Raw genomic sequence first — 53,495 nt, 5'->3', positions numbered from 1 at the left:
TGTTTGAGCTCAGAGACGGTTTAGTGGCCTATTATTAGCTATACTCATACTATCCCAACTGAATCATCTACACAACCAATCGATATTGATTTTATCACAAAATGTCTCGGTACATTCTGAATTATGCAATATAAGAGTGATTTAGCTTTACGAGGTTTCTGACATGGGACATATGCTTCGACAAAAACTATCGAGTTTTCCGGCTAAACATCTCAACCCTAATCGTATCAAAGCCGAAGTTAATTAACGATCTAGTCAACCACACTTCTTCACCCCATCTCACTATTCTAATCATAATTATGTCATTGAACACGACATTGTTTGTTGGATCATGTTATGTTTTGTTAGACATGAATAACATATCAAATTAGGTGATGTATTTGGGTTGTCAAGCTTATATAATAACAAATAAACAAGCTTGAAATTTTGAAATGATTAAAGTAACGCATAAGTAGGTGGTAAACACAATTAGTACATCATTTACTTGTGTCGTGATATAAAAGCGCTACACATATAAGCTAGATTTAAAATAGTTATTTTTACAAGAATTACGGTTCATTAATATTCATTTATAAGTAAACAATATTAAAAGTATAATATTCATTTATAAGTAAAAGATATTAGCGTTTAAGCTAACGACTATCAACAAACATAAAGTATGAACACACACAATTTCATAGGCATGATTTGAAAATTGGATAATGGTGTATCTACATAGCCATTTTTATTTTCTACAAATCTTTACTAATTTGGCTATTGAGCTCTTCATCTTCTTCAATTTATTCGATTCGATGGTCGAAAATTACGAGGTGCGTGTAAAGAGTAAAAATAGTGTGTGGATGACACTACCCTTAAAAATTATGCCCATATCTATGTGACCTGGAAATTGAAGATTCCTTACATAATATAATTGGGTGCTGTTATCTACACCTATCTTTTTACCTTATAATTTTTATTTTTATTTTTTATTTTGCTGGTCTGATCAAATGAATTGGAGAAGATAAAATGACACAATTAATATGAGGTGTGTACGAAGTAAAAAAAGTTGTGTATATAACCCCATCCATATAATTTTATACTTACATAATATAATTCGGTGTTGTTATCTACACCTCTTTTTTTTTTATTTTTTAAACAAACGATATTATCTATATTAAATGGGAAGGGGTGAGTTTAACCTCACAATAGGCTAGCAATAATGTGGTTCAAATTTGTGTTTGGCGAAAATCGAACCTAAGACCTCTTACTTACAAGTGAAGAGAAATACCACTAGACCATACTACTAAGTGGCTCTACACCTCTCTTTTTACCTTCTACATATTTTTCAATTTCCATTCGTCTAATCAAATGAATTGAAGAATATTAAATGACATAGTTAACATGAGGCGTGTAAAAGTAAAAAAAATTGTATATATATAACATCATCCATATAATTTTATACTTTAAGAAAAAATTAATGTTCATCTCAATTTAAAGATCTTTCAGAAAGGATTTGGATCCTCTCCTGAGCCCAAGGAGAGGATCCTCCTAACCAAGATATGTGGGCCGTTGGATTTTCATCCAATAGCTATAATTATTATAACTTTAAAGGGATTTCCCTGTTTGTAGCCGTTAGACAAAAATCCAACGGCCCACGTGTCTTGGTCAGGAGGATCCTCTCCTTGGGCTCAGGAGAGGATCCAAATCCTTTCAGAAAAACAAAAAGAGAAATTAGGTTCACATCCTTCTTTTTGCAATTCCATTGATTAAAATCTTATTCATTTTCAATTTTTGATCAAGGTCCTTGAGTATTAATAACATCTATAATTATTTGAATAATAAAATATTTTTATTTTTAAATATATTCCTTTAGTGTTAAAAATGTTACAATTAGTATATTTATATTTATGGCTAAATTTTTATCATATATTTTTATTTTTAGTTTGTACCTATTTTTAATTTGTACCACTTTTTTTTTCATTTTTAATTTGTACCCATATATTAGTTTCTTTTTGTGCCCATATTTTTTAAAGTTTACCCATGTGTATACCGTCACGCGACATTGTATATATAATCAATGATAGAAACATTACATATAGTATATTTATGTTTTATGCATAAACTTTGTATCATATATTTATATTTTTAGTTTGTACCCACTTTTAATTTGCAACATTTTTTTTAAAATTTGTAGTATTTTTTTTAGTTTTTTTTTGTACCCATGTATTAATTTCTTTTAGCGCTTATATTTTTTAAAAATTCATTTGTACTCATAATTTTTTAATCTTTTATCTGTACCATAATTTATTTATAATGTACATATTCTTCTTTATTAATGTACCACTTGTGAAATGCACCAATTTTTTTGTAAAATGTGAAATGTACCAAGTTTTTATTCATTTATTCAATCAAAATGTTTGAATTTTTTTATTGTAACCGTTTCTAATAGTATTATAATGAGGAATTTTAAATTTATAAGATTATAAATCTCGTAAAATATCAAACAATTAATGTCAAAATTATACAAATATAAATATTAATTGTAATATAATAAGGTGTACAAAGTCAAGAGACTTTGATCAAACTTTGAATACCATTAAGGTTTTAGTCAAAGAATGTTAAGAATTAAGAACGCATCCATAGTATTCCAAAACAAAAACAAAATAAAAAGTACACGTTACAAAAAAAAAAATCAAATTAATAAAATGACGTGTCACACATGAGTTGGGTCCTTGTGTTTGTTATGTTGTGTCCAGTGATTGACGCCAGGCTAGCATCTTTGGCATGATTGACTTGCGGGTCCCACTCCCCCTCCGCTTCCCTCTCTCTGCTCTGTCAACCCACATGCGGTCTCAATGCCCCATGCACTCCTTCGCTTATTTTATTCCCTCTCACCTGCCGTCTCACCGTTCATCCCGCACCAAACTCCCAATCTCGCCTACGTGGCACCCATCCGCCGCAACATTCCCGGTCACTTTATCATCGCCGATCTTCTTTTGGACTTTTAGCCAATGATTTATCAACAAATGTACGCAAACAAGGACCCTATTACACAACACTGCTTATCAAAATTCTAGTTTTCTTCCCACTACTACTTCAGTTTCTTAGTATTATTCTTTGAGAAATGACTCTTTTAGAGCAGGGATCTTCCATCGATTTTACTTCAAGAGATCGTAGATTAAACTGTAAGGTGACAAAAAAATTATAGACAATTTTACTTTAAGAGAATTTTTGTGGTAATTCATGTCAGGTTTTTTTATTAAAATTTTAAAGCTATTGCCAAGGAGATTCTCTCAAATTAGATTTCTCTATGAACTCTCTGTCACCTCATAGTTTAACGTTAATTCTCGTCTAATATTATGAAATCTTGTGCAAAAAATATAAAGTCACATAAAGTAGATAGAGAGTTATTCTTGTGAGAAAGTCTTATTAGTATTTACTAGGACAATCATTGCAAGAAGGAAATTTATAGTTTTTTTTTCTTGTTTTTATGTGTTTTGTGAAAATAACAGTGTCACAAATGGAGGGCCGTTTCAAACAATTTTGTCGGCGATAGACGTCAATAATGATAATTGATTAAGGAGGGTAATTACCAATTAGTGGCAATAAATGAGATTATTTTAGGAGGAGTGCAAACTTTGTCATATTCTTTTCAAAAGATAAAAAAGAAAGTGGAGGTGAAGTAGGTTAATTTGGTTTAATTTTTTAATAAATTTTGAAATTTAAAGTTATAATCTTAAATCGATTAAACTAATTTAATCTAACGAGAAACAAGGAGGAGTGAACATCACTGGTAGAGCCAGTGCAAGGGATTGAGCAAAGTTGCACTCTGCCAGGATAGAGCTGTCATTTCAATAGCGGCAACAGGATCTCTAATTCCCCTTCTTCTATATTATTACCAAATATTAATTTTCCATTTTCCAATTTTAATTTTAATTTTTGTTTTGGTTAACCATATATATAAGTATTTATGCTTTGTGTCATTTACACAATTAATGCCTCTATTATTCCACCGCACATACTTACAACATTAAGGCAGCCCTTGCACTCTGCTGGCTGCTTCTTCTTCCTTTTTTTTTCTCTGCAAGTCTGCAACTTTTTGGCCACTCCTGCTGCACAGAGACAGAGCTTTGACTCATGAAGATGCTAGTAAGTACGTTTCTTTTTTTTCTGGGTTTTTTACTTTTTACCCTTCTCTGCCTATTTCAAATCCAAAGTCTTGATTTTTCTGATTCAGTTCTCATTTCTTCATTTCTTTGGGTGGGTTTTCTCTATTTTCTCTGGTTTTTTTTCTTTTCTTTCTGTCTGATTAAAAGTAGTTGATCTTTGTGATATTTGGATTTGGTTTTCAATTGGGTTTTGTTTTTTTTTATCTGCTTTTGTGTTTAATTTTTAGTTCACTCTATAGCTTGCATTGATCAAATCGTAATATGTCAAATATTCTTGAAAAATCCTCTGATTGTGGCTGAATTGTTCAAATTTTTTCTATTTGTACTTGTATATACTTTAATTTGTTAGTATGTTCAATGAATTTGTATTTCTTGCAAAATTTTCTGAGAAATCAGTGGCTTTTTCTAAATTTCCACCGATTTCAGGCGGTGTTTCTGTTGCTGCTGGCCGTGAGTAATGCCGTCAAACTTAACGGAGAAGACGATGAGAAACCGTGCGATTCTAAACTGACATTAGAGCAAAGGCCACACAGTGTGTCCATCTCAGAATTTGGCGCTGTCGGAGATGGCAAAACATTGAACACTCATGCCTTCCAGAATGCCATCTTCTACCTCAAGTCTTTCGCCGATAAGGGCGGCGCTCAGCTCTATGTGCCACCGGGGAGGTGGCTTACCGGAAGCTTCAACCTCACCAGCCACCTCACGCTGTTTTTGGAAAAGGGTGCTGTCATTCTTGGATCTCAGGTAATGCTTTACACTGCAATGAGATGCCGGTTAACACTTTTGATGCTGCAAATTCAGTTGGAGATGTTTTCGTTTTTCGCTTTGTTGAAATGTTTGTGCGATTGCTTGTTTAGGATCCGTCTCATTGGGAGATTGTTGAGCCTTTACCCTCGTATGGTCGAGGGATTGAACTCCCCGGGAGGAGATATGGTAGCTTGATAAATGGATATATGTTACGTGATGTGGTCATAACTGGTGAGAAGAATCTCTCCGAATTTCGTTTGCTGCTTTAACATGTTCTTTATCTGCGCGGTCTGATTCTCATTCGCTCTTGAATGCATAGGTGATAATGGAACCATCAATGGCCAGGGATCGGTTTGGTGGGATTGGTTTAGCTCCAAATCTCTGAACTACAGCCGCCCGCATCTTGTGGAATTCGTTATGTCTAAATACGTGGTGGTTTCGAACCTCACATTCGTGAATGCTCCCGCTTACAACATCCATCCAGTCTATTGCAGGTGTGTTAGCTAAGGCCACTGATGAGCGGGTGCTTGTTCTTTCATTTGCATTCATTTCTCGGTTAAAGAAGATATTTTTATTTATTTATAATCGAATACAATGCAGTAATGTACATGTTCACAACATCTCTGTATCTGCTCCTCCGGACTCCCCTCATACTGTCGGCATAGTCCCAGGTTTGTGACATCTCTTGACTTCCTGCTATGCATTTACGTTGAAGTATTGTTCTTATCCCGAATGAATGGAGGTAGAAATGTTGGCTAAAATTTGAGCTTCCTGCCCACTTTTACAAAGTTATTTTCTCTGTGCATCCTGATTTTTCCCTTCTTGTTTGAAATAATTGAATGAGAGAAACTTTTCGCCTTTTTGGCGAAATTCGTACTAATTTTCTCTGTGCTTTCAGATTCTTCTGATATTGTGTGCATAGAAGATTGCAGCATTGGCATGGGGTATGATGCCATTGCCCTCAAGAGTGGTTGGGACGAGTACGGGATTGCCTATGGAAGACCGACTGCAAACGTACACATCCGGCGTGTCACCTTACAATCAGCTACTGGTTCTTCTCTTGCCTTTGGTAGTGAGATGTCCGGTGGCATTTCTAACGTACTTGTTGAGAAGGTCCGCCTCAACAACTCATTTAGCGGCATTCAGTTTCGAACAACAAAGGGTAGAGGCGGTTACATCAAAGACGTCATCATATCAGATGTCGAAATGGAAAACATCTACATGGCATTTGGTGCCTCTGGCCAGTTTGGTTCCCATCCTGACGACAAATACGATCCTAATGCTCTCCCAGTTTTGGATCATATCACATTGCAAGGTGTGGTTGGCACAAACATCACAATTGCCGGATGCTTCACTGGGATCAAAGAATCGCCATTCACTTCTTTCTTTCTATCCAACATCTCATTGTCATTGAATTCTGCATCTCCCACCACCTGGAATTGTTCATATGTTTCCGGCTCTTCTGAGTCTGTCTTCCCAGAGCCATGTTCCGACCTCAATACCTCGTATTCAAATCCTTCCTCCGCCCGCTTTTCGCTACTCACCTTGAATGGAAAAGCCGCGGTCTTATAATACCAATTCCTCCAAAATCCAGTTATACTTTTCAGCCAAAATCTACGGTGAGGGAAAGAACTAAAGATTTTCCACCATTGCCATTAAAAATTAGACTACATTCTTTTCAATAAGACACATATGTTCAGATTATTTGTTTCTTCTTCTTCTTCTTCATCCTGTAGATTTGCAGTCCCGCATGCTCTTCTTCCACATCCCGCAGATTATTTGTACAGCTTCATTTCTTCATTCATGTGTAAGCAAATTTTTGGTAGCGATGATGTAAGCGAACTTGGGTTATTGTTCGTATTTTCTGTTCAAATTTTATTCCGTTTTACCTGAAAATTCCGGTGTGTGTAGTGTCCTTGTGCAAAAATTCTACTATCCTCCGGTACATCGGGATTCAATGGCTTTAAAATCCAAGTGTATAGGATACACCGAAGAACAAGAAAATCCTGTTATTGTGAAATTGTTATTTGCTGTTGTGGGAAACATGTCCGGTGAGTCATGGTACGGTAAGAAGGGGAAGAGCGGGATTAAATTATACAACGGGGTATTTGTCGCTAAGGTTAAGACAGAAAGGAATGCCTATGGGTGTGTGTCCTTGTTAGTCAATTAATTTCATATGGAGCTTCATGGTTTAGGGTTTCGATCATGCAGTTCGATTGTCCAAACAAATAACGTTGCGTGGAATATATTATCTCTTGTGATACTTCTTTTTTCAACGTTTAAAAGGTTTAAATTTGTTACTTAGTACTATGGTCTAGTGATGTTCCTCTTCCTATACAAAGGGGAATTTGAATCACATTATTGCTAGCTCATTGTGAGGTTAAGCTCATCCCATCCTTTTAATGTGGATAATATCGTTTGTTCGAAAGAAAAAAAGTTTAAATTTTTATTTTTAACATTTAAAAAAATTAATTTGAATATTCATAATTTCATAAGCGCTAAGTCTAGTTGTGCTTGTTTCCTAATAAAATCTCTTAGTTATGTTTCATGATCTAAATTTTTCGTAACCCCTAGATTTTAATCACTAAATCTCGACGTTTAAACTTTATCATTACACGCTTTCCATGTTACATGAGTTCATAACATATGAAGACGTCACAGAAAATTAGTCCATACTCGTTTTCACTCTTGGAAAAAAAAACAAGTTTTTAAGTTATGATTGTTTGCCTTAAGTCACAAGTAATAACCATAATACCTACCTACCAACAAAATTAATTTACAAAGAACGTAACATGTTTTAGCAATATGATTTAGTCCGAAATCATAATAATTACAAGTTCAAAACACAAAAGACCTTGGTCTCTTTTTAGGGAGTGTGAATTAGGGTATGCTAATTGACTACATACTAGTATGTATTCGTGATAGTAAATTATTGTTATTTTAACCGTTTGAAAAGCATTACCTCTCATTTTTGGACGACATTCAATCTTAGAGAAAATTTTCCATTCAATTGTTGCCTCGTAATCACATGAATGCGATTGGGAGTCGACATTGTGTTATTTTATTCTCTAAAATATGCTTTTCCTAAACAAAATCGATAACGCTATTCACACACGCATTTTCATCTCTACACCCTTGTTTTTTTTCATTGATCTTCTTCAACTCATTCAATCGGACAGATAAGAGAAGTGTGTGCGAGAAGTAAAAATGAATATGTGGATAGCTTTATAAAAAAAAAAAATTAAAAGAGTAAACATTGGATCCAAATTGACAAAAAAGAAAAATATTGGGCCTAGACAAATAAAGCCCAACATTTGAAAACAGCCCACATTAAAAATCAATAACGCCCTAAACTAAAAGCAGAGCTGTTGCCGCCATCACTTCAGCTGCCCCAACCCTCTTCTCCTCGTTCTAGGGTTTAGGGTTTTAGCTCTGCACCTCCTCATCCTTTGTCCTCTCCTACCAAACCCTAACTTCCGGAATGGCCTCTTCAAACATCAGAGATCTCCTGACGGCGTTCAGTCCTTCTCTGGACTTGTTCGCCATCAGCTCCGGCGACGGTCGAATCAAGGTAATGTAATTTTATGAAATTTGGTTGATTTATTTCTCTATTTCTTATGAAACCCTAATTTTCAATTTCTGGGTATGTGTTAGATTTGGGATACTGTGAAGGGGCAGGTCCAGACTGAGTTTACAGACATTGTAGCATCCGAAGATACAAGCATATATGCTAAACGAGAAAGAGGGCACCTCTCAGTTGATTACACTTGCATGAAATGGTTCTCTTCCGAACGAAAGGTTGCGAATTTGCTTTGTTTTTAGCTTAACAAGTATGCTGTAGCAATTTTTATTTTTTAAATTAAATTTATTTTTATGCTATACTGTTCATTGTTGCAGAAGAAGAGGAAGCTTGGTTCCTCATTTTTAGTTTTAGGAACTGGTGGCGGTGATGTTTTGGCGCTTGATGTGGCTGCTGGTCATTTGAAGTGGAGAGTTAACGATTGCCATGCTGGGTTAGCTCCCTGCTTAAACTTTCTTTCTTGTCAAAATATTATGTTAATGTTTATACTGCCTTGTGTTAATGTATGTTTTTGACTTCTTGGGCCGCCTAATTAATCTCTGTTGCATGTTCTGTCGCTGCAGCGGTGTTAGCTCCATATCATTTGCAAGAAATACATCATGTCTTTACACAGCCGGTGCTGATGGGATGATTTGTCAAATTGATTCGTTGACAGGAAACCTGTCGGGGAAGTTCAAAGCTTCCACAAAGGCAATCTCCTCTATGTCTGTTTCATCAAGTATGTTACATATGCATATGTCCATCACCCTACATCTTTTGTTCTACTTTTGCTTACAGCATATGCATCATTCTGCTTAAATTTGTGTTTGATACTGCTATGTGAAAATTACATCACGAATAATACTATCTGGATTCAAGTTTTCGTGATTGGCTGCAAAATTTATTCCAAGTCAATGAGCATTCTCCTGCATAAACCAAGATTTTACCAGGACAGTAGTTTTAGAGAGATGTGAAAGTTAAAGTATATGGGATCGCTTTTGTAATTGGATCATCATCACTGAAACCTGTCTTTATTGTATTATTAGCTATGCCTTTATGTTGTCTTAATAACTAATTAAGTTGAGAAATGATAACTTATGATGATGATGAATGGCAAGTTGGTAGCTAATGCTGTCCAAGAACTGATTTGTCATAAGTCATAAAAAGAAGAAAGGAATTTCGATGGTGAAATTAGTGATAATTCTAGTTGCAGTTCCTGTGTATAGGTAGAGAGACTCGGATGATTAGGTTTCAGTTAGATTGTTGAAGATCTAATGCTTAAAAAAAAGGTTAAAATTTGCAATATTTGTAGGACCAGCTTTATGTGCATCCAAATAAAACTGTATTGATAGATTGTTCCATTTAGTATTTTGCTGATAGTACATTGGGGATGGCCTTTTATCCGCACCAGATGGAAATATATTAGCAACTGCAGCTGCACAAATGAAGATCTTCAATTTGTCTGACCACAAAAAGATACAGAAGTTTTCTGGCCATCCTGTGAGTGTTATGCATCTACATTCTCCTTTTTCTTTTACACTTTTTGCTTATTTGGGTGCTTAAACATGTGTACATGTTTACAGTCTGCTTATCTTCAAATAATCTTTGTTGGTTTACCACTGTTAGAATGTCCTTTGTTAGGCAACTATTTTCCTATAATTTGACACTTCCTCCTCATATGTGGGCCTCTTTCCACCATTAGAGAGGCCAACATGGTAATTCAACATATTTAGAGACTGCATTTGTACGAATTTGAATTTAAGATGTTTGATGCCTGGACAAATATTTTGGTTTACCATTGTGTCCAAAAGTTCCAGCTACCAGGAGGGCTAACCTTCATTTTATTTTTTAACATTTTTTTAACCGTGATTTTTTTAAGTTAATATTTTCTCAACCATTCATTAGGGTGCTGTTCGCTGTATGATCTTCACTGAAGATGGGAAGTATATCCTCTCATCTGCAGTTGGTGAAAGGTATATTGCAGTATGGAGTATAGATGGTGGAAAAAAGCAGTCAGCAAGTGTTGTTCTCAAAATGGAGCACCCTGCCATCTTCGTAGATAGCAGGTGCATAGACAGTGGGGAAGTTGGAGATGTAGGTCTATACGTATTAGCGATTTCAGAAGTTGGTGTGTGTTACTTTTGGTTTGGACAGAATATTGAAGAATTACGGAGTGCGAAGCCTACAAAAATTTCACTATCTTCTGAAGACATTTTGTCTACAACATACAAGGGTGCATTACCCACAATATTTGCAGCGGTTATTCAAGGAATTGCGAAAGCTGCTTCTGGGCAGGTATTTGTTGCTTATGGGTCACCAGTGAAACCTTCATTCCAGAAACTTTTGGTGCATTCTGGAACAGACATAAAGTTGAGTAGCTCCCATGACGGGGTTCTTCTACCAATGAGTCAGTCTCTTGTCAAATCTAAGAAAGGACAAAATGTACAAAATAGAGGTAAGATTTCTCACAACAAGTTTCCCCCCCTCAACCACATTTAGTCACATTTGTTGTTGATTCCCTGGGCTATATAGCATGAGATACTGATGCATTAGGGACCCTTCTGAGAGGAATCAAAACCAAAATTTTATTTTACTTTTTTTAGATGATGCACCTTGCATTAACATTATTGTTTCTTTATAAATTCGTATACGTGATAACCCCTACATTTTATTCCGGTTCTTGATTTTTGACGGTCAGCTGATTATTTGTGCAATGATTCAACAGTTATTGCATTAGATCGAGCAAATGCAGAAGAGGCATTGCATCCAATGCCAAAGGTATTTGATTCACACGAGAAAAAGAAAAGACATGATAAATTGAGTTTTGGCCAAGATGAAGAAATGGCTGATTTGGATGACAGCAGGGGTCGTGCTGGCCTTGTGAAGAGCAAAGGTGGGCGTTATAGTCACTCAGGAATGCATTTGAAACTTTTCTGCATGTAACATAAGTAATCCTATATAACTACTTAGGCTTATTTAGTGATGACTGTAGATCTGTTTCCACCATGCAATACTTTATTTTGAGTGTCAAACTGGCTTACCATATGTTATTTGACCTCTGGTATCCTGATGCTGGTTTTACTTGTTTCATACGTTATGCTGGTATGTGCAGATGACATGGTAGAACTTGAAGCTGACACAGCAGCAATTTGCATGGAGGACAGACTGAAAGCATTAGGGATACTTAGTAAAGTAGATGACCATACGTTCAACTCGACACTCAATTCTGCAACATTTAAGGGTATTGATCTTCAGAGAAATATGCCGCATAAGAAGGTTGGTTTGTTTAGTTATTTACTTATGTATGAACAGTGGCATGATGTTGTACTTATATATTGTTATGTGCACTTCCTGATTTGATTTTGTTCTGATCTATACGTATCATCTGCCAGATGAGGGAAGCTGTGCTATCATTAGAACCTAGTGACGCATGCAAATTATTGGGGGTTCTGGTGGCCACGTGGCAAACAAGGTTTGTTCTTGCTGTTTTGGTCTTCTTCCGGTTTTCATTTCATGCATGCATGAATGTAGAGTTATATATGTCCTTTTGAGGGTGTAGATTTCTTTATATATGCACTTTTTAGAACAATGAATTGTTAGTATGGTTTTATACAGACAATTTGTACCTTAAATACTACCAGTTAACTTATGCATGTATCATGAATATATGTTTTTCCTCCGTGTGTGTTTTTGAGAGGATGGTAGAATTCTGAATTCCATAGTATCTGGTGTGCTAATGTGTATCTGACTCTGGTCCGTGATTTGGTTTTTATAAAGACTGTTATTGACACTTTATGCTTTTGTTTTTTTTATCCATTTGGAAAGCATTACAGTGTAAGTTAGATATGACTTGAGTTTTAATCTTTGATTATGATTAACAGGTCTAGCAGTGGGAATAACGTTCTTCCATGGATTTACAGCATATTGGTAAATCACGGTCATGATATCATGTCCCAAAAGTCTGAAACCCAGATGCTTAGCTCCTTGTTGAAGGTAAAATTTTGTGACCAATTAGTACTAGTTTATTACCAGGTCACTATTTGCTCCCTTATTTCAGGGATTATTCTCTTTCTCACATACTGTGGGATGTGTTAGCAGCTGTAAAATGATTTTGGTTCAGTTTTAGTTACTTGTAAATAGACTACTTGAGAGGACTTAGCTAGTTTTGCTGGATGGTTTCTTATCCACTATTTTGTAATTCATGTTATTGTTTTAATAAATTTTATTGTTTGTTCTAAAAAAAATGACATGTTGCTGGGTAAGCAATGTTTTTACCCTCTGTCTTCTTTCACTTTGTATAAGTTGTAATCCAATTATTCTGAAAAACAATATGGAAAACTCGACTTACAGTTTCATTATAAGATTGGTGGTTGATGAAGATCTTCTTTTGAATATTGTCCGTGAAGGAATACGGTAGCCTATGAAGATTTGTGTTTGACTTGCAGTTTCGTACTATTCCCCACAGTGCTGCTAGGTGCCTGCTTTAGACCTATACATATGGTATACCATTACCCATTACCCCTTGATAGACAAAGCCAATGCTTAGATGATTCTTTGGTTAGACTACCGTCAATGTCTTATAGTGTTACCTCTAACAAAATGAATTTTCACACAAATTCCACCCAAATATCAACAGTTTTTGGATTTATTATCTGCCTTATAGTGGGACATCATCCAAAACTCTCAATACCTCCTAAAGAAACCAGATTTGATCTTAGGTAATAATATATTTGATGAAGCACTTAATTGATGTTGTTCTCCTTGCAGGTTACCAAATCCAGAGGGGCAGCTATTCAGCCTTTATTACAAGTATCAGGTCGTTTGCAACTTGTGATGGCACAGGTATATACAACCTCATATTCTAACTTGAATTCAGTAATTTAGTTGACCAAGTGTTTTAGTCTTTTGATATTTAATATTTGTTTTTGCTCTGGATGAATAGATTGACAAGGCAACCCACGCAAAAACTCAAATTTCATCACACGAGCACGAAATGGATGAAAGCGAAGATGACGATGAAGATGTAAACGAAATTCACTATGGGGAAGAAAACGATGATTCTGACATAAGCAGTGATGATGATCAGTAGGATTTTGTGATGGGAGGTAGTCAAACTTTGCCGTAGTGACATTCATTCTTTTGTCTCCTGATTTACTTGTGATGATGCTTGCATTCTTTGTAGGAAAAAAAAAGTGTGTATGGAGATGACTTGGTGTACCTACACTATTCGTCTACTGTTTGATTGATTATTACACTAGATTGCTTAAGTTTAAATACCACCAGAATTAGGTCCACGAAGTCTCATGCTTTGGTTTCTGCTACATTGCGGAGTAGATGTATTCTTTTGAATTGGGTGTCTAATTACGGTCTAGCTGGTCCATGCTTAGTTTTTCTCAAGGATTTGGAACATTTTAGTTGATATTGAATATATGACGACATGGAACACAGTTGTGTTATTGGATTTCATGGCTTATGGTTTATTTTGCAGTTTTCTGCTCATAAGTTGCATTTCCTGTGCACCTTGTGGATTTAGGACAGAATGGCTCGATGCGGTGCAGTCTGTTCAACATCCCCGTTCGTTAATCAGGCAACTTTTAATGCTCGGTTTCTGGCCCTGTCCAAGTTCAACACCCACAGTTTTCATTTCCTCTGGGGTTACCCCTCTACCCATTACCATGGTGACGAAATTTAGAATTCTCCAAGATATCAATTATTCTGTGACTTGCAAAAGCACAAGCGATTTTGTATAAATTGTGTTACCGCGTACTATTTATCTTGCTGGTAATTGTATATTAGGCGTTCGGTTCATTCGCATTTTGTCCAAAATATCACTACTTAATTATAAGAAAGGGTCTTTGCTCGTAATTGAAAATTGTTCGTATATCTATAAATTAGAAAATCCCGAGTAAGATTTCTCCGATGAATATTAAGCCAGGAAGCTCCTCTCCAGAGCAGAAGTTTGATCTTGGAACTTGGTGTTGTGCATTCTGTGAGGAGAGAAACTGGGAACAATGGTTTTTCAGATTACTTTCGGCAGAACACGATTTGGGAAACTCCAGGTTGCCGGCAGTATGTAGTAGCCCTGTTGGAGAGGATTTAGGATCAATTCTTTCTTCGCTTACAAGCTTGGAATCTCATTCTTTCTTCCCATAATATCACACGATTAAGAAAAATATAATTCCATTAAATTATATTTTCCTGCTAACATATTCTCCATTAACGTTCTTGCCGTGATTCTTTTGGGGATAAACAGTACCCCTCCTTTTGTACCGTTCTCTCTCTCTCTCTCTCTCTCTCTACATTACGGTACACGCATTCGGATTTTCGTCGCTAAACATTGATGTGATGTTTCCGTTGCCGTTGACGTCGTGCTGCTCCTCGTTGTAATGGTTCGCCCTGCTGAAATGCTCGTTGTAATGGTTCATCCTGCTGAAATGTGAGGGTTGTGGGGGTGGCTGGATATATTCAAATTCTGTGATATAAGGTGATGGTCTGTATGTGTTGTAGCTGTGTGTCACATGCATAGGCGGAGGTGGGGTGGGACACATCGGGGCGTGGCTCATCGGGGGAGGAACCACTGGGGAGTGGCTCATCGGGGGAGGACCCATTGGGACGTGGCTCATCGGGGGAGGACCCGGGGCGTGGCTCATTGGAGGAGGGTCCATTGGGGCGTGGATCATTGGAGGAGGTCCCATCGGGGCGGGGATATGGGCAGGCTCCTGTGGAGGTCCTTGGCTGTTATGGTATCTGTTCCAGTAGCCATTGTAGCCTTGGGAGTAGCCATATCTATAGCCATAATCAGGTGGGTGGTGGTATATGGTATGAGTTTCTCCAACGTCTCTTGGTCTCTGGTGGTGTATTTGTTGGCCGGGGTTGGTCTCAGCAGACACAGGTGGTACTGTTGGCTCGGGTGTGGGATTTTCAGGCGGCGGGGATTCTCTTGGTGGCTCTGCTGGCGGGGCCACTTCAGCTGGCGGAGCTGCTTCAGCCGGTGGTGGTGCTTCTGAAGGAGGGGGGTTTGCTGCCTCAGGAGCTGGAGAACCATTCTCCGGCGCTTGCTCTGGCGGTGGTGGAGCAGGTTCCGTTTGTTGTTCTGTGTGGGAACATATGGTGGCAATCTTCCTCGTCTTCTTAATCGCCTTTACTACCTTCTCCGGATCCGCCCACCCAATTATTGTCAACTTTTGTTGAGGGAAGTCAATGTAAAGATCATATATACCTGCAGAAGAAAAAAAAAACACCTCACTCAAAAACATAAAAAAACTACAAGCTAATAAAAGCTGGGTTCTTAGTGTAAGAAACATACCAAAAACCAAAAAACAAAAAAAAACATGGATTCTTAATTTCTTACCATTGATGCCATGTAGCGCTTTCTTGATCTTCTGCACACATCCGTTACAGTCCATCCGGACATGAATCTCCGTCACCCGAGGTTTCTGCATTCGAGACACGGAAAAATTAATGTAAGCATGGACTGATACATGTAATGTGGAAGCATGTGATTGCCATTAATTTAGGGCCATACCTCCATGAGAGGCAATGAAGAGGGTGGAGGGAGGGAGGGAGAGAGGGAGGGGCAATGGATTAATAGGTGGCATTTTATTTGTACACATTGCAAAAAATAAAAATAAAAATGGCAAGGAATAATAGAAAGGCAAAAGATGTGGGACATGCAAGGAATCTCCTTTTCGAATTGATTAACTTAACCTGCAAAAATCAATGTCAAATGTGTTAAAAGGATGGAAGAAAGGGGTCGGTTTTATATGGACGATGGAATGCTGTGCCAAAAAGAATTTGCTTTCTGTGTGATGGAATTGATGGCTGTGTGCGATTGAGGGACGTCTGTCTTTCGAGATTATTAGGATATCCACCGTCCGTGGATAAAGAAATAAAAGGAGATGATCAGATGATTTTGTTTACATTTTCATTGAGACTTAGCTTTCGACGTTTTAACTGGAGTTCCACTAATATTGTGGAATCCTTTTGGCACAAGCAAAGATGGGTGTTTTCACACATGCAAATCACAAAAATTTAGGGTTGGAAAGCATGAACCTTCTTTCATTTTAGTCGTAAAGGTTGATGGAGATTGGAGTTGCAGATTCTTTCACAGGAAGATTTTAAAGTGTGTACTCCAAAACTTTAATAAACTAATTTTGAGTCTCTTTTTTTCTTTCCCTAATGCTGCTTCTTGAGTGTGCTAGCCTGGTTCTGGATGAGCTTAACCATCTTATATTATATTCTAGATAAAGATATTTGGACCCCATTTGTGGGAGATTAGTTATACTACTTACATAACTGTGTTTTAGTAGGATAAAATAAGTTTTATGTTCTTATCGGAGTTATTAATGTCGAATGGCCTCTATAATTGTAAAAAGAATCAACCAGTATTATAGCACGTGAATTGATTATACATGCAGCTGTCTTTTGGTAGCATACATTAATTTTTCTAATGCTACTTAATCGAACGCCATCCTAGTCTGAATGAGCTTAACCATCTTCTATTCTAGCTAAACATTTTTGATCCCATTTTGGGAAAGATTATTATGTGGTACTTAGTATAACCAGTCAATTCATATGTTATAACCTGTGAAATGGTTATTAACACTATTTGCTTCATCATAAAACGGTTATTTAACTATATTATAACTCATGAATTTGTTTTTTTTAGAATTGATAAGAATCTTAGGCGATATGACACCAAAACGGTCAAGACCTACCAGTTTTGAAAGTTGCTTGACTTTGGTCATTGTGAAAAACAGGCCCAAGAACACATAGTTTTCACTCGTCTAATAATTTATGTATCTGAAGGAAATTGGAACAAGTTTTGCATTTACAAGTTTTCTAGTACATCCAAGCGACTTTCCTCAAGACGTACGGATTTCTGCCATATAAATTACTTGATGCTCCTGTTATCTAACGAAATTGCTTGATGCTTTTGAGTTTCGATCCGTATAGAAAAAAGAGTGCATTTATATTGTGTACTGTGAAGAAAGTTGATATTTCATCATAAATTAATTGGTAATATGGGAAGTAGTCGAATTACTTGTAAGCACATGCAAAGTTCCTCTTTTCTCCAATGAAGGATTAACTCTCAATACGTCTGTGTGACGAATTTTCAAGTCTAATACGTGAACCATACCAATGGGGTGACATGGAGTACGTGTGGCTGTTGAACTTCACATGTGGGACAACCTACTCTGATGCCATGAAGAAAATTGGGGTTCCACTATAAACTTTCTCCGATGAAGGATTCACTATCAATACACCCCCTCATATGCAAATTTTCAAGCCTAATACATGGACAACATAAATGGGGTCATGTAGAGTACGTGTGGCCGTTGGGCTTCACAAATGGAACAACCTGCTCTGATACTATAAAGAAAGTTGTGTTCTACCATAAAATCAATTGGCAATATGAGAAGTAACCCAATTACTTATAAGCACATGTAAGGCCTGTTCTTTCCCTGATGTAAGATTCACTCTCAACACGCCCTCTTACATGTGGCAAATTTTTAAGCATAGCAAGTGGACAACACAAATTGGGTGACGTGAGCACGTGTGGCGTTAGACTTCACCCATGGGACAACCTGCTGTAATACCATGAAGAAATTTGAGATTCCACTATAAAACCAATTAGCAATATGGAGAGTAGCTCAATTATTTATAAGGGCATGCAAAATTCATCATTTCCTCGGTATATAATTCACTCTCAAGTCTCAACATATTGGAGTTGGAAGTGATATAGGAAAAAGATCCTCGCCGTATCCTTTTCCTGGGGATCCCATGATCGTGACCGTTCATTGTATATCGTGTGGTCAGTTTTCGTTAGGTATTATTTATATTTAAAATTTAAATATCGTGACCGTTCATCGTGTATCGTACGGTCACGATCATGGGATTCCCGGAATCTCCAGAAAAATGATCCGGCGAGGATCCTTTTCCCATTAATAATATATACAGTAGCCAGCTCCAACCATCTAGCACCTACCAAGTGTCAAGTGAGATTGAAGAGTATGAAGAGCAAATGAAGGAATACAATGATTCCAAATATGACAATCAGTAATAAGAAGGCCATGGCGAGCGAAGACATCTGCCACAAAGTTAGCCTCTCTATAAATATGCTTCTAGTCAATGCAATCAAAATTGGTCACCGTCCACTTGATATCTTCAATATTAGGAACCATATTCCATGGTGTCGCACCCCGGTCCAACACTGACTGTATGACCAACTTAGAGTCACCTGCAATCATAATCTTTTTATAGCCATTCCTCTGAGCAAAAAGAGGCCCTCTCTGAGAGCCTTAGCCTCCACTTTAGAAATAGTGGCACCATCCAGATTTAAAGCTCCACCTCTAATAATCTGTCCATTATGATTCCTTAAGACAAAACTCGACGCAACCTTGTCTCCAGCCACAGAACCATCAAAATTTAACTTAACAAAACTCTTATCTAGCGGATGCCATTTAACAATTGTGGAAGTATCATTAGTATTTCTTCTTAAACCTTTAACATTGGCTTTAAGATATCGCTCACCCATAGAAATAGCCAATAACTTAGATCTTGCTGGGATGGGAAAAACATTTCTGAACACCATATTATTACGGTCATTCCAAATTTGCCAACAAAGGAGCAAACACAAGCTCAAATCACTAGGAGCTTCCTTATCAACATGCTTTAAAGAATTTAGCCAGTCTACTGCTGAGTCGAAGTTAGTATTAGTGAAATTGCCCAACTTAATTGAACAAGGGTCCCAAATCAATTTAGTGACACCACAATTAAAAAATAAATGCATTTGGTCCTCGTCTATGGAATTACAAAAAAGACACATCTTATCACTATTAATTACAATATAACTTAATCTTTTCCTAGTTTGAAGTCTATCATGAATGAACAACCACGCAAACATCTTAACTTTAGGAGGAATATTAAGTTTCCACATCTTATTAATTAACTTATGCTTTGTAGATTGAGTCAACGTCCCTTTATGGATCCAAGTAGCTGATTTAACAGAGAACTTACCATTTGTATTTGGACCCCAAACTAGTACATCTTTGGAATCCTGCAAGGGAATTGTAATATTGCAAATTTTCCTCACAATTTCATTACTAACCACTTGCGAAAGATTTCTCCTATCCCAACAATAATTATCAATAAATTCATTAACTTTCAAGTCCCAATTAATGTTTTGGTTGTCAATATTGGGTAAGAGATGGAACAATGGGTAAGGAAAAACCCAATTGTGGGACCATAACAAAATGTCCTTACCATTACCCACTCTACATCTCATACCCTTAAGAATAACATCCCTACTTTTCAAGATACCTTTCCAAGTAAAAAGAATGATTTTATTATCTAGAAAATTTTCCTTTCTATGGTACTTACTTTTTACTAACTTCACCCACAAGTTATCCTCGTTAGTCATTACCTTCCAACCCAACTTAGCGAGACAAGCATTATTAAAATGATCAAGTCTTCTAACTCCCAAACCTCCCATTTTCTTAGGAGCATAGACCGAATTCCAAGCCACTGGATAGATTTTCTTGTCCTTACCCCAGAAAAAAATCCCTACACTCTTTAGTAAGCTTATTGACAATCTTGTCAGGACACTTAAAGCAAGACATAACATGATTAGGCATACCCGTTAGATTAGAGTTAAGTAAAGTAAGCCTCCCCGCTCTTGAAAGAGTGCTTGCTTTCCAACCAGCTAATTTTGCTTAACCCTCTTAAGTAACTCATTACCATTAACTTGGTCTTTCTAGAAAACAATATTATGAATTCCTAGGTACTTAACAATAGTAGTTTTATGTTGAATATGTAAAATATTAACAATATCAATTCTAGTTGGAGAAGTGGTATTCTTGAAAAAATACAAGGACGACTTATGAAAGTTTATTTGTTGGCCTGCCGTTTTAGAAAACATATTAAGGATTTGAAGAATATTCCTCGCACCCCTCGGCGTGGCCTTAGCAAACAGGAGACAGTCATTAGCAAACACTAGATTGGAGATTTTAAATCCTCTAGGTGAGGACAAAATACCAATATGAGACTTTGGGTTATTTGTTAGGGTATTAAGCTGTCTACTTAACGGTTCCATACAAATGATGAAAATATAAGGGGACAAGGGGTCCCTTAGTCGAATTCCCTACTTCGGATAAAAATAACAATGAGGTCGCCCATTTATAAGCACATAGAAGGAAGGAGAAGTAATACATTCCATAACTAATTCAACCAAATGATTATGAAAACCAAATCTAAGAAGAACATACCGAATGTAATCCCGGTTTAACTAATCATATGCCTTTTCCAGATCCAGCTTGACACCCATAGCTCCAGTTCTTCCTTTCATCCTATTGAAATCAGCAAACATTTCGTGAGCAATAAGAATATTATCCTGATTGGCTATACCCGGAGCAAAAACACCTTGATTTTGAGAGATGCAAAGATCTAATAGAGGTTTTAGTCTCTTAATGATGATCTTTGTGAAAATTTTATAACCAACATTACACAAACTAATAGGCTTATAGTTGCTAACATTTTCCGGATTATATATTTTAGGAACTAAAGTGATGTTAGTATGATTTATGAGTCTTAAGCTGGAACCATTTTGGAAAAAATCTTTGACCAAACAGGAAACAGAGCCCTTAATTTGGTCCCAACAACCATGAAAAAAGGCCACACTTAAACCATCAAGACCCAGGGCTTTAAGAGCTCCAATACTACTCACAGCATCCCAAATTTCCTCATCTGTAACAAGAGACAACAAACTTTCATTATGATGATTAGAAACACAAGGTTGAGTGATATCCGCTAAATTACTTAGGTAAGCATCCGAGGGAGGACTGTCACAGGAAAAGTGCTTTTTAAAATCGTGCACAAAAACCTGTTCAAGGCCCTGACCAACAGACCACCAAAAACCATTCTCATCTTTGACTTTTGTAATTTCATTTCTTTTTTTTAACGAATAGTAGCCACAGTTTGAAAGAATTTAGTATTCTTATCCCCAAGTTGCAGCCAATTAGTTTTAGCTCTCTGGGCTCACATAATTTCTTCACAAATTAACACATGATTCAATTCATCTCACAGAGATTTTTCCATCATCAAATCAACAGAGTTGTTAAACATAATTTGTTTTTGAAGCTCATCAATTTTATATAACAATTCTTTCTTTTTCTCCTTTAAATTGCCAAAAGTGTCCTTGTTCCATTTACAAACTAGAAATTTAAACTTACCAGCACACACTCTGAATTTATCTTTAGGATTAATACTAGGGTCACAATGCCAAAATTTTGCAAAAACGTTTTAAACTGAGGATGATTAAGCCACATAGCCTCAAATTTAAACGAGAAGTAGTTATTCTTCTCCTCACTAGAATTTAGAGATAATAAAATAGAACTATGATCAGAACCAAAAATAGGATAGGTATGCAAATGATAATTAGGGAACATATTTAACCATAAAGGGTTAGCCACCACCCTATCCAATCTCTTGAAAACAACCGTATGATCTGTATGACAATTAGTCCAAGTAAAAGGAACTCCAGACACATTTAAAGACAAAAGGTTGCCACGATTAAGAAAATTGATAAAATTGTTCATGTCCGTGGTATGGGTTTGCTTACCCCCAACCTTCTCTGAAAGCTCAACAATATTGTTAAAATCTCCAACTAAGCACCAAGGATTATGAATTGGATCTAACTTGAGGACCTCCTCCCACAGGTCACACTGCATATGTTTTTGGGGAAAGGCATAAATGAAAGTAACTAATTGCTCTAAATTAGTAACTAAGTCCTTTATAGAACAATGGATATATCTCGGAGAGGAAGAAATTATACTAACAAAAGCCTTAGTACTATTCCAACATAAGCAGAGGCCTCCAGATCGGCCAATTGGATCAAATAAAAAAATATTGTCAAAAAACTTGGAATAAAAGTTCCTAGGGACCTTATGAACATCCACCTTAATCTCCATCAAGCAAAAAATGTCCAATTTAGCTAAACTACATATAAAATTAAAATTACTAGGAAATTCATTTCTCCTAATACCCCTACAGTTCCATGCAAGACACTTAATCAATCTAATTCTTCAAGATAACTAAACTCTTCCTTAATTGCAATTTCCTATTGGATTCTCTTTTTTGGACTCAGTATCCTAATAGTGGCATGAGGGTCACCACCACTAGGCCCATTTTTAACAGCATCCACTTCACATACTCTTTTCTTTGGACTCATCATTCCTATTTTGGGCCCTGCACTCATAGAGCCAACCTCTACTTTAAGAAAAGCATAAACCATATTTCTAGTGTTCTCCTTAGATTCAGCCTCCTCACTTTTCACATTTGACATATCAACAACTAGGTATAAAGCAAGATCATTCGTAACATCAAAGAAATCAAAATTAACACTTTTATAATCACAAACAAGATTATTGTGACATGGCATGATAAAGGACTCATCATCATCAAACATAGAGTCAATAAAATTAATACTAGAGATAACTATCCATCTATCCTCATTTTGTCTAAAGATAAAAAGATTAGAGATAGAATTTATAAACCTAGAGGAGCTACAATTCACAGAGCTTACCCCCTGGTCATGTACGAGAATCCCCACCATTACCTTGAGCATCCAATGAAAATTGAATCTTATTTTCACAATGTCAGGTTCTTGCATCAAACCTTCGTCATCGCTCTCAAAGATCTTCACTACTTCAGCGCCCTGCATCTTTACTTGTTCCCCAGATAGCCCGCATAGCACATGAACTCTCACATAGGCTTCTATCTCATGTTCCCCAAATTTATTGAACATCAGATAAGCTACAAACCCCATATATTTGCAAGGGATTGAGCATTTAAGCTCTAGAAACCCGCAACCACGGCTTTGTGAGGCACCATTTAATTGAATCACAGCCAACCCGAATTCTTCCTTGGCACCCAAATCGTTGCGTGCCCAAAAACCCAGTTTTAAATTGTAAATAAGAGAAGACCCTAGTTTTCTTATGATTGCCATTAGATTAATGGGAAAAAGACCCTAGTTTTCTTTAGGATTGCATTTTGACCAAAAAGCTGGTATTTTGTCGTGAAAAAAGACATTGCGCGACGAACAATTTCAAACTCGTCATGCAAAAAAAAATTGTGCGACGCTTTATTACTCGTCGGGCTAAAGTTATACGAACGAAGGTTTTCGTCTTACGATATAAAAGGGTACAAGTGCACTTTGTGACTAGTTTGTCTCGAAAAGTTTGCATGACGAAAAATGTTAGAGGCACTTGGTAATGCGCGACGACTGGTCAGTGTTGCGCAAATGTAATTTTTATCAAAAAAAAAGAAAAAAAAGAAAAAAAAAGATTTCATACTAATGACAAAAAAAAGCAAATTAATATATAAAAAAACAATTTTTATTTATAATATAAAAAAAATGTATGTACAAATATAAAGTTTTAAAAGAAAGCAGGAACAAAACTATGAAAAAAAAGCGGAAAAATCTATAGGAATGTCGTTTAAAGGATCTTGCTGCTGGTTGGGGACGGGGTCAGAGGTCGACGAGCCTGATTGCTGTGCTTGCTCAGTGTGGAAGGGCTGTGAGGGCGATGATGTAGATAAACATGGGAGATGTATTCCGGAGGAACTGAGGGTTTGTACAAGCATCGACATTTGAGACTTGTAAGATGCTAGCTGACTCCTTAGGCTAGCAACTTCTTGCGTCAAAGCCGTAACCTGGCCATTTGACTGCTAGGATGACGAGGCTCTACTCTCTCGCCGCTTGGCATTTTCCATCCCCCGACAATAAGTCCTTGGTCTCCGACCGAAAGTCTGGTCCAACGTCTCTGTCATGATGTGAAACCCTGCATTCTCAGGGGGATCCACATACTCAATAGGCGTGTCCGAGAGAAGCTAGGAGGCGGACTCTTGAAGCACCGACTGACTTTTCTCCACCATAGTCGCCTGTGAAAAAAAAAGGATTATTAATAGAAAACAATTTGAAATAATTAGTATAAATGTTGAATGCATAAGAAATTACTTACATGAAAGGACTCGGTCAACTCATTCCTAGGCCGAACATAAATGTTAGCAAAGACGTCAATCTCTGGAAATTTTGAACCCTTCTGAAATCGAAAAAAATAAGGAAAATGTTAGTAAGAAAAAAAAAATTTATTAGCGGCATTTTAAAATTGGAAATGAAAGATGTAATATATACCTTCCGTCGCGCCTCCATCCTATAAGAGAAAGGCCTCGAACCCGAATGGTGGAGAAGAGTCTTATTCTCCTGATTGATCTTGTTCGCCTTCGCCTTCGCCTTCTTTTGTTATAAAAAAAAATAAACGTATTAGTTGTAATACTTTAAGAAAATAATAATAAAAAATAATAATAAACATTAGTAAAAATTAAAAAAAAAGTAAAACAAAAGAAGTCGTAATAAAAAACGCAGCATAAGCTTGGCTCCTGAAAATGACCACAAAGTCAAACCCAACTATCTTGTCGGTCCTTCAACTCCTTCGGACAACCCTCATCGAGAGTGACCTGCGGATCATCAAATTGCTGGAAACATTGGTGCAGGTCACTCTTCCACTGCTTGTAGTGTTCGGAGAAGAGCTGATTGAGGTACGTGAACATGTCCTCGTCCATGTCCTCCAAATTGTAGTTTGTCTGCAATGTAACAAATATTTTGAAAGTATTAGTAATAAAAGACAGTAATAAATATAAATATATAAATTTTACATGAAAAGCATTAAAAAGGCAATGCTAGGGCAAAAGGTCTGCACGACATGCCCAATGTCATGGGCTAATGCACTATGCTACTCCGCCGTTGATGCTGCCCGATGTCACTCATCGTATTCGATTGGGATATGACCGTTGGTCACCCGGGTGACCTTGGCCGTCTTCAATTGCCGACAAGGTCCCTGGGTGTTTTTCTTCGTTGCAAAGAGATGAAAAATAAATCATTAACCCAAAACTAATAACAAATCCTACTAAAATTTTGGCATAACCTCCCCTATAATTAAAACATTTCCCAAAATCTTGAAAATAACATAAACAATATACGCATCCAACACAATGATCACAATAGTTTAATAAAAGGTTTGGAACGATGACAACTTTTTAATCCTTACATGACATAAGTTAACAAATTACACCTAAAATAACAAAATTCAGTTAACATGGGAATAAGGGAGTGAATTAGGATTGTATACTTGGCCGTGTACCCGAGGCATCAATTGTGGATCCCAATGGCAACATCTAGTTCGTAGTGCGGGGGCGCCGGTGAATACGTCGAGTGCTAACAGGCAACGCCACCAAAGAAGTCGACGATGCCTGCGCCTGTGGGACTGGAGGACCAACTGGGTCAACCAGATTAATTGGCCTATGGTCCATCTTTGCCGGAGCAGTGATGGCAGTAGTAGATGTAGTCGTCGGACTAGGTGTAGAAGTCATCGCCCTTCGGGTTTTAATGAGGTTTGACATCTACAAAATTGGAAATCAATTTGTTTCGTACACTAAGATTTAACTTACCGTACACATGCTAATAATTTCAACTTAAATTTAAAACGAAATTTAAAAACCCTAATTCTAAACCCAATTCAAGTTTGGCAGAAACAAAATTTAAAACTGATGTACTATACACAAACTAATCAACTCATATAGGATATAGACCCAACAATTATAACTTAAAAGAAGAAACTAGCATAAAGGAGCAGTTGGAGGCAAAATCTAGTATGTACGTGCTATGTGTATGTCAGGGAATTCAATTGACAAATAAGTCACAAGCTAGCAATTTGGCTCCTTGAGGGTAGGTAGAAACCAAGAACATGCACCCAAGTTAATGGATGGAAACAAAAAAGTATGGCACATATTCAACAATAACCATGGACACAAGCATCATAGCTAGAAGACGAAAGCATTAGGCATCTTAGGAATTACAAAGTCCAATATATCACGCCAATACACATAACAGGTGCTATAACACAATTAAAACAAAGGGAAGCAGAAGATAACTGATAACCTTTTTTGCATCTCCCTAGAAGCAGAGATGATAACCTTCTATTTAAAAAAATCGAAGCACAATATTGGTCAATGAATACAATCAGAAAACCAATGAAAAGAGAGTAACCAAAGCATATAATTCTGATATGTAAGTTCTCATCAAATGAACCTTAAAAAAGCAAGTTAACCACAACAATATCAAAATCTATGGGGACTACTTTCGAGCAGACCACTAGAACTTGAAGTCAAACAACAATACTAGAAAGCAATGGAAAGTAACAAAATTATGGAAATAGTAATTAAAATTACCATAAAGTAATGCAGGTGACCAAAGTGTACGTCCAAAAGCTAGTGAATTTTTCTCCTGAAAATTTAAAAAATCAAGAATGACAATCTTATCATATGAAAGTATTTTTGTTAAAGAATGACATTATTAGCAATGAAAGTATTCGTTGACAAAAAACCTCACCCAGTATCCAAAAAAGATAAACAAATTTCTTCAAGAGAGCAAATAAATACCCATCTAGAATATAAAAACTTACAACACAATATCATTCTCCAGGAAACACAAATTTGGATGAAAAAAAAAATCCCAAATTCCTGAACCTTTTCTCCAGAAAACAAAAATTTGAAATATGAAAAATGCCAACTCGCTGAACTCATGTTCTAGATGTGTTCATGTCTGCATATTTGATGAAGAGAGCAACGTGCAATCATAGAGAAAACAAAAACAAAGGGAAGCATGTGGAAGTTTACAGAACTAATCTTCGCATGTGCACTTTCCATCTTCAAACCTATGAAACCTATTGTTATCCCTCACTATGATAACCCTTCCTGAGCACTTGGACATAAACTTGATTGCAGTATGACAATCGCCACCAATTTAAGAACCCCTAATTTAAGAACCCTAAATCTAACCCCCAATTTAAGAAAACCTAATCTAACCTCATTGCCCAAAATCGTTCCCCTAATTTAAGATCAAAAGCTAACCCCAATTAAGAACCCTAAAAAATCTAATTTAAGAACCTAAATGTAACCCCCAATTTACGAACCCTAAATCTAACTCGACTGCCCTAATTCTAATCCCCAATTTGAAAAAGAAAAGAAAACAAAAAAAAAATCCTAATTCTAATCCCCAATTTGTAAATAAAGAAAATTGAAAATAAAAACTAAAGAGGAAATGACCTCTTGGAGACGAAGTCGCGACGGCCGAGAGAAAGATGGAGATACAGATGAATGAGAGAGAGGGTATCACACAGGGAAAAAGGAAGAAGAGGGAAGTGAGGGGAAGAAGGGGGGGTTAAAATATAGAGTCTTGCGCGAAAGAGTCTTTGTCTCGCAAGGCTAAACAATCGTCGCGCAAGTTTTTTAAAATTTCCCCAAAAGAAAGCACCTTAATTGAAATTTCAGACACTTGTGCGACGAATAAATATATTTCGTCGCGCAAATATACTTTGTGCGATGAAATATATGTATTCGTCACGCAATATTCCCGCGTAAATTTAAAATAACTGTTAAATCATGATTTTTTGTTTATAACCGTCGAAATTTTTTGTCCTGTTACTTGATTTTTGAATGTTTGTTTTCTGTGATTTTCGGCTTATGCGATCTCGAACCATATACAAACAAGTTTGATGGTTGAATCGTTGAAATTAGTTTCGTACAATGCGTATCCCATCAAAAAGATACATTCACTAACACTTAGAGTTTATTTATACTTTCATTAAGTATAACATAAGATTTTGTGGTATCCATTAGTTTAGTAGATTTAAATTTATTTATTTGTACGTATAACACTTAAGAAGTTGAATGGTATGTATATTTAAGTCAATCCAATGGTCACCAATTTTTTAAATTAAATTTAATATATATATATATATATATATAATTTTTATAGTTTTTAGGGGTATAAAATTGTTAAATTAATATATATAATTATTATAGTAATTTCTTTTAGGGTTATAAAATTATAAAATTAATATTTTGCTTGTCGTGTCGGGTTATCGGGTTGTGTCAGGAATTGCCAGGCCTAGCTTGCGCGACCAAAAATTGTTATGCGTCATGCAATTATGTTTTAAAATGGTTTTTAATTTTTTTTTATTTTGTTTACAATTTATTATAAAATACCAACATACCAAATTTATTTACAAAGCAATTCACATATAAAATGGGAATCATTTATACCATTTTTTCCATCACTCTATATAATGCATTAACCATTTCATGTGTTTTACAAAAAAAAAGTTACAAATATATTGCCTTAATCTTCATCCGAACTATAATAACTTTCACTTTCGTTGCTATCATCATTTTCAGTGTCTCATTCCTCATCATCGATAGGTACGTCACCATTGTCGTTTGTAAGCACTGTACCATCGTATCGTGCAATATTACCGAGGTCAATTATGATTGACTGAATCGGTATTTCAATTGAAGATACTCCTTCTATCTGAAATGGTTCTTAGATAAGATTAGTATCTCGGAGTGTTTCCGCACCACTTTCCATCGAAGATTCGACGTTGGTCAGCAACATTGTCGATGTCGTTGTCAGTACGGTTTTGTTCTGGTATAACATACACGTTCCTATGATCCATCTTCTGAACAACTTTCCAACCCCTTCCGGCTTTAAGGTCATCTAGATACATAATTTATTTTTCCATGGTTGCTAAGATGTAAGGGTCGTCATCGTACCAAGTTTTGCTAATGTTCACTAATAGTAATCCATGATCTCTTTTCACACTTCCATTCCTATTTGGGTTTGTATTAAACCATCGACACTTAAATAGGATCACTTGGCACCAGTCTTGGTAAAGCAATTGCACGACACTTGTTAGTTTACCATAGAATTCAATGTCTGTACTTTCGCCTCCCCTGGGGACATGAATATCGTTGTTTTGCGTACACAACTTGTCATCTCGTGCACCTGCTAAGAACTTGACGCCATTGACATGGCAACCCGAGTACAATTCAACGCGAATTCGTTTGAACGCCAAGTTATATAACTCTTCAGTGTACGCGGGGGAATTCGATGCTTTCAGTTGATTCACCTAATATTAGACAAACGTTTAAATTTGATAGTTCGAGCAACTTAATTGGTACAATATATATGTCCAATACAAAACACTTCAAATTTACATATTCGACAAACCACTGCGGAAACAATTCACAATATTTCTTGGCATACAAATATAAAGGATGTGCCTACTTCATCATATTTTCATGCTCGTCTAGGTATGACAGTGTCTCGTCACAATTGTTGAGTACGAACCAATGTGCTACCTCCATGTCCTTCTTGGAAAATGACTCGCCACAAATAGGATCTCCGAATGGTCGAGCAATTTGGGCAAAAACTGAAAGTTTCTCCTTTCTCACACCTTCGTCATTATTGCGAGGAGGACGATTGAAAGTTGTCTCAACATCCTTTAAATACATTCCACAAAATGTAAGCGCGTTATATGCCACTCAAGCTTTTATAATGGATCATTCGGGCTTTGCTTTGTTTCGTACACTTTTCTTCAAGTCTCCAAGAAGCCTGCCAAAAGAAAACGATATGATACACATATTACTAATCGTAATATATTTAATATTGATTAATAAAAAAGACGAGGAATATATACCTTTTTATTGGATACATCCATTGAAAGTTGACTGGTCCAACAAGCAATGCCTCATTTGGTAAGTGAACCATCACGTGTATCATACTTGTGAAAAGAGTGGAGGAAATATCTTTTCAAACTTGCATAGAACTTGCACAATGTCATGGTGCAACTGATTAACGTCCGTTTTTTCGCAACGTTCTTGACGTCAATTGCAAAAAAAAACTGGACAACAACATGATTGGTTTCACTACATCGGCGAGATGTTGAATACCCACAGGAAGTAAGTGTTGCAGAACCACATGATAGTCATGACTCTTTAAGCCAGCTAATTTACCCCCTTCAACATTCACGCAACGTGCGATATTTGAAGCATACCCATCGGGAAACTTTACAGACGATAAAAGCTTTAAAAATTCTTTCTTATCATTCGGTTTTATTGAAAAAAATGCAAGATCCCTTATGGCTTTATCATTGTTCCTATTCATCCATAAACCCCGTTTTATTCCCATTCGTTCCAAATCAAGACGAGCTTTGATTGTGTCTTTTGTCTTGCCCTTAATATCTAGAATTGTGCTGACCTATGTGTCAAATACATTTTTCTCAACATGCATAACATCGAGGTTGTGTCTTAATTTTAGTTTGGACTAATACGAGAACTCAAAAAATATGGACTTATGCGTCCAATTCATGTGTAGAAGGTCTTGTCCTACTGACATTGGTCCCTAAAGGAGCAAAATCCAAAAGGTTAAGCTGTTCCAAAATCTGAGCACCGGACCATTCTCTGGGTCTGAGACGATGCTCTTTCTCCCCGTCAAACTCTTTATCATTCTCTCACCACTCGTGGTCCCAAGGCAACCATCTTCGATGACTAAGGTAACAAACTTTTTTGGCGTGCCAACTAGATGTTATGTCTTTCTTGCATACAGGGCATGCCATATAACCCATAGTGCTCCACTCGGAAACCATTGCATATGCGGGGAAATTGTTCACAGTCCACATCACTGCAGCCCTCAAAGTGAACATCATGCTAGTACATTTATCGTATGTGCACACACCGTGTGTCCATAAATCTTTTAGCTCATCCACTAACGGCCGTAAGTATATATCGATTGACTTACCAGGATTTTCAGTTATCAATAGAGTCATCATCATGTATTATTTTTCCATACATTTCCATGGCGGCAAATTATACGGAAATACGAAAATCGGCCAAGTACTGTGGTGTTGGTTTAAAACCCCAAACGGATTAAATCTTTCAGTGGCAAGTCCCAATCGAACGTTACGAGAATCAGCAGCAAACTCGGGGAACATTCGATCGAACTCTTTCCATGCCTCCCCATCTGCAGGATGCCGCATCACATCGTTGTTTACCCGTTTTTCCTTATGCCATCTCATGTCTGTGGCAGTATGCGTCAACATATACAATCGCTGCAACCTAGGTTTCAGGGGCAGATAACGCATAACTTTTTGTGGGATCTTAGTCATTCTATTCTGAGATATCATTTTGAACCTCGACTCATTGCATACAGGGCATTTATCCAATGCTTTATTCTCTTTGTAGAATAAAATACAATTGTTTTTGCAAGTATGAATTTTTTCATAACCCAATCCAAGACCATTTAACACCTTTTGTGTGTGTCTATGGTCTTTTGGCAAACAATTGTCCTTCGGAAGCATTCTCTTGAAAACCCCCAAAAAGTAAACGAAACACTGGTTCGACATACGATACTTTATTTTTCCATGCATTAGTTCCAAATGGCTATGAGAACGGAAAAGCTCTCGCACCCCGGGAATAACTCTTGGTTGGCATTTTTTTCCATGTCACGTAATTTACGGTTACATCAGATTAGATTTCGACGTGGATGAATTTTTGTAGCATCTCAATACAATTCTTCAGGTGTACAACCCGAAGAACGTACAGAGATGATACCGAAATCTCCACAATCGAAACTTAATCCTTCAACCATAAACTACGTATCCTAACTGTGCATTCACAAACTGTTCAAATAATGGGACAATTCAAGAATTAATTGGACTGCAGTCATGCTTTTGCATCCATGCACGAAATCCAACTAATCCTCGAACAGGAAACTAAGTTTTACTAAAAATAAAAAACAAGTACGAAGTTAATTTCAATTAACTCCATACATCACAACACATATTTGTACGTCACGTACAAATTTAACAACATAATATAAATATAATTTCACAACACAAAATAAACAATACAAACTAAGTTCAACATAATTTAATTAGTTTTATATGTTTAAAAAATAAAACGAAGAAAATACCTTCTCAATCGTTCTCCACCAATCGCTAATCACACACAATATCCCTATAGACAACAGAATTAATGGCGTTAGTATGAATTTACATTAATACTTTTACCGTAATGACAAAAAACGCTTACCAGATACACCGAGATAGCTCGATCAACAAAAAGAAGAAAATGGAGGGAGTATTAGATGATGAAATTGAGAGAAAATGAAAATGACAGGTGACGGATGACGGATTGAGCAAAATTGAAGAGATGCGTGCAGAGGCACAATCTGCACATGGTTGAATCAAGATTAAAAAGTTCACTTTTGGACGAACGATATTGCGCGACAAAATAGGTATTCGTCGCGCAAACACCATTGCGCGACGAAGATGGTGCGCAAACGTCATTTGCGCAATGAAAAAATAAGTATTCGTCGCGCAAGTTTACCATTTATTTATTTTATGTCCTTTACTTTACAATTTATTCTTTTCAACACATTGCACGACGAATGAATGTATCGTCGCACAATGCATATTTTTTTTAATTTTTTTTCTATTTTATTTTTATTTGTATATATTGTAAAATTTTATTTTATTTTAAATCAGAAACTCAAACCTAATTAAACATTAAATTAATTAACAAAACTAATTTACTATCCCAAATAGAAATTATAAAGTCCACAAAATCCTTTAAAAAAAAAAAAAACAACCCTAATCAACTTTAATCCTCCACTTGCAACACATCAAACTTCCACTGCAGAAGACTCTGCTTGAAAAGTCCATCCACATAAATCCGTTGCTTCTCATCGGTTTCATCAACATCCCAATGAACCTACATTAATGCAAGTAACAACAAATTAGTAATTTAAAAAATATTACGTTTTAACAAAAATAATTATTCATTATTTACCAAACCTACCGATAACTCTCCCAGCATGGACTTCTTTAGCTCCTCAGAAACCTTTTGACACACCCCGTCCCGAAGGAGGGCATGCTGGCCGTCACGTGAGAGTGACGTAACCATTTGCACAGTACGGAAGCTTTAAGATACAATTTAAATTGATACACCCGAAGGTGAGTCCTAATTTTGTCCAATCTGTCAGAACACCGTCGAATTCCTCGTAGTCACCACACCTTTGTGATTCCTGAACCTGGAGGGGCGCAAAACCAAAATTGAGTGGGTCAGTAAAACAATTCTTTTCCAAAACCAAACATTTCTCAAAACGTTGTAACCCCTCTCCGTAAAACCTGTATACTTTCCCAGAAATGTAAAATATAAATATACATATATATTCTCAAAACTTCATTTTTTTCTATCTCAACATTATCTCTTTATCAATCATGCCATGCCATGTCATCTCAACATTTCTCATATTAATTATGCCATGCCACATCATCTCAACAGTAATAAGGTATGAATGCATCAACATAATCATATCAGGTGCAAGAAAGTAATCAACCGTAGGCCCTCTAATAGCCCTATACGGTTGAACCTAGAGCTCAAAATCTATCATTATCACTCTACCGGAGTCACCTCTGTGACCCGTCCGGCCTTCTGCACACAAGTTACGCTCTAGTGCTTCTCATAAATCATCTGTGCACATAATCTAAGGTCACCCACCAGTCGGAATCTCACTAACACTCTCGCGACTGGTCTGTCGTACCCACTCCGCGTGGACTGTACGACTAGCATCTACTTGGATCCAAGGCGAGCGTGCGATGCGGTGAATACTATAAGCACTAAACCATGGTGCAGGATTTGAGCTCAATATATATCATCATCATCATAACAGTAATTAAATACTCATCTGTGCGTCCACCGCACCATTTCATACATATGCATCATAAATCAATTCTTACCTGTGCGTCCACCGCACCAATTCATACATATGCATCATATATTAATTCATGCATGGCATTTCAACTCACATTTCTATATACTTTTCATATCAATTCTATGCATGGTATTTCACTTCCCGTTTTTCCACATAACTCATATGCATTTCATTTTAAACATAATTTCATGCATTTTCAATTTCTGGGAAAACGTTAAGTATATATATATATACGGAAAAACAAAACTGCCCACTCACCTGGAGTTCGCCCTACAACTCCCTAGCACAATACGCCAAGGCGTCATGACGATCGGCGCCTAAAACAATAATCAATTCCAACCTCAGAATTCATATCGATAGAATATATAACTTATATAAAATACGTCACTACGTAGATCGATCCGGAAGATCTGCCACTCAGATTTTAAATCCATAACTTCCAAAGGTCCACAATATATCTCTAGGATAACATCCTAAAATTTCATTTCCATCCAACGGTCGGATCTCCGTCAATTTCCAAAACTAAGTGACGGTTAACATTTTATATTATGGACTTACAACTTCAATTCCGGAAGATCCGTAAATCGGATTCCCAATCCGTAAGTTCCTATAATCCTCAAATATTACGTATTACAACGTATCAAAATTTGGTGACGATCCAACGGTCGGATCATCAATTCACATTTTCACCTAATGCGAAATTTATAAAACGTTATTTAAACGTACATACGAAACATTCGCTAATAACTTCTCATACGTTGATCAATTTGGGTATATAAATATACCACCGTGACCTACACGATGTCACGAACCCGTACATATTTTTAGAAATAATTTTGGACCATGCACGCGCCCCCACGCGCCGGCGAGGCCACGGGTCTACGCGCGGCCCACGCGCAGTAACCCTAACGGAACTTTGAAACGGCGTCAGGAATATTCCGTTAACTTCTAACGGTAACCGTTAAAACTGACTAACGGCGTCAGCATATTCCGTCAAACTTGACGGAATATTCCGTCACCTTCAACCTTCAGCTCCGGCGACCGTCGCCGGTGCCGGAAACTGGGTAAGTTTTCTAAACTTGATATCTTGTTCGTTTTTCAACCAATGTTTATGAAATTCATACCAAATTGAAGCTTAGGACCTCTAGAATCACTTTATACCTGTTTGAAACTTCAAATTGCATGAAATTACGTCGGAGAACTTTGAAACTCCGGCGACCTCTGTAAAACTTCGTAACTGAGCTTCCCGTGATCCTTTTCTTACCAACGATGCACTCCGAGCATCGGGAGAACATTCTAAAGCTCCCTATGATCCTGAAATTCAAAGAAAATCTCCCATTTAAAAGATGATGAACAGTACCCAAATCGGGAATCCTATTTTTTTAGGGTTTTCCGACGTCCTATTCCATCCAAAACTCGTCCATTAAACTTAAGAGGAAGAAAGATTACCTTTGGGAGTCTTAAACTGGCTTGAAACTTCCAAGATCACGTCGAAGTGATTGTGTACTCAAATCGGGTTACGGCTTTTCTCGGGTTTTCGAAGGTTCCAGGACTTGAAAGCTATGTGGTTAAAATCATAAGGACCTCAGGAACACCACCGTACACTCCATGATCTCGATCTGTAAAGGTTTGAAGGTTTTCGAGTGTTGTCCGTGTATTGAGAGAGAATGAGGGTGAGTGAAACTTGTCGAGGGAATAGAGAGAGAGGGAGTGGTACACGGATGAGAGAGAGAAAGTGCTTGACAGGTTTGAAAGGTAGAGCAATTCACGGAGAATGGGAAATGACTTGGATCCGTGAGTGTGTAGGGTCTAAGTCCTCAATCATTCATCACAAACCTCCAAAACCTCAAAGTCCATCTAACTTTAAAACTAGGGTAATTTAACTAAGTTCACACTTAAGAAAATACTAATCTTGGGACGGGCTGTGACAATCTTCCCTCCTTATAGAATTTCGTCCCCGAAATTCCAACAACCAACTAAATCAACCTTACTGAAACATCTATACCCATACAATAGTCTCGGGTAGATCTCTCTCATCCGTTCTTCCACGTAATTTCTTCTACTGAATGATTTCTTCACAAATCCTTTACCACTTACTCTTTCTTAACTCTCGGGACTTCCTTTCTCCAATCCAAAATCGTCCTTAGTTCCTTATCAATTAGATCCCGCTTAATTCTCAATAGTTGCACCAAAATCTCATGTGACGAATCTGCCACCTAGTGACAACGTATCGAACCCAAAATACATTAAGTATCTTAGCCAACTCTGAAGACATCACCACTTGTATGCAACTTTATTGATTCCTTTAGTGATCAAAACGGACTGATGTGTTCAAGACTTATCTTGTCTTCCTTTCTGAATCTTACTATTTCTGTTCATGGTGAAATTTCCAAAAATATCAAACCATTTACCTTACACACTCGATTAGTGGCATATCCATCTGTTAGTCTCTTTTGCCATTCCTGGTTACTTCAGGTTAACTTAATCACCTGAATACTTTGAGGAGACTCATCCATAGTCTCAGGGTCTACTAAAACTCTTTCTTGATCGAATCTTTCTCTACCCAGAAACATTCCATTCACAAGTCATCAAAAACCGACTCACGTGACACATTTCATGGTCCTTATGGCGTTACTTCGGAAACTGCACAACCAACATACTTAAGAAACTCAGCAGTTCCGTAAACCAATTCTCTTTTCCATAAAACAAATAAGTAATGTTGCACTGTCTGGGAAAGGTTGTTACTCAACACTGGAGTAAATGTACTAACTTGTTACTTAACAAGTATAACTTCTTCTCGATCTTCCATTCTTAATTTTTCTTCCGTTGGTTTTCAATCCACAAAATGATACTCTTGGCAAACGTGCCAGATATTAATCTTACTGTAGTCTTCTCACCAAGTGCTTCAGCTAGAACAAACTTTACGATCACCCTGATCGTACAATCATGTTCATTAAGCAATACAATTCACTTTCGCTGCCTCATATCAAAATCCTTCCAAGTAATGGATATTGAAGACTTTTTGGATTCGTAAAAAAAAATCTTGCATTCCCACTAAAATATAATGTCTCCATAACTTCACAGCAAGAATGGTAATCGTGATTTCCAAATCACAAGTAGGGTAATTCATCTCACTTTAGCATTTGCTACTTAGCATACAACCGACATTCTTCCAATCTTTGTTCCACCGACTTAATACGTTTACATGCTCCGCTCTGGCTCAGAATATGCCAGAATATCTTCAATGAAAATGATATCTATTTATCAAGGCATTATTGGAATACTTCATCCAATAACTCATAAAACAGCATGAGTATCCACATAGCATCACCAAACTTCATAAAAACTATAACAAGTCCAGAAAACCATCTTATGATCAACGTCACTTATAATATTCAATTGGTAGTAACCAGATCTCAATTCAATCTTTGAATCTTCGCAATTACTTTTGAGCTGGTTAAATAAACATCAGTACATCACCATGGATAACGGTTCTCAATCGTTACCCGACTCCATTATCTATAATCAAGGAATAGTCTTTAAAGTCCATTTTCTTTCTCACCAACAAACTGGTGCTCCTCAACAGTGTTGTACTAGGTTGAATAAAACTTTTATCAACCAATTCTCTCAACTGAATTTCCAATTCCCTTAACTCATCATGAACCAATCTTTAACATAAATTTATACCTGGCAACAAATCAATAATGAACCTCATATCTCTGCCTGAAGACAATCCAGGTATACTTTCAGAGAAGACATCAAGAAAAGTCTAACTCTTTCGACATTATTCACACTACTCCAAACAACATCATTTAGCACCACATGAGCTAAGTATTTTTGACAGCCTTTCGAAAACAATCTCTTTGCTCTCACAGCATAAATAACAGCCTGACTCAATCCATTTTGCATACTTACAAAAGTAATCTCTGTTCATCCAGATCGATGGAAAGTACTGGTTTCCCATAACATTTCGTCTTGTCACAATTATAACCAACCAATCTAATGGAACAGAATTAACTGATACAATATATATTCTATTATTATTAAGCATTCCAAATAAGTACAATACTAACATAAAATAATCTACCGGGTTGCTTGCTTAACGAATCCACGAATGAGTTATTAATATTACGGTCTGCAGCCCGCAATACTGATAAATCATCGTTGTCTCGATAAGTAGGCAGCCATTCTCAAAGATATAACATTACTATTTTGTTACTCAATGCAAAATACATACACTCGTCTCAACTACATTTATTTACTACTCTCTAGGTAATAACATACATAATAAGAAATATATCAGCCGAAGTCAACTAGAATGACCAATACGGCTGATTCAACTCTTATCTCAATAATACGTCGGCCGGATCCACTCCGCGTGGTCGGTACGGCCGAGCCTATAACTCACCAATTTCTCATGTGTCAATCGAATCCACTTCTCATGGTCTGTACGGCTGATCATATAACTCATCAAATCTCTCTGTACTAACGGTCAATCCGACCAAACTACTAAATCCATAACTCTGCTGAATCAACACTATGATGTCATAGAAAACTGTTGGGTACAACTGATTCTAGGGACGATTCACAATTCTGTGTCCCCTCTGTTCACATAAACACATTCCATTAATTTCACACTTCCCAAAGTGTTAATTTTGTACCTGCTGCACAAAGTACATTTCCTTTACTCGAGACACCTTGTCTCAAATATCTGGGATTACCAGTATACCCATCACTTTTACTCTGACCAGCGACATTAAAACCTCAGCTGGAAGAATTAACTCTAGCTTCACTTCTTTCGAAGCTCTGAATCTTTCTATCTCCTTGATATGACGAATCATTAACTTTATCGTCTTCTTTTAATTCCCATTCATTTCTTATTCTTCTTTATTCTCGTTGATCATGTTCTCAGAGTCCTCAAGACTCAACAGCATCTCGTATATTCCTGGTAAGAAGTATAATGGATAGTGGTCACCCAAAATACCACTTCCCTTTTTGCCACCCAGCTTAAAACAACATAACACCTCCACCAATAACAACAATATCTGGATGGAACAAGGCAAGTCTGAAAACTTTCTATAATATCCCTCGATCATCACCTTCCTTGTCTCATATTTGTAAACTCTTGTTTACTACCATCGATAAATGCCGGAGGGATAAACTTTTCCTTAAACAAGTCCTTAAACAATTTTAAATCGGCTGTTCCTCCGGTGACAACAATTAATACTCCTGCTTCCATCAGGATACACGTTCATAACTCAAACCAGGTAGTCATCTCGACCCCTTGTCAGAAGGAAGATTCCTTTGACTTGCATAATCCGAAACATCTTTTCCAAATGGTTAAACCGTTACTTCGCTCCCTCAGGTTCATCATTTCATAAGGTGATTCAAATTCAACTCATAACCCATCTTAAAATGTCCCTTTTTATAATAGACTGAATCACCATAATAATAGTTTCCCCTAAACCGTTATATTAGGGAGACTAAATTCCTCTAACTAAGTGGCTTGCTACGAGGCGGTGTAGTTCTGACAGAATTCACTAGAACTTCTCAAGATGTCCAAGATTGCAACCATGCTCTGATACCAACTGACACACCCCGTCCCGAAGGAGGGCATGCTGGCCGTCACGTGAGAGTGACGTAACCATTTGCACAGTACGGAAGCTTTAAGATACAATTTAAATTGATACACCCGAAGGTGAGTCCTAATTTTGTCCAATCTGTCAGAACACCGTCGAATTCCTCGTAGTCACCACACCTTTGTGATTCCTGAACCTGGAGGGGCGCAAAACCAAAATTGAGTGGGTCAGTAAAACAATTCTTTTCCAAAACCAAACATTTCTCAAAACGTTGTAACCCCTCTCCGTAAAACCTGTATACTTTCCCAGAAATGTAAAATATAAATATACATATATATTCTCAAAACTTCATTTTTTTCTATCTCAACATTATCTCTTTATCAATCATGCCATGCCATGTCATCTCAACATTTCTCATATTAATTATGCCATGCCACATCATCTCAACAGTAATAAGGTATGAATGCATCAACATAATCATATCAGGTGCAAGAAAGTAATCAACCGTAGGCCCTCTAATAGCCCTATACGGTTGAACCTAGAGCTCAAAATCTATCATTATCACTCTACCGGAGTCACCTCTGTGACCCGTCCGGCCTTCTGCACACAAGTTACGCTCTAGTGCTTCTCATAAATCATCTGTGCACATAATCTAAGGTCACCCACCAGTCGGAATCTCACTAACACTCTCGCGACTGGTCTGTCGTACCCACTCCGCGTGGACTGTACGACTAGCATCTACTTGGATCCAAGGCGAGCGTGCGATGCGGTGAATACTATAAGCACTAAACCATGGTGCAGGATTTGAGCTCAATATATATCATCATCATCATAACAGTAATTAAATACTCATCTGTGCGTCCACCGCACCATTTCATACATATGCATCATAAATCAATTCTTACCTGTGCGTCCACCGCACCAATTCATACATATGCATCATATATTAATTCATGCATGGCATTTCAACTCACATTTCTATATACTTTTCATATCAATTCTATGCATGGTATTTCACTTCCCGTTTTTCCACATAACTCATATGCATTTCATTTTAAACATAATTTCATGCATTTTCAATTTCTGGGAAAACGTTAAGTATATATATATATACGGAAAAACAAAACTGCCCACTCACCTGGAGTTCGCCCTACAACTCCCTAGCACAATACGCCAAGGCGTCATGACGATCGGCGCCTAAAACAATAATCAATTCCAACCTCAGAATTCATATCGATAGAATATATAACTTATATAAAATACGTCACTACGTAGATCGATCCGGAAGATCTGCCACTCAGATTTTAAATCCATAACTTCCAAAGGTCCACAATATATCTCTAGGATAACATCCTAAAATTTCATTTCCATCCAACGGTCGGATCTCCGTCAATTTCCAAAACTAAGTGACGGTTAACATTTTATATTATGGACTTACAACTTCAATTCCGGAAGATCCGTAAATCGGATTCCCAATCCGTAAGTTCCTATAATCCTCAAATATTACGTATTACAACGTATCAAAATTTGGTGACGATCCAACGGTCGGATCATCAATTCACATTTTCACCTAATGCGAAATTTATAAAACGTTATTTAAACGTACATACGAAACATTCGCTAATAACTTCTCATACGTTGATCAATTTGGGTATATAAATATACCACCGTGACCTACACGATGTCACGAACCCGTACATATTTTTAGAAATAATTTTGGACCATGCACGCGCCCCCACGCGCCGGCGAGGCCACGGGTCTACGCGCGGCCCACGCGCAGTAACCCTAACGGAACTTTGAAACGGCGTCAGGAATATTCCGTTAACTTCTAACGGTAACCGTTAAAACTGACTAACGGCGTCAGCATATTCCGTCAAACTTGACGGAATATTCCGTCACCTTCAACCTTCAGCTCCGGCGACCGTCGCCGGTGCCGGAAACTGGGTAAGTTTTCTAAACTTGATATCTTGTTCGTTTTTCAACCAATGTTTATGAAATTCATACCAAATTGAAGCTTAGGACCTCTAGAATCACTTTATACCTGTTTGAAACTTCAAATTGCATGAAATTACGTCGGAGAACTTTGAAACTCCGGCGACCTCTGTAAAACTTCGTAACTGAGCTTCCCGTGATCCTTTTCTTACCAACGATGCACTCCGAGCATCGGGAGAACATTCTAAAGCTCCCTATGATCCTGAAATTCAAAGAAAATCTCCCATTTAAAAGATGATGAACAGTACCCAAATCGGGAATCCTATTTTTTTAGGGTTTTCCGACGTCCTATTCCATCCAAAACTCGTCCATTAAACTTAAGAGGAAGAAAGATTACCTTTGGGAGTCTTAAACTGGCTTGAAACTTCCAAGATCACGTCGAAGTGATTGTGTACTCAAATCGGGTTACGGCTTTTCTCGGGTTTTCGAAGGTTCCAGGACTTGAAAGCTATGTGGTTAAAATCATAAGGACCTCAGGAACACCACCGTACACTCCATGATCTCGATCTGTAAAGGTTTGAAGGTTTTCGAGTGTTGTCCGTGTATTGAGAGAGAATGAGGGTGAGTGAAACTTGTCGAGGGAATAGAGAGAGAGGGAGTGGTACACGGATGAGAGAGAGAAAGTGCTTGACAGGTTTGAAAGGTAGAGCAATTCACGGAGAATGGGAAATGACTTGGATCCGTGAGTGTGTAGGGTCTAAGTCCTCAATCATTCATCACAAACCTCCAAAACCTCAAAGTCCATCTAACTTTAAAACTAGGGTAATTTAACTAAGTTCACACTTAAGAAAATACTAATCTTGGGACGGGCTGTGACACCTTTTTCCAAGACTCAAACTCGAGAGAACAATCCCTCCGCACCAAATTCCCAATGTCATGCTTAAATTCGGAGTACGCCTAATCCAAATTTTTACCTTCAAAGTACAACACTTGCTTTCGTCGATACCTCTCTATTTGCACTACAAGTTTTTTTTTGCCGGGACCTTCTCTAGAATCGGCCATCATTTTTTAAACAATTTTTTTTTTAAAACTAGGGCTCTGAAATTGTGTTTATATAGCACTAGGACACCTTTGCGTGACAAAAATATTCATCGCGCAAAATGCATCATCAATGTGCATTTAATTGGAAGGTATGAACGCATGCTGACCGTGCTTTGCGCGACAAATACATGTGTTCGTTGCACAAAGATTCCTTACGCGATGAAGCTATTGTCGCTCAAAATATTGCGTGACGAATAAAATATTAATTATTTATTCTATAAATAATTAATACCTGAAATATTATTCTATAAATAATTAATGCCTTAAATATTTAGTCTATATATAATTAATTACTTAATCCATACAATTATTTTCAGCATAAGTACGATATTCATTGAAGATTGTAAACACATATAAACCGAGGATAAGGTGCTTACATTAGGTTTCAATAAAAAAACCAACATGAATTGAAACCTAATTAAGTCCAAATACATAATTGAAACATAATTAAGTTCGAATACGTAACATAAAAAAACACCTTAAATTTAAATATTGTCATACAAAACATAAATTTAAAACTACTATTTGGATGATCCTGGTCCATTCCGCAAGACTTCATAACGCCATCGGTTGTAACCTCCATCCAACGCATTATCCATCAACTTCATCAACTGTTCGTTCCTATCATCATCAAGAGTATACTTACACTGTTACACGTAAATGCAAATAATTAATTTCAACATATAACTAAAAATTTCACAAGCTTAATTATTAATCCATCAAGAATTACATACTCACTATTACTTCATCCATCACATCCTTCTTCACATTCCCAAGTACATCATCCCAAGAACACCACTCAACAGTGGGACAATTATTCCCCATGGCTACAACGATCGCATGCGCAAACTCAAAATGATCCCTTAAATAATGCGGGTTTGCATCATGTACAGTCTCACCCTTGTTCTTATCCGTCATCCTATCACGAACAGAATTTTGAAGAATAAGGATAATAGAAATGTGAAGAATTAGGACAACAGAAACGAATATTTATAGGTGGGTTGTGACCTTTGCGCGATGAATCCTTTGTCGCGCAAACACCTGTATTAAATGCAGTATTAATTCCTCGGATTCACCTGCAGTAAATGGTCAAAACTAACAGGAACTTGTGCGACGAATTATAGGTCGTGCAAATTCTCCATTTCGTCGCGCAAGTTTTTCGCGCCACCCTACATTTTCTTGCCCACTTTATGTGATGCCAGAGATTATTCGTCGTGCAATTTTTTGAGATTATTCATCGCGCGAAGTGTTCTTGCGCGACGAAACTAGTCGTCGCTCTATTTTGCGCGATGAAGTTTATTTTTCGTCGCTCAAGTACGTCTGGCGCGACGAAATATTGTTCGTCGCGCAAGCTGTTTTTTCTACTAATGCATTGAATATTGAAATCAAATACAACATTACATGGTTATTGATCACAACTCCAAAGTATATGTCAAAGACCAGTAGTGGAAGTGGTATATGATAATAAAAAGCAAAAATTGAAATCCACACCGACGATAAACATCATGCAATATCATAGACGATTTTAGTTGTATGCACCAAGATTGGCACCAAGGGAGTTCTCAATAAGTTTGAACAAACCTTCTTTGCCAGCTTTAACATGCTCTTCCTTAATCTCAACATCTCATTTGGTGTGGTAGTGGCTGATGTTCTTTATGATGGAACCATTGCCAGATGCCACCAACTTAATCTCATAAGAGATCTTCTTAATCGTCTCAGAAATGGCATCTCCTTCAATTAAAATGTAGTTATACACAAAGTTATCCTTGTCTATCCCATCCACCTTGTGCTTCACAAAGCTGTATTCACTTCCTTCACCAAAGCTAATCTTCTTGATGGTTCCAACACCTCCATCTCCCTCAAGAATTTCGGCAGTTTTGATTGCTTGTGGAGCAATCTTTGGAATGAGATTGTCAGCATCAAGAACAAGGGCATTGTACAACCTAGCAGGGGGATGACAGAGGCGTATTCGGTTTCGTATGTGAAGACACCCATGGTGATGATGTCTAAGAGCTTAGAAAAATGATCCAAAAAATTAAGAACGAAATGAGGGGAAGCAATTAGCAAAGAGGAAGATTGACATTGGTGTGACAAAATGTGAGCACCAGAGACGGTATTTACAGATTAGAGCTAAAGGGTATGTGTGGAAAGTGGCCCCTCTAACAAAAGGAGTTCAGACAAATTTCCAATTTTTCAATATTTGTTGTCCATGTGAAAAGGGAAACATATAATCTTCAAATTCCGTACAACAATTTATTAGTCAAAGAAATTCAACCACCAGTAGAATATAATTTATTTATAAAAATTCAACTAGTTATTCTGAATGCCAAGTAATATGTGGATTGCATATGTCATTTTCAAATGAATATTGAGTAGCACACCAATTGTGTCCGAAAGTCTGATAATGAAAAAAAATGTGAGGTCCAAATGCTCAGTATTATTCAGTCTCGGCCAAAAAAGAAGAGAAAAATGCTAATATTTTCGATACATTAGACAACCATGAAATGGTGAGATTTTTTTTTCTTAGACTGGGTTGAAATCTTCGACAAGACTTTTATCTAGACCCTTTATATGCACTATTTTCTTTGTTTGTACGTATTCCTCTATTATTAATGAATATCGTACTCTATTTTCAAAAAAAAAAAAAATTTGGAGTGATCACAATACAAACTGAATTACAAATAATTATACATATAATATTACAACTTATACTGTTTAGATTTATTAAATAACTTCAACTTGGGAAGTTCCTTCTCCGATTCCATCAAATCACCTGCTAGTTTTGGCTTGCTCTCAAAGCCCACACTTCGCCCACACAAAACCAAATTCTGAGAATTTCTCTTCCCTACATTCACAAACACCCCATCAGTTTCTCGTCACAATCGATCGTGCTATGAGCTTCCATACTAGTATTTCGAGGAACGAAACATGTGAAGGGATTTGAATCCACGTTTATAGAAAGTGGATTTTTTATATCATAGGTTTGAATATTATCTCTCATTTCACAAAACTTCTTCAGTTTGGACTCTAGTTGCACGTTTTCTTTTCTTTGGAAGTTAATTTCTTTTTTTAATTTTTATTGATTTTTATTACATGTTTTATCACAAAATACCCTTTGATCTATTAATGATCAATTTTCGAGCAGTTATAGATTTTTTGTCCTATTATTTTTGGTAAAGCCGTGTGACCCATTAATTATTTTTATTAGTGTAAAATGACAATAGCACAAATTAAAAGGTGGCAGAGAGAGATAGGTGGGCGGGCCCATTTTAATTAGGTTTTTATTATTAATTTGTTTTTTTTTTATCAAATGATAGAGTTTGTTAGATTAGTCATAAAAAATGTTTGAGCCCACGTCGTTTTGCAAGGGTTCAACTTCTTTCCACCACTGTGTCAAAGAACCACTTGCTTATTTTTAATTTGTTAGACTTATAATAATGGTAAAGAAGGGAAGAGAAAAATTCAAAATTTCTCGACATTAATATTTAAGTTTAGTCATGTTATCCAAACTTAGACTTTTTATCTTTTCTATTCTTAGTCATTTGACCAAACTTCTTGTTCTGAACAAGTTGAAGTCAAGTTTACACACTCATACATATAAGAGACCACATTTGCTCATTTGTTAATTTGAGGGGTTTTTTTTTTTTTTTTTTCCCAAGGAATTTGGTCTTTTATTCTTTTGTCATAAGAACCTTGCATCCCAACAACCCAAACAGTTGACTTTTGAGTTAATTGGTCTAATTTTAGTCGTATAACTTTTCTTTTCCTTTCTATGTGTAATTGAGTTTACCCCATAGCAGATTGAATGTGAAATTCATGATATTGCAAGGGAAAAATATTACTCCAAGTTAAATGTGTCATCAAATAATTTACATATAACTAGTACATGTTTTATTATTCAGATTAAAAATCAAATACAACATTATTCTTTAATCATATCCAAAGTGCAAGTCAAAGACTTGTTTTGGTATGATAGTAAATTGAACCACACAGCTGAATAAATAGAGAAAGCAAGGCACAAGATTGTTGCCAGAGCGATGGTTTTAGTTGTAGGCATCAGGATTGGCCACAAGGTGGTTCTCAATAAGCTTGAACAAACCATGGGCCCTTTCTTTGCCAGCCTTGACATTTTCTTCCTTGATCTCAACATCTCCCTTGGTGTGGTAATGACTGATGTTTTTAATGATGGAACCACTGCCAGATGCTACCAACTTAATCTCATAAGAGATCTTCTGAATTTTGTCAGAAATGGCATCTCCTTCAATCAAACTGTAGCTGTACACAAAGTTATCTTTATCAATTCCCTCAACCTTGTGCTTCACATAACTATATTCACTCCCTGTCAAATAGAAAAATGAAATAGAAATTAAGATACTAGCTAGTATTGTCGAGATATATGTGGGTGTATATATATTAAATAGGTAAAATTAGCAAGTTAATGGAGAAAATAGTTGAAACTAAACAAACCTTCGCCAAAGCTAACTTTCTTGATGGTTCCAACACCGCCATCTCCCTCGAGAATTTCAACAGTTTTGACTGCTTGTGGAGCAATCTTGGGGATGAGGTTGTCAGCATCAAGAACAAGAGCATTGTACAACCTAGCTGGGGGGATGACGGAGGCGTATTCAGTTTCATATGTGAGGACACCCATGATGATGATTTTTAAGAGCTTAGAAAGAATCAAGGAAATTAAGAATGAAATGAGGAAGCAAAGAGGATGATCAACGTTGATGTGACAAAATGTTCTCTCCAGAGGGTGGTATTTATAGATTTGGGAGGGAGGGTACGTGTGTAAAATTAACCCCCTATATCTAAAGGAGTTGGGACAAAATTTGAAGTTTTCAATGGATGCTGTCCATGTGAAAGGAAACTGAAATACTAATTTTCAATTGCATGGCATAAAATAAAAAAAATCAATGCATAAATATATTAGTCAAAGAAAGCCACCAATAAAATTCTAGAACTTGATTAGAAAAAAAAAAATCAACTTATTTCTACTGCATCTATTAATATTTTATGGGTAAATTACACTTTACCATCTTAAGGGGGTGTATTCAATTGAGAATGTGAGAGATTTTAATGGATTTATAAATCCATGGATTTTTATGGAGTTTAATTGATTTGTAGAGATTCCATATAAAATTTTGATTCAATTCCCTCGAAATCTCATGGGAAGAGGTGAGATTTGTGGATACTTAAAATACACTACGAAATCTCTCCAATTCCCTCTAATTCCTTAACTTTATCAAATTCTTTAAAATCAATTTCTAATTGAATACACCTGGAATGTTATAAACTTCTTTAAAATCTTAATTGAATACACCTGGATTTCTAAGGATTTTAATAAACTATTTTAAAATTCTAATTGAATACACCTAGAATTTCAGAGAATCACTTAAAATCCTGATTGAATACCCCCTAGATTCATTAAAAGAATTAAAATCCTTTAAAATCCCAATTGAATACACCCCCTTAAGTTTGAGGTCGATTTCAATTCCTTACAATATCTTTAGAACATTTCACTTACATAAAGTATTATTTTATTTCAATATAATATATTCGTTATATTTTTCATCCACATTTATGTCACGTAGCTAAACACTTAATAAAAAATTTAAAATATTAAAATAATTATTTAAAGAAAAGTTAAAAAAAATAAATAACAAAAATCCTCAGATCCCCTTGGTCTTCCTGAGAATCCCCACCGGCCATCACCCACCCCGCCCCTTCAATCACACTTCATCTAAGAAATCTCCGTAGCTTTCTCGTCCCTACAAACTCTCTACATCTTCGCCATGGAGTTGAAGCACAACCAATCCCAAATTCCAGTAAACAAAAATAATGGATCGTACCATGTTTGAACTCTGGATGATTCCTGCAAATAGAACTCGTCTGAGAATCCCAACAGGAATTTGGGGCCAATTTGGGATTTTAGGGTTTCAACTATCAATTGATTTGGGGATAATAGCTATCTATGAGAGAGATTGGAGATGATGATGGGATGCAAACGAAGGACGCAAAAAGGTTGCAGGAGATGAACTAAAAACTTCGATGAAAGAGACGAAGCCGAGAAGGAGGTGATGTCTGCTAGGTTTTTCGTAGCCCAATACTGCACGAGAGATCGTGGCGGTTCTTTGTGGCCCTCACAGATGCCCTTAACTTTCTCTAGGCGGGTGTCTTTGCTGGTGTACCAGGCCAATTCGGTCGCTTTGGGTGGGTTTTCCTCCTACAGCCGCTCAGAGCGGATTTGGGTCGGGGCGGGGACAGGTCGTTGGGTGATGGTGAAAGAAGGTCCTATCAAACTAAACATGTTAAATACCAAAAATATATATCACAATATTTAGAAATTTATTATATATTCATTAATCTTCAAAGTGGAGTATATATAGGAGTTATAATTGGTATTACATATGTACTCACCAATATGAGACAATAAACTACTATTTACACTTTAACTAATATATAACTCGCAACACTCACTCTCAAGTTGGTGCAAAGATGTCACGCATGCCCAACTTGTCAAGCGAGTTGGAAAACACACTACTAGACACAACTTAGTAAGAACATCAGCAAGTTGATCTTCAGATCACACAAATGGAAACATAATAATTCCAGCATCCAACTTTTCCTTGATGAAATGTTGACCAATCTCCACATATTTTGTTCGATCATGTTACACTGGATTATGAGCAATCTCAATAGTAGCCTTGTTATCACAATGAAGTTTCATAGCACCATCGGGTTTAAACCTAAGATCTTTCAACAATTTTTTCAACCACAACAACTCACATACACCATGAGACATACTACGAAACTTAGCTTCTGCACTTGACCTAGCCACCACTTTTTATTTCTTACTTCTCCAAGTAACTAAATTACCACCCACAAACGTAAAGTATCCAGATGTAGATCACCGATCAGTGATAGAACCTGCCCAATCTGCATCTGTATACCCTTCGACATTCAAATGACTATTCTTGGAGAAAACCGAGTCTCTGCCAGGAGCAATTTTCAAGTACCTCAAAATACGGGTTACGGCATCCATATGAGCTTCACTATGTGAGTGCATAAACTGACTTACCACACTAACTACATAAGCAATGTCAGGGCGAGTGTGAGACAAATAAATTAATCTCCTCACAAGCCTTTGACATCGTTCCTTATGAGTAGGAACTTGATCTAGAAATAAGCCCAGCCGATGATTCTGCTAAATCAGAGTGTCAACAGGTTTGCAATCTAACATACATGTTTTAGCTAACAAATCAAGAACATACTTTCGTTGAGACAAAAAAAATACCATGCTTGGATCGTGCAACCTTGATTCCAAGAAAATACTTCAATTCACCCAATTCTTTTATCTCAAATTTAGTAGCTAGGTACTTTTGAAGGTGTTGTATCTCCTTCTGATCATCACCAGTCACTATCATGTCATCATCATAAATAATCAATGCAGTTAGCTTACCATTTTGTCGCTTTAGAACCAAAGTATGATCTAAATGACTCTGGATATACCCAAACTTCTTCATTGAAATTGTAAACCTCCAAAACCACTATCTAGGAGATTGTTTCAAACCATTCAAAGCCTTTCGTAACCTGCATACAACACATTTTCCAAGAGATGTTCTGATACCATGTGGAAGATCCATATAAACTTCTTCCTTAAGATCACCATGAAGGAAAGCATTCTTAACATCAAATTGCAACAAAGGACAATCCTGGTTTGCTGTTAAGGACAGAAAAACACGCACAGTATTAAGTTTGGCAACATGAGCAAAAGTTTCCTGATAGTCCACCCCATAGGTTTGAGTATAACCTTTAGCAACTAATCTGGCTTTATACCGGTCAATAGAACCATCTGCTTTCTGCTTAATAGCGAATACCCATCTACATCCAACATATTTCTTCCCATTTGGTAAAGGAACCAAATCCCAAGTAGAATTCTTTTTCTAAGCTTCCATCTCAACTTTCATGGCATTAACCCACTAAGGGTCAGACAAAGTATCTTGCAATTTTGTTGGAATTGATACACTAGATAGCTGACATATGTAAGATGCATATGGTTTGGACAAACGATGAGTAAACACATAATTGTTGATAGGATATTTGGCTTTGGCATGCATATCAGGCTCATACTGTACTTTAGGTTTTCCACGATTAGCTCGTGGAGGCAACTGATAAGTAGAAAAATCGTCAGAATTTACCTCATGTATGCCATCATCTTGTATCAAACTGTTAGAAGAATCATCACTGGACAAACCATCATCAAGCAACTTGTTAAACATACCAGCAGCAGGCAACCGATCATCAGAAGGTAATTCGTCAGACATACTAACAGACAACTCACTGGGCATATCTGATCTGTCGTAAGTAGAAATAGTTCGGGGATGACAGGTGACCGATCACTATCTGTAGCCGACTGATCAGTATCACGCAACATAATAGGTTATGTTCCCAACTCTGTCTGTAACACATCATCTATACCATCTATTCGAATATGCACTTCACTCATCCTCTCCCCCTGAAATGGAGAGTCGGAAGAGGGTTTCACAAAATATGAAATTTCCTCGTGGAAGGTGACATCCATGGTAATATAAGTTTTTTGAGTCGGAGGATGATAACACTTATAGCATTTTTTATTGTTAGCATACCCAATAAAGACACATCGGAGAACATATGCATCAAGTTTACTCCTCTGATGATAAGAAGCTTTGATATAGAAACAAGAGAAACATGTTTTTGTAGCACATCAAGCAGTGTCTAAAAATCAAGAACCCTACTTGGAACTCCATTGATCAAATACACAGCAGCCAAAACAATATGATCCCACAAATGATTAAGAACACACTTATCCAACATCAAGGAGCGAGCAACCTCCATTATTTGACGATTCTTCCGTTCGGACACACCATTTTTTTGGAGTGTAAACAGAGTAGTCGTCCGGTGAATAATACTATAATCACGAAAAAAACATGCCAAAGTGTGATTCACATATTCTCCTCCATTATCAGACCCGAAGACCATAACTTTGGTCTAAAACTGAGTAGACACCATTGTACAAAAATTCTTGAAGAAGCAACGGAACATCACTCTTATTCTTCATTAAGAACACCCAAGTCAACCGAGTACAATCATCAATAAAAGTAACAAACCAACGGAATCCATTAGAAGTAACTTTTGCCGGACCCCACACATCAGAATGTATCAAATTAAATGGTAAAGTAGCTTTAAAATCACTTACGGGAAAGGAGGCACTATGACTCTTAGCCATGACACATGTTTCACATTTGAACTCTGAATCACTACAATTGCGTAACGAAAAATAAAATAAATGCTTCATTTAACTGAATGATAGATGTCCCAATCATCGATGCCACAACCAAATTTGATGTCTGTCATCCACTCTAGCACCTTTAGCACCTTTAGCACCTTTAGCACCTTTAGCACTTCGAAACTCCAAAATTTGTTTCCTAACCACATGAACCATCTCTATAGGGTTAACAAGGACTCCATTAAATACCATTTCATTCCGAGACTTCCAGATTCTCCAGAGCACAAAGACACACTCCTGCAATAAATCCTCTTGTCTATCATTTGGCGAGGTATTAACTTGATTAACTAACAAGTTCCTTCCTTAATTTACTGCTTACCATTTGTAATTTTGTATAATCTTTTCCTTTTTAACTCTGCTATTTACCTTCCCGTTTTATCTGTTTCCTGTGGTTTGACCTTTCAAATTATCTAATTTTGAATCAAAGTCAAATCATTTGATCTAAAATTTTATTTATTTTTTGTTCAAATTTTTATTAATTTCGAACATGAAGACCCAAAAATGCAGAAAATAAATTGTGCTCGAATCTAACAGAGTTTGATACTCTTCCTTCCAAATCATCTCCCCTTTTCTGCCATGCTTTCTTACTTTTATCTTCATCTTTTATTTGTATTTTTATAAAGAAATCAACATTTTATCTTCATCTTTTTTTATTTTTATAAAGAAGTTAACATAAATGTTGATGTTGACGTGATTTAATTGTAACCGTTCAAATAAGAACAAACTAGAAAGGAAAGAAATTTTAAAGGAAGAGAATCATGCAGCCAATGATACCTAGTTAAAGAAAAATATTAAAGTCGTCCAAATTTTGATTTACCTTTGATTTTGTTTTGTGTTTCATTTACTTGTAGGAGATTCAAATTGGGTCACTAGCACACTATCATTAGAAAAGGAAACAAAAGTTAATATACAAACTTCTTTTTCTTTTGAAAATGTTGATTATACAGGAAAGTTTTACGATTATGAAAAAATAACTACAACGTTAAGAATGTAAAACACAAGTTCGACTAGATAAATTCTTGAAAAGTACATCATGAATAAGCATCGGAACACATAAGACAACCTTAAGTACATATATAAGTACAAAAACAAAAAACCGTTTTCATGACGATGGTAGAGGATAATGTTTGCTATTTTGATCGATTAATGTTTTACACCAACATAATATTCGTTTGTTCAAAACTTGGAAATCATGTTGCCAAAGTAAACAACCACTTCCATACATTGTGAGGGTGGTTTAGGTTTTCCACCTTCAATTCACCAATAGTGATCATACAATCAACTTGCAAATTTTATAATACCAATTCAAAAAAATAATTTTAATTCATGACAAAATTTCGATTAGCAGGTCGAGTAGGTCAATTCTCACATTAATTCTACGCATTGCTTTTCAGTTTTGGTAGTTTGCTGTCTTGCGTTTGCATGTTTTCTT

The 53,495-nt window shown here is 36.7% G+C and overlaps 4 protein-coding genes, 3 long non-coding RNA genes and 1 pseudogene across 12 annotated transcripts; 2 read left to right on the top strand and 6 right to left on the bottom strand.

The window, feature by feature from the left end:
- Positions 1 to 3,793: 3,793 nt before the first annotated feature.
- LOC103403708 (probable polygalacturonase) lies at positions 3,794 to 6,791 on the top strand. Its single transcript, XM_008342544.4, has 6 exons — positions 3,794 to 4,128; positions 4,575 to 4,892; positions 5,006 to 5,126; positions 5,215 to 5,389; positions 5,496 to 5,566; positions 5,794 to 6,791. The coding sequence occupies exons 1-6, from the start codon at positions 4,117 to 4,119 to the stop codon at positions 6,465 to 6,467; spliced, it is 1,371 nt and encodes a 456-aa protein (XP_008340766.1). The 5' UTR covers positions 3,794 to 4,116; the 3' UTR covers positions 6,468 to 6,791.
- Positions 6,792 to 8,256: 1,465 nt separating this feature from the next.
- On the top strand, positions 8,257 to 14,262 carry LOC103425643 (uncharacterized). 4 transcript variants are annotated; one of them, XR_011576920.1, is made up of 14 exons: positions 8,257 to 8,466; positions 8,550 to 8,693; positions 8,793 to 8,908; positions 9,039 to 9,193; positions 9,866 to 9,954; positions 10,360 to 10,909; positions 11,180 to 11,347; positions 11,567 to 11,730; positions 11,847 to 11,926; positions 12,336 to 12,447; positions 13,222 to 13,296; positions 13,397 to 13,559; positions 13,943 to 14,018; positions 14,126 to 14,262. XR_011576920.1 is itself a non-coding variant. In XM_070815013.1 (14 exons), the coding sequence occupies exons 1-12, from the start codon at positions 8,377 to 8,379 to the stop codon at positions 13,541 to 13,543; spliced, it is 1,890 nt and encodes a 629-aa protein (XP_070671114.1). In that variant the 5' UTR covers positions 8,257 to 8,376; the 3' UTR covers positions 13,544 to 13,559; positions 13,988 to 14,018; positions 14,126 to 14,262. The 4 variants fall into 4 exon arrangements, 3 of the variants coding, with proteins under 3 accessions (XP_070671114.1, XP_028951510.2, XP_008361953.3); XM_070815013.1 differs by having other exon boundaries at positions 13,988 to 14,018; XM_029095677.2 differs by having other exon boundaries at positions 13,988 to 14,262.
- Positions 14,263 to 14,617: 355 nt separating this feature from the next.
- Positions 14,618 to 16,112, bottom strand: LOC103425642 (leucine-rich repeat extensin-like protein 3). The gene is made up of 3 exons (XM_008363730.4): positions 15,980 to 16,112; positions 15,806 to 15,890; positions 14,618 to 15,673 (listed from the first exon to the last, which is right to left on the bottom strand). Exons 1-3 carry the CDS (start codon positions 15,983 to 15,985, stop codon positions 14,751 to 14,753), a joined length of 1,014 nt encoding a protein of 337 aa, XP_008361952.4. The 5' UTR covers positions 15,986 to 16,112; the 3' UTR covers positions 14,618 to 14,750.
- Positions 16,113 to 23,879: 7,767 nt separating this feature from the next.
- Positions 23,880 to 27,716, bottom strand: LOC114822166 (uncharacterized). Its single transcript, XR_011576919.1, has 6 exons — positions 27,616 to 27,716; positions 26,740 to 26,794; positions 25,641 to 25,911; positions 24,647 to 25,095; positions 24,474 to 24,554; positions 23,880 to 24,393 (listed from the first exon to the last, which is right to left on the bottom strand). It is a non-coding gene; the product is annotated as an uncharacterized lncRNA (long non-coding RNA).
- Positions 27,717 to 32,920: 5,204 nt separating this feature from the next.
- Positions 32,921 to 35,978, bottom strand: LOC103431951 (uncharacterized). 2 transcript variants are annotated; one of them, XR_011576917.1, is made up of 5 exons: positions 35,573 to 35,978; positions 35,285 to 35,437; positions 34,382 to 34,440; positions 33,208 to 33,439; positions 32,921 to 33,120 (listed from the first exon to the last, which is right to left on the bottom strand). It is a non-coding gene; the product is annotated as an uncharacterized lncRNA (long non-coding RNA). The 2 variants fall into 2 exon arrangements; XR_011576918.1 differs by lacking the exon at positions 34,382 to 34,440.
- Positions 35,979 to 39,679: 3,701 nt separating this feature from the next.
- On the bottom strand, positions 39,680 to 42,437 carry LOC103433843 (uncharacterized). Of its 2 annotated transcripts, XR_011576915.1 has the most exons (4): positions 42,032 to 42,437; positions 41,744 to 41,896; positions 40,841 to 40,899; positions 39,680 to 39,898 (listed from the first exon to the last, which is right to left on the bottom strand). It is a non-coding gene; the product is annotated as an uncharacterized lncRNA (long non-coding RNA). The 2 variants fall into 2 exon arrangements; XR_011576916.1 differs by lacking the exon at positions 40,841 to 40,899.
- Positions 42,438 to 44,260: 1,823 nt separating this feature from the next.
- On the bottom strand, positions 44,261 to 44,840 carry LOC103403705 (major strawberry allergen Fra a 1-3-like; annotated as a pseudogene).
- A 1,750-nt stretch (positions 44,841 to 46,590) lies between these two features.
- On the bottom strand, positions 46,591 to 49,020 carry LOC103403704 (major strawberry allergen Fra a 1-3). Its single transcript, XM_070815012.1, has 3 exons — positions 48,204 to 49,020; positions 47,203 to 47,774; positions 46,591 to 47,074 (listed from the first exon to the last, which is right to left on the bottom strand). The coding sequence occupies exons 2-3, from the start codon at positions 47,384 to 47,386 to the stop codon at positions 46,779 to 46,781; spliced, it is 480 nt and encodes a 159-aa protein (XP_070671113.1). The 5' UTR covers positions 47,387 to 47,774; positions 48,204 to 49,020; the 3' UTR covers positions 46,591 to 46,778.
- Between the last annotated feature and the right edge of the window lie 4,475 nt (positions 49,021 to 53,495).

The sequence above is a fragment of the Malus domestica genome, chromosome 16 (genome assembly GCF_042453785.1).
Source record: "Malus domestica chromosome 16, GDT2T_hap1".
Classification (NCBI taxonomy): domain Eukaryota; kingdom Viridiplantae; phylum Streptophyta; class Magnoliopsida; order Rosales; family Rosaceae; genus Malus; species Malus domestica.
This window is presented reverse-complemented; position numbering and strand designations above follow the sequence as displayed.

Excerpts from the sequence above, each read along its gene's own strand:
- LOC103403708 (XM_008342544.4), top strand. Across the intron at positions 4,893-5,005 it reads CTGTCATTCTTGGATCTCAG|GATCCGTCTCATTGGGAGAT; the intron begins GTAATGCTTTAC and ends TTGCTTGTTTAG. Across the intron at positions 5,127-5,214 it reads ACGTGATGTGGTCATAACTG|GTGATAATGGAACCATCAAT; the intron begins GTGAGAAGAATC and ends TTGAATGCATAG.
- LOC103425643 (XM_070815013.1), top strand. The coding sequence starts at position 8,377 with ATGGCCTCTTCAAACATCAGAGATCTCCTGACGGCGTTCAGTCCTTCT. Across the intron at positions 8,467-8,549 it reads CCGGCGACGGTCGAATCAAG|ATTTGGGATACTGTGAAGGG; the intron begins GTAATGTAATTT and ends GGTATGTGTTAG. Across the intron at positions 9,955-10,359 it reads AGAAGTTTTCTGGCCATCCT|GGTGCTGTTCGCTGTATGAT; the intron begins GTGAGTGTTATG and ends ACCATTCATTAG.
- LOC103425642 (XM_008363730.4), bottom strand. Across the intron at positions 15,674-15,805 it reads AGCGCTACATGGCATCAATG|GTATATATGATCTTTACATT; the intron begins GTAAGAAATTAA and ends TTTCTTCTGCAG.
- LOC103403704 (XM_070815012.1), bottom strand. The coding sequence starts at position 47,386 with ATGGGTGTCCTCACATATGAAACTGAATACGCCTCCGTCATCCCCCCA. Across the intron at positions 47,075-47,202 it reads GAAAGTTAGCTTTGGCGAAG|GGAGTGAATATAGTTATGTG; the intron begins GTTTGTTTAGTT and ends TCTATTTGACAG.